The following is a 60,948-nucleotide window of genomic DNA, read 5'->3' on the forward strand; positions in this document are numbered from 1 at the left end:
ATGTATTTTAGATTAAAGCCTGCTGAGGGTGACCAAATAACTATGTATAAATATATCAAAGGTCAATACAGAGATCTCTCTCATCTATTTATACCCAAAACTGTAACTTTAACAAGGGGGAATCCACTACCTCTAGAGGAAAGAAGGCTTCTACACAAACATAGAAGGTGATTCTTTCCTGTAAGAGCAGTGAGACTATGGAACTCCCTGCCAGAGGAAATGGTTATCGTGAATTCACTGAAAGAGAGGCCTGGCTGTCTTTTTTTGAGTATACTATTATAAGTTATGTTTACTAGATTACACTGGATGGGTCGTTGATCCAGGGATTTATTCTGATTGCCATGTTGGAGTCTTGAAGGAATTTTTCCCTAGGATGAGTAAAATTGGCTTTTGACTCACGGGGGGTCTTGTCTTCATTTGGATCAACAGTGACGAGTGATAGGCTGAACTGAATGGACGTCTTTATTTCGGCCTTAGAAACTATAATACTATGACAACTGGTGTCTTCCCTTCTTCATTTAAACATGCAACTATCCCACCTATCCTCTTCGTCCAGCTATCGCCTCATCTCTCTACTCCCATTTGCCTCAAACCTTTTTGATCAATATATCCCTTGAACTGTCCTCCAACATCCAACTCTCTTTTTAACCACCTACAATTTGGCTTTCGACTCCACCATTATTATAAAATGTCCATAACCTAAGTCACTAATGAACTGTTAACAGCCAAAGTCTTGCGATATTACTCTGCGCTCCTCCTTCTAGACCTCTCCTTCGCCTTTGACATGGTCGACCACTGACTTGACCCTTCCCCGTAACTCCTCATACCTCACCATCCATACATTTAGTGTCTCCCACTCGCACACCACTTCCTCACCATTTCTCTGTTGCTGTCCCTCAAGGATCTGTCCTAAGACCTTTTTTCTTCTGCATCTATACTCTTGGCCTAGGACATTTTATAAAATCCTTTGGCTTTCAATATCACTTTTGTGCCCACGACACACACAAATTTACCTCTCTGGCCCTGATGCACTCTGCTACCCAGGTGGGATCTGGATCTCCCAAACTCGTTGTTAAAATGATAGCCGGTTCGCAGAACCGGGGAGAAGAGTGAACCCGATCTGGTCTTCTCTGCACTCAATTGTATCCACATCCTTAGGTTAGGATGCAGAAACAATTGAACAGCCCTAACTGGCACTGGCAAAAGCAAGAGAACCATACATTTTGCTTGTGATGCAATGGGGTGATTACTTTTTTGAGCATAATAATATTATAAGTTATGTTTTCTCGATTACTGTGGATGGCCAGACCTGCATCGCTGGATAACAACATGGGAGCAGTTGAGTATGTAATATCTTTTTTTAATGGCACAGTGTGTGTGGCACTTTCTACAAGGTGCACAGTGTCTGGCACTTTCTACAGGGACACAGTGTGTGAGGCACTGTCTACGGGGGGCACAGTGTGTGAGGCCCTTTTTAATGGGACACAATCTGGTAGTTTCTGCAGGAGGCACAGTGTGTGTGGCACTTTCTACAGGGGGCACAGTGTGTGTCACGCTGTCTACAGGGGGCACAGTGTGTGTCACGCTATCTACAGGGAGCACAGGGTGTGTGGCACTTTCTACAGGGGGCCCATTTTGTGAAATAATTATATTCGAGGCGCGTTGTGTGCACCGATCATACACTGATGACCTATCCTGTAAATTTATCTTGCGTTTCTGCTTGCAAATTGTATCTGACTAGTTTTTTTTTTTAAAAATGCACCAAAATCTGCAGCATAAGGGCTTGTCCACACACCTTGGAATTGCTGCAGCAAATTTTTGCAGCAATTCTGTTGAAAAACGCAGACATTCTGCTGCGGCAAAAACGCACCATTTCCTGCATTTTTTACGGCAGAAAATAGTGCGTATTTTGCTGCGTTTTTCACAATGTTAGGAGATGGAGACATCTTTTCTGAAAAACGCAGCAATTCTGGCCACTTTCCGCAGCAGGAATTGACATGCTGCAGTCCGAAAACCGCAGGTCAGGTTCTCCTCTGAATTTTTACGCAGCATGTGGGTTATGAAATGTTGTTAAATCTCACCCACTTTGCAGCTACTGTATTCTGCTTCGTATTTTCCATCCGCAATTCCAGATGGAAAATACGCAGCAATTCCGTTACGTGTGGACGAGCCCTAAGAGGTAATATTAGTCAGGGGGCACAACGGCAGAAGTCATCTCTGTCTAAGTGTCATATTGTCAAAGTGTCTTGGCAGTTATACATGCCAGTTAGACAGGATAAGTGACAGGTAAGCTGCATTACCAAACCAAACAAACTAGCACATATTCTAATTATTAGATTCAATCTTTAACCTGTTTACAAACAAATTACGTACAAACATTTTCACTACCGCGCTCATCATTATAGCTGCTATTGGTTTACAATCCAATCGCCCATTTAGGCCTTGGTAAAAAACAGTCCACATCAGCCCCTCTCTCCTTGCCTTGCCCATGTACAGCTCCCATGCGCTATTCACTTTCCTCAGTCAACTTAACCCATCTCATCCCACTGCCCAACATAAAAATCACTCTCATAAATCACAGAACCATCTGCTGTCTCTCTCCATTCTCCTGCTACTAGCTGCAGGGGACATCTCTCCCAACCCTGGTCCTCCCTTTTCTTCTGACAAGCTCAACCACTTACCTGCCACACATAGACACCCTGCAAATCTTCTTACCATTCCTTGTACGTCTTCTCCTGTCTCTTTTAACTGTGCTCTCTGGAACTCTCGGTCCGTGTGCAACAAACTCACCTTTATTCATGACTTATTCCTTTCTAACTCTCTAAACCTCCTGGCTCTTACAGAAACATGGCTACACCTGTCTTACACTGCTTCCCCTGCTGCTCTATCTTATGGTGGTCTCCAGTTCTCTCATGCCCCCAGACCTGAGAACAGGCAGGGTGGAGCAGTAGGTATACTTATTTCCCCATACTGCACTTTCCAGGTCATTCCCCCGGTCCCCTCACTCACATTTCCCTCTTTTGAAGTCCACACCCTCAGAATCTTTCACCCTTTTTCCCTGGGAGTGACAGTTGTCTACCGCCCCCCGGGCTCACCCCGCCAATTCCTGGATCATTTTGCTGCCTGGCTTCCACAATTTCTATCCTCTGAAACACCCACTCTCATCATGGGTGACTTCAACATCCCCATCTGCCTCCCAGTTTCTATCTTTAACCTCGTCCCTAGGTTTGTCACAACTTACTAACTCTCCTACACATGAAGACGGACATTCGCTTGACCTGGTTTTCTTCCGTCTCTGCTCATTTTTTTGACTTTATTAACTCTCCTCTCCCGCTCTCTGACCACAACCTCCTCTCCTTTACTATCAAATATTCTCTGCCTCCTCAGGTCATCCCTACGTATTAGACATACAGAAATTTACATGCCATTAACACTCAGAAACTCATAGACCGTCTACAGTCCTCATTATCCCCTATCTCTTCCCTCCCCTGTCCCAATCTGGCTGCCAAACTTTACAATAACACTCTCAAGAGTGCATTGGATGAAGCAGCCCCCCCTACACTCCGAACCACCCGCCAAAGACGACGACGACAACCCTGGCACACGCCTCAGTCCCGCTTTCTTCAGCGATGCTTGGGATGTGCCGAACGACTGTGGAGAAAATTGCATTTGGCTGCAGATTTCCTCCATTACAAATGTATTCTCAAAACTTACAACTCTGCCCTTCACCGCGACAAACAAGTCTATTTCACTTCTCTCATCTCCACACTGTTTAATAATCTAAAACGCCTCTTTGATACTTTTCACTCCCTCCTTAGTCCTAAAGTGCAGACGCCAATCACAGATCTCAGTGCTGAAGACCCGGCCGCTTATTTTAAAGTTAAAATTGACAACATCCGGCATGATATCATCTCCCAGTCCCCTAGTAACATCGATCCCCTTCCCTCCAGCACTCCCTCTTCTTCACTCTCAGCATTTGACCCAATAACAGAAAAATAAGTCTCTAGGCTCCTCTCTTCTTCTCGTCCTACTACCTGTCCTAGTGATCCTATCCCCGCACACCTCCTCCAGTCCCTCTCCCCAGCTGTCACCGGTCAAATGACTAAAATATTTAACCTCTCTCTTTCCTCTGGTATCTTTCCCTCCTCTTTTAAACATGCCATTATAAACCCATTACTGAAAAAAACAACTCTTGACCCATCCAGTGCTGCCAACTACCGACCAGTCTCTAATCTGCCCTTCATCTCCAAACTCCTGGAACGCTTGGTCTACTCTCGCCTTATCCACTATCTCTCTGCTAACTCCATTCTAGACCCCTTACAATCTGGTTTCCGCACTCTACACTCCAAAGAAACTGCCCTTACTAAAGTCTCAAATGATCTCTTGGCGGCTAAATCGGATGGTGAATACTCTCTCCTGATTCTTCTGGATCTCTCTGCTGCCTTTGACACTGTAGACCACAAACTCCTACTTAACATGCTCCAGTCTATTGGCCTCAAGGACGCTGCTCTCTCTTGGTTTTCCTACTATCTCTCTGACTGCTCGATCAGTGTGTCATTTGCTGGTTCTACTTTTTGTCCTCTTCCCCTTGCTATCGGGGTTCCTCAGGGATCAATCCTAGGTCCGCTCCTCTTTTCTCTCTACACAGCTCCTATTGGAGAAACCATAAGCAGATTTGGCTTCCAGTACCATCTCTACGCTGATGACACCTAATTATATGCCTCTTCCCGTGACATCACCCCCACTCTAATACAAAACACCAGTGATTGTCTGTCCGCTGTCTCTAACATCATGTCCTCTCTCTCTATCTGAAACTGAATCTTTCTAAAACTGAGCTGCTTGTGTTCCCACCATCTACTAACCTCCCTAAACCTGATGTCTCCATCTCTGTGTGTGGCACTATCATAACTCCTAAGCAGCATGCCCGCTGTCTCGGGGTTATTTTTGACTCAGATCTTTCCTTTACCCCTCACATTCAATCACTTTCACGCTCCGGTCATTTTCACCTCAAAAACATCTCCAGAATCCGCCCTTTTCTTACGGAGGAAACAGAAAAACTCTCATTGTTGCTCTGATTCACTCTCGTCTTGACTACTGTAACTCATTACTAGTCGGTCTTCCCCTCACCAAACTCTCCCCTCTCCAATCTATCCTCAATGCAGCAGCCAGGCTCATCTTTCTGACCAACCACTACACCAACGCCTCTACCCTCTGCTAGTCACTGCACTGGTTGCCCATACTATCCAGAATTTAATTCAAACTTATTCCTCTCACCCACGAAGCTCTCCCCAGTGCTGCACCTCCTTACATCTCCTCCCTCATCTCTGTCTACCACCCTACTCGGGCTCTACGTTCTGCCAACGACCTTAGATTCAAATCCTCCATAATCCGAACCTCCTTTTCCCGTCTCCAAGATTTTTTTTGTGCTGCACCCGTCCTCTGGAATGCGCTACCCCAGACAATCAGATTAATTCCCAATATCCACAGTTTTAAACGTGCCCTGAAAACACATCTATTTAGACAGGCCTATAACATTCCCCAATCTAACTCCTTTCCATGGCCCCCCTTTTAGATTAGTCATCAGAATAAGATTCCCTCACACTCCTTCTCTTCATGTCCGTCATACACGGATACTGTCTGGTGACCGGATCATGCAGCTTTATGCTACCACCGCAAGTGTATAAAAAGTGGCTGGACCATTGTACAGAACAAACACTGTTACACTTTGTGTCTCCCTTATTTCCACATAGATTGTAAGCTCTTGCGAGCAGGGTCCTCACTCCTCAGGTTTGAATTGTAAATTAGCGTTGTCACTCTGTAATGTCTGATATTGTTTGTTTCATGTTCCCTCTAAATTGTAAAGTGCTGCGTAATATGTTGGTGCTATATAAATAAAGATTATTATTATTATTAGTCTTTGTTTTACTACACGTTTTACTACACAATCAAGAACGATCACATTATTTCTATATCTGAAGGTTGGGCCCCAAGTATTATTACTTCGGGTGGGCCGAAGATACTCTTGTCCAAAACTGAATGCATGTGTCCCTCGGTATTGCCATTTTTGACAGACCACATTTATGCCCACTCTGTTCTCCACTCTCAGAAGCTCTCATTTATGTCCCTCATTACTTGAATACTCTACAAAGCTTTAAGCAATTTGTTTAGTCGAACCCTATCTTTCTAGCCTGTCAGCTCCTTGTAACGGGACATGATGATAGAAAGAAAGCCTCTAGAGATAAAATTATCTCTGAATAAAAATAGATGCAAAGTAATATTCCCCTGAGTCAGAGCCCAAACATTTGGACTGTGGATCCATCTTGTAATGGAGTGACATTCAACTACTTTAAAGACTGGATATACTATACTATACTAAAACAGTTATATAGAAAAGACATATACTGTCATATAGAGGAATAGAAATATGCAAATTATGTTCTACAAAAAGTGGCTGAGAAAGTTCACTTCCACAATACCGTACTGGGTTGATAAATCTTTGTTCTGAAGTATCATGGCAAAGTGTGTTGCATTGTATTCTAAGTAAGAGATTTTTAGGGGAGAAAAAAAAACGTACTGTAATGCCGGCGCTCTGCGCTAGTTGGCGTACTACCGCTCCCTGCAAGCAAAACAGCCTGGTTACCTTTGGTACATGCTGTACGGTTCCTGGATATCCACACTGACATACATGTGCACTTCCTTGTGTTCCTGGGTCTGCCCATAGGCCGCGCGCGCTCACTTCCTGCATCTTATAAGGCCAGTGCGCGCACCCAAATCCATCCCTAGCCTATTCCTGTTAATCACCGGGTATATTAGTCTGCTTCACTGGACACACCCTGCCTAAACAATATTGGAACAACCTAGATTTACGTAGCTAAAGTTCATGTATGCGCCTGAACCTGTCTGCTGTTGCTACCAGTTATCAGCCTGTATCCTGTCTGCTGTTGCTACCAGTTATCAGCCTGTATCTTGTCTGCTAATGCTATCAGTTATCAGCCTGTATCCAGTAATCCTCTATCAGCCTGTATCCGGTTACCTGCTGTCCAGCTACCCACTACCTGCCTGTGTCCTGTTATTCGCTGCCATCCGCTACTCTCACTGGTGGAGTAGACCAGTGGGCCCACATCCCGCTGGTCGTTACATGAACTATGTTGCCCTTTATGATTATAGTCATTGGTATCACCTAACGTATTATTACAAGGTTCTGTGTTGCAAACATATAAAGTATACATGGGGCCTAAAACTGGGTCCTCCTGCAAAGATTAATTTTATTTTCTAAATACAAGAATAAGTGTGGGTTAAAGAATTTAATGTTAAAAAGAACGTCAAAACACCAAGAAAACACGTGTATTTTTTTTATCTGTTGGCTATATGTGCTGCCCTGTGTAAGGCTCCATACTCCTAATAGCCAAAATGGCTCAAAGGAATTGTGCCGTTTGGCTAATAAAAGTGCCAAATGGTTACAGCGGACTCAGAGTTATAAGTCTGCTATATACATGAGGGGAACACTCTCCCCACCTCCCCCAACCCTTCAGGGCGGTGATTGAACGGCCGCTGTGTATACGTGCATACACAGCAGCCTGTCAGTCTACAGCACGTGCATTGTTTTCTACAAACACCATTCATGTGAATAGGACATTCACAAAGATTTTTGCGACAAATCTGCAGCGTGTGAATATATTTTAAACGGATCATGACACTGTTAGGGTATGTTCACACACCTAAAATGGGAAGAAGATGGAGTCATAAGACTCTATGAAAAAGCCTGTTGATAAACATTGGCAGTTTTATTGCCATGTGCATAGACAAAGATTTTTTACCTGATCCAACTCTGGAGCAGGCAACATACGATTGTCCATGCGACAATGGGCCTTAATTATCCTCATTGCAGATGATAACTTAACTGGACCTATAATTGTTTAAACTGTATTGTTTCATCTGTGTTAATCAGTGGAATTTGTGGAATAAAAACTTCTGCTCCAGCAGCCCACCCAGTGAGGATGGTCGCTTCAAGCATATGGGGATGGCATGTTTCATAGTTGCCAACATTTGAAAAAAAATTCCAGGCACCCTTAGGGTGTGTCTCTTTTGGTGCGTGTGTCTTATGGGAGCGTGGCTTATCTTGTGGGTGTGACTAATGGGGCATGGCTTTCTTCACAGAATTTCTGCATACAAATAAACAAAGAAAAATTTCTGCGCTATTTTGTCTGACAACTATTATGGAGGCCAGTCTCTCCCTGGGTATCCGGAACTTTACAGGCAGGTGATGTCTCACTTTATCACTAGGGCTAGTTAATATGTGCTGACTACTACTGGTATCATAAAAATCAGAGTAGATAGTGCCGCCTTCAGCGCCCCTTGTAGATGGTGCTCCACACTACCCCAGTAGCATCACCCTGTTTCCTGTAGATATTGCCACACACTGCTTCCTGTAAATAATGCCACATTGCCCTCTGTAGATAATGCCACATGTGCCCTCTGTAGATGCCACAGTGCCACACCGCCCGTAGATAATGCCACGTGCCCTCTGTAGATAATGCCACCGTGCCCTCTGTAGATAATTCCACAGTACCCGCTGTAGATAATGCCCCAGTACCCGCTGTAGATAATGCCCTAGTGTCCTATGTAGATAGTGCCACAGTGCCCTCTGTAGATAGTGCCACAGATAGTGGCGCACACACACCCCCGTTGCTAGCGCAACACCCCACTGTAGATAGCGGCACAACCCCTCCCTGTAGAAAGCTCCATTGGGGCTCCCTCTAGGAGTGGAATCCCCAGCCATAGTGTTGCCGACGCTCTGTAAGGGGAGTCCTCTCCTGGAGCAGCTGCTAACGTCACTGTCCATATATGGACAGTGACGTCAGGGGCTCCTCCAGGAGAGGAATCTCTGGCCAGAGTGTCGGCAATGCTCTGGCTGGGGATTCCACTCCTATAGGGAGCCCCAATGGAGCTATCTACAGCAAGGGGGTGTAGCACTGTCGACAAGGTGGGGTGTGTTATTGGGTGCTATCTACACAGGGGCTCTATCAACAGGGGTCTGTGTGTGGCACTATCTACAGGGGGTGTGTGTGGCACTATCTACAGGGGATTCCTGTCCAGAAGGAACCCTTGACCTCACTGTCCATATATGGACAGTGACGTCAAGCTCTCCTCCAGGAGAGGAATCCCCCGGCCAGTGCATCGGCAACGCTCTGGCCGGGGATTTCGCTCCTAGACAGGGGCTCCTCTAGGAGTGGAATCCCCAGCCAGAGCATTGTTGTGCACTGGCCAGGGATTCCTCTTCTGGAGCAGTCCCTGACGGCACTGTCCATACCTCTAGGAGTGGAATCTCCAGCCAGAGCGTCGGCAACTCTCCTGGAGGAATGAATGGCAGAGCAGGGAGCAGATCGTTTCCTGCTCTGCCATAATATTCAATTAATTTGACAGTAATTTGACAGTAATTTGCTGGGACTGTCTCTGTAAATTTGGGACAGTCCCGTCAAATTTGACACTTTTGGCAACTATGCATGTTTTAATGCACATCCTGGTTCCATTACACAGACTTGGCACGTCCAAATATCTCAAGAGAACAACTGGAGCACCAACCTTTAGATCCAAGTGATGAGGAGACATTTCCGTTGGTTCTAAAGAGTTTAACAACTCAACTGGCTACTGCACCATCTGTTCTAGATCTATTGTGGTGTTAATGGAGTTGTACAAATAAACTAATCCCAGCGGCTCCTTAAAAATTTGACTGCATTTACCGCATAATTTCTTCGAGCTAAAATAGCTCTCTTACATCTCCAATCATGGTAAGGAGTTCTTCCTTTGTTAAACTGAATGCCAATGTCAGGAAACACTGCTCATTTGAGGTGCTCAGGTGATTATACAGCCCAGAAGAAATCAATAAGTGGTATATTGTCATTTGCATCTTGTTGGACTACACCATTGCCAGGCATGAGAAGCAATTGGGAGAATTGCTGAGCAGACTCATTGCCTAAAATATTTGTTCTCATGTTGGTTGTAAGCCTCTGAACCTGATGCCAGAGCGGAGATGCCTTAAGGCATGCATTCAGCCCATCAGCCATGGTTGCCTTTGGTAAGGTCTGCCTGTGGTCACCTGCAATCAAGACCAAGGCCCCGCCCATAAGTTGGGTTTTATCTCTTAAGTCCCTCAGTTTTCTGTCTAATGCTTACAGAGCACGTCTATGTGCCATGGTGCACTCATCCCAGACAATGAGTTGACATTGACTGAAGACGTTGACGTCTCCTAATTCTGCAGGGATATTGTAGACTGGTGCTTCATCTCTTGTAAGATTAAAAGGAAATTTAAAAGTGGAATGCACAGTTCTGCCACCCTTGTATTGCCACTATTTCAGATGTTGCCGTGGCAACAGCAATATCACCCATACTTCTCACCTTGGCAAGAAGCAGGTTGATAAGAAATGTCTTGTAAGTTCCACCTGGGGCATCAAGAAAGAAGAGACCTCCAGAGACACTTTCAATGTGTTCAAGTAGCATCTGCTATTACTCTTTGGCAGCATTTTGCAAATTGAAGTTAGCGGTTAATAGAGTTCAGATTTGCTAAGTTTAGATCTTGAAGGTATAGTGGCTGCTTAGAAGCCAAGCAATGTTCCCTGTAAGTCTTGGCAGCTCCTGAGCGGGGCAGTTAGGGAGAAGGGCAAGTCTCCATCAATGGTGAGGGATCTGATGTCCAAAAGTAATATCCCCAGTAAACGCTAATATAGCGACTAAATAAGAAAACTTATTTTAAATTAGTTTTAATTACTTTTTGGACCATTATACACACCAATTATAGGCATCATTGAAAGAATCCCCCATTACACCTCTGTCCCCTTGTATATACTGCCACACAGCAATCCCCCCTCCCCTTGTATATACTGCCACACAGCAATCCCCCCTCCCCTTGTATATACTGCCACACAGCAATCCCCCCTCCCCTCGTATATACTGCCACACAGCAATCCCCCCTCCCATTGTATATACTGCCACACAGCAATCCCCCCTCCCCTTGTATATACTGCCACACAGCAATCCCCCCTCCCCTTGTATATACTGCCACACAGCAATCCCCCCTCCCCTTGTATATACTGCCACACAGCAATCCGCCCTCCCCTTGTATATACTGCCACACAGCAATCCCCCCTCCCCTTGTATATAATGCCACACAGCCCCCTCCCCTTGTATATACTGCCACACAGCAATCTCCCCTCCCCTTGTATATACTGCCACACAGCAATCCCTCCTCCCCTTGTAAATACTGCCACACAGCAATCCCCTCTCCCCCTGTATATAATGCCACACAGCCCCCCTCCCCTTGTATATACTGCCACACAGCAACCCCCTTCCCTTGTATAGAGTGCTACACTGCAATCCCCCCTGTATATACTGCAACCCCCCTCACACAGCAATCCCCCCTGTATATACTGCCACACAGCAATCCCCCTCGCCTTGTATATACTGCCACACAGCAATCCCCCCTCCCCTTGTATATACTGCCACACAGCAATCCCCTTGTATATAGTGCTACACTGCAATCCCCCTGTATATACTGCCACACAGAAATCCCCCCTCCCCTTGTATATACTGCCACACAGCAATCCCCCCTCCCCTTGTATATACTGCCACATAGCAATCCCCTTGTATACAGTGCTACACTGCAATCCCCCCTCCCCTTGTATATAGGGCTATACTGCAATCTCCCTGTATATACTGCCACACAGCAATCCCCCCTCCCATTGTATATACTGCCACATAGCAATCCCCTTGTATACAGTGCTACACTGCAATCCCCCCTCCCCTTGTATATAGGGCTATACTGCAATCCCCCTGTATATACTGCCACATAGCAATCCCCCCTCCCCTTGTATATACTGCCACATAGCAATCCCCTTGTATACAGTGCTACACTGCAATCCCCCCTCCCCTTGTATATAGTGCTACACTGCAATCCCCTCTATATACTGCCATGCAGCAATCCCCTCTCCCCTTGTATATACTGCCACACAGCAATCCCCCCTCCCCTTGTCTATACTGCCACACAGCAATCCCCCCTCCCCTTGTATATACTGCCACATAGCAATCCCCTTGTATACAGTGCAACACTGCAATCCCCCCTCCCCTTGTATATAGTGCTACACTGCAATCCCCCTGTATATACTGCCACACAGCAATCCCCTCCTGTATATACTGCAGCAATCTCCCCCTGTATATACTGTCACACAGCAATCCCCTCTCCCCCTGAATATAGTGCTACACAGCCCCCTCTCCCCCTGTATAGTATTACACAGCCCCCTTCCCCTTATATATAGTGCTACATATCAATCCACCCCCCTGTATATTACCACGCAGCCCCCTCAAAAAAAATAATTCTACTCACCTTGCCCCGCTCCTGCGATGGACGGAGCGCTGCACTGCCTCTCGGACGGGACGCATGCGCAGACCGGCGTGATGAGGCCTGCAGCCTATAGTATTCATTTGTATCTGCGCCCTGAGGACACACATACAAGTGAATGTGGCTGTCGCTATCACCGGAGCCCTCTCTGCTCTCTGGTGCTAGCGATGCCACTGCATCCGCATGACGCCACTGCAACCGCCCGTTGCCCGTGACAGTGTGCTGGCTTTAAACTTTAGTGAGTTTAGACAGTGAAAGGTGCGCGGCCGAGCACCTTATAGGGAGCACTGAAGCCAAGTGCAATACACTTCAGAAACAAAATCAAAGGGCTTTAAGCCTCCATTGGACTTGGTTTTATTTTTCAAGACTTCTTAGTGGATTCAAAGGATGCCACTGAAGTCAGGAAGATCAACTGGCATTTGCCGCCCCCCTTCATCATTTATGACTGAAAACTATGTGCCCGAAAAGCATTAGATACAATGGAGGATGATTTATATAAACTGGTGTAAAATAAAAATGAGGCAGTTGCCCATAGCACCCAATCAAATTCTAGCTCTCATCTTTCCAAGGCATCTTTAAAAATGAAAGTAGAGATATGATTGGTTGCTATGGGCAACCGCTGCACTGTACCTTCCCATCTAGGATTATCTAGTAAAGTACACGACCTGCTACAGTATTCGTTTTTATAGTATTGGATCGTGATCCTGAAATAATGGCTGGTGACAGAGAACAACAACAAAGTCAGGACCTTTACGAAAACCTACCCGATGTACCTATATCCCAAATTTGTGCTCAAATGGTACATGCGTTTGGATGCCTATAGAGAACAGACATTGGCTTTTCTAGTATAGATGTTTGTGGAACAGTTTAGTGTACTAGAACATTTCTTACTAATTCCAGCAGTGGCGGACACAGACTGCAAAAGGCCCCTGTGCAGATAATGTGCCAGGGCCCCCCCCCCCCCCCCCACCCCGCAAACTTCTCATGGCCGACGGTCCGCTTTCAGCTGCATCGCTGGGTCTCCTAAGTGACCCAACAATGCAGCACTAGCAGCCGGGGCGTCACTAAGGCTGGGTTCACACACACACTATTTACGGACGTAATTTGGGCGTTTTAGCATTGAATTACATCCGAAAATGCGGCTCAAAAGCGTCGGAAAACATCTGCCCATTCATTTGAATGGGTCTTACGATGTTCTGTGCCGATGGTCATTTTTTTTTACGCGCCGCTGTCGAAAGGCGGCGCGTAAAAAACTGCCTGTCACTTCTTCAGATGTAAATGGAGCCGTTTTCCATGGACTCCATGGAAAACCAGCTTCAATTACTTCCGTAGTGGACGCAGCAAAAGACGCCTGCACATGCCATTACGGCTGAAATTACGGTGCTGTTTTCTCCTGAAAACAGCACAGTAATTTCAGCCGTAACAGACGCTGCCGTGTGAACATACCCTCAGGGCTTAAAATGTCCGGGAAATAGCCCCAATACATATGTGTCCGCCCCAAAAAAAAGTGTGTGTATAGGAGACAGCATAGCATATCTATAGCACTACGACCCTATAAACTATGGATAGGATTAGATACAGTGGCTGAGCAGACAGTATCACACATGATAGGATTAGATACAGTGGCTCAGAAGGCAGTATCACACATGATAGGATTAGATACACAGCTCAGCAGACAGTATCACACATGATAGGATTAGATACAGTGGCCCAGCAGACAGTATCACACATGATAGGATTAGATACAGTGGCTCAGCAGACAGTACCACACATGATAGGATTAGATACAGTGGCTCAGCAGACAGTACCACACATGATAGGATTAGATACAGTGGCTCAGCAGACAGTATCACACATGATAGGATTAGATACAGTGGCTCAGCAGACAGTACCACACATTATAGGATTAGATACAGTGGCTCAGCAGACAGTATCACACATGATAGGATTAGATACAGTGGCTCAGCAGACAGTATCACACATGATCGGATTAGATACAGTGGCTCAGAAGGCAGTATCACACATGATAGGATTAGATACACAGCTCAGCAGACAGTATCACACATGATAGGATTAGATACAGTGGCCCAGCAGACAGTATCACACATGATAGGATTAGATACAGGGCCCAGCTCGCTGACATTGCGGCTCCAGCGCTGGACCCAGGAAAGGTAAGAATAATAATTTTGCTTCTTTATGTGTTACTGATTATTTTTGTGTGTTTGTTTTTTTTACAGGTTCGGTTGTTGGACTTCGGATACGAGGACTTCAATGACGGCGTTTTTTTTATTCTCAATAAAATGGTTAATGAGGGTTGTGTTTTTATTTCAATAAAAAAAATTTCTATGTGCTTGTATCTTTTTAAACTTTATTATCACCGCCTTAGTAATGGCCGCTGGCTGATTGACAACCTCCATTACTAAGGCGAGGCTTAATGTTAGCCGGTGCAGAGTCTACACTAACCCCCATTATTACCCCGGTACCCACCGCCACCAGGGGTACTGGGAAGAGCCGGGTACAAACCAGTACCCGACCAGCTGTAGTGACGGGCAGGCACCGGGGTGGCCGCAGGCTGGTAGTATTAGGCTGGGGAAGGCCAAAAACAGTGGCCCTTCCCACCCTTGTAATGCTGCCTGCTGCTGCTGTGTTGTATCTGGCTGGTTATGAAAATTGGGGGGGACCCGACATCGTTCTTTCCAATTATTTTTTTAAATGACGTGGCGTCCCCCCCATTTTCATAACCAGCCAGATACAATAAAGCAGCAGCAGCCTAGCATCACCAGGGTAGGAAGGGCCACTGTATCTGGCCTTTCCCCTCCTGATAATACCAGCCTGCGGCCACCCCAGTGGCCGACCATCACTACAGATGGTCAGGTACTGGATCGTACCCGGCTCTTCCCAGCACCCCTGGTGGCGGTGGGTACCGGGGTAATAAAGGGGGTTAGTGTTAGCCTCTGCACCGGCTAACACTAAGCCCTGCCTTAGCAATGGATGCTGTCAATCAGCCGGCGGCCATTACTAAGGCGGTAGTAATATAGTTTAAAAAAAACCACAAAGACATAGAAAAAATATTTTATTGAAATAAAAAAAAAAAACACAACCCTCATTAACCATTTTATTAATAAAAAAAAAAGCTGTCATCGAAGTAGTCCTGGAATCCGCCGTAGTCCAACGACCGAACCTGTAAGAAAACACACAAAAAATGATTAGTAACACATGTGTTAGGGTATGTGCACACACACTAATTACGTCCGGAATTGACGGACGTATTTCGGCCGCAAGTACCGGACCGAACACACTGCAGGGAGCCGGGCTCCTAGCATCATAGTTATGTACGACGCTAGGAGTCCCTGCCTCGCTGCCGGACAACTGTCCGGTACTGAAAACATGATTACAGTACAGGACAGTTGTCCCACAGCGAGGCAGGGACTCCTAGCGTCGTACATAAGTACGACGCTAGGAGCCCGGCTCCCTGCAGTGTGTTCGGTCCGGTACTTGCGGCCGAAATACATCCGTCACTTACGGACGTAATTAGTGTCTGTGCACATACCCTAAGGCTTAGATACAGGGCCCATGTGTGATACTGTCTGTGGGACCCTGTATCTAAGCCTACCACAAGGTAGGCTTAGATACAGGGTCCAGCAGACAGTAATCTTATACAGTATAAGATTACTGTGTGCTGGGGCCCTGTATCTAAACCTACAGTGTGGTAGGCTTAGATACAGGGCCCAGCAGACAGGATCACGCATGGGCCATGTATCTAAGCCTACCATGTGATTGGCTTAGATACAGGGCCCAGCAGACAGCATCACACAATCTGTGATCCTGTCTCATGGGCCCCCTAAGCCTGCTACATCGTAGGCTTAGGGGTTGTGCAGTCCCTAAACATTGATGGCCTATCCTCAGGATAGGCCATCAATAGCTGATGTGTCGCCCGGGACCCGCAAATCAGCTGTTTTGAAGGGGCCGCAGCACTCGTACGAGAGCTGCTTCCCCTTCATTTCACTACTCGCCCACACTGTGAATCGCCGAAACCGATTCACAGTGTGACCGGAATGAAGTGACAGGAATGAAGGGGAGCAGCTCTCGTACGAGTGCTGCGGCCCCTTCAAAACAGCTGATTGGCGGGTCCCAGGAGTCGGACCCCGCCAGTCAGGGCTATCTTACCTTCCTCTTCGGCCGCGGCGGGAGTTCTGTCGTCTCGATGCTGTGCGCGGCGCATAGCGCTGTGACGTCATGTGCTGCGCACAGCGCCTGACGTCAGGACCTCCGCTGCGATCCGGAACCAGGAAGGTAAGTAAAGTATGTTACTATAGTAACAGGGGCCCGCGGCCCGAGTTACTATAGTAACTTTTTATTGATGTGGTGCGGGGGGCCGTGGGCCCCCCTGGCTTCGGGGCCCGGTCGCAATTGCGACCGCTGCGACCCCTATAGCTACGCCAGTGGTCCACGGGCCTCTGTCTCAGTCCTCAGCATCGCGCAGCTGAGAACTGAGTCGGCCAGCAGAGGAACGGGCCCCCTTCCCACGCGGGGCCCTTGTGCAGCTGCACCGGCTGCACATGCGGTATGTCCGCCCCTGAATTCCAGGATTTATAAACTACTCATAGACCTGTGGATAGAGATGTTAAAAGTGAACAGCAGAATCAGTCAGCTCAGAATTGCACTTTACAGGTTTCTTGAAGGAATCTGTGGGCTTGTGCTGTCCTCTACTGGCATCAAAGAGGTGCAACAAAATAATTGTTCTCATCCTTTAAAGTGTAACTGAACGTTCGACAAACTTCTGACATGTCAGATGTTTTGATTGGTGGGGTTCCGAGCACGGAGACCCCCACTGATCGCTAAAAAAAAGCGGTAGAAGCGCTCGTGTGAGTGCTCAGCCGCTTAGTTTCTGTTCGGCCTTTTCCGGGAAATCAATGTATCGGAGTATGGGCACAACAGAAAGTCTATGAGCCCGTACTCAGCTACATCGGCTTTCCGGAAAAAGCCGAACAGAAACGAAGCTGCTGAGCACTCATACGAGCGCTTCTGCCACTTCGTTTTAGCGATTGGTGAGGGTTTCAATGCTCGGACCCCCACCAATCAAAACTTCTGTCATGTCACTATGACATATAAGCTACAAATTACCTCTAAGCTCAAGAAACAAAGGGGGCCTCTCAATGACAAGTAGACATCCTATACACAACCAGAAAAAGAGCACAAAAGCCCAAAATAGCAGAAATATCAAAAACTTTATTATATAGAATACAACCATAAGTATGCAAAAATATATGTAAAACTGTTAAAAATAGGACTATAAAGGGATAGGAATACAGTAAAGGCAAGATGTAAAGATGCCAGGGGGTATACAGTACAACCATCTACAGATACCGCTAAACTACTGCATCAGTATACAGCCCACATATAAAGATATAAATGTAAACATAAAAAAGAGGTAAATACCAATAATGAACGACCAACTATATGGAGCTATCAATAGCAGTTCAGGGTGTATAAATCGCAACCATGCATGCAATACAGGCACAGGGAGGTATATACAAAAAAAAGATACCACGTTTGAAGTCAGACAAAAGATAAACATACCCTGAGACATGGTAACCCAGTAGCAGGCAGTAGCATGGGTCGGCACAAGAACCTCGACACGCGTTTCGCCTAGGAAAAGGACCTAGTTTTTATGTCACTATGACATGTCAGAAATTTGTCGAACGTTTAGTTACCCTTTTAATTTAGTGTTAAAATATGTAATTATTTTACTTTTACTTGCTACAATTCTTTAAATATATAGCGTGAATCTACCCTACATTGTGATCATTTTAAAAAAAACATTTACGCAATCAATCTGGATTTAGATAACAGAGTAAATGTAGAAATTGACAACCATGTGGACCCAATTTGGATTTATCACATGCGAATCTGGTTCAACTGACACGTCCAATAGAGGCATCTTTTTTTTCCGATCGCCGGGAGATTGTCTCAGGCGACCAAATATTGGAGAGGTGGAAGCAAATACCAACAGAGTCGGAAAAAGCAGGAAACGCATGATGAGAACTCAGGGAGGAACATCCCGCCCAGTGACGAGGAAGAACCCTCAAAGAATTCAACACTAGGCTTGGTGGTAACTACAGTTAGGTAAGAATTATTTGGACAGTGACACAATCTTCATGATTTGCGCTCTGCTGCCACCACATTGGATTTGAAATGAAACAACTGAGATGCAATTGAAGTTTAGACTTTCAGGTTTAATTCAAGGGATTGAACAAAAAATATAAACGTTTAGAAGAGGCCGTACTGAAAGAAGAAAAAAGGAATAAGGGAAGGCCTCCATGACTAAAATAGATGGGAGGGACACAGAGTTGGCTGGCCTATGAGAGGAAAGGGGGGGGGGGACAGCAGGAGGGCTTGAGTGAGAAGGGGTGGGGATTGAAGGGGATGTACCTGTTTCCTGTTTGTGCTCTCCCTCTCTTCGCCAGGACACAGAAGCAGGAACATGTTTGTTACCCCTGCTGCGTCTGATGAGGAGGCTATGGAGCTGTTGCGGGCCGCGGCAGCCTCTCAGGGTCCTGGATGGCTCGGAGCACGAGTAGCGACGCTGCTGCAGGGACAATCGGGCGCTCCGGTCCAGGAGCGAGCAGAGTCGGCTGGAGCAAGCGGGGATCGCTCTGTCATGCCGGTGGTCGCGGGGCTGCTGGAGCAGGCCGAGGTACCGGACCGGCGTACCAGGGGGTCGGGCAGGAGAAGAGGAGAGCCCGTTTCCCCCATGACTCAGGCCAGGGCTGACACTCCCGGCGTGACGCGCAGCACGAGGCGCTCGCGCCCGCCCGCAAGGCTGAGTCCTGAAGACATCCCGCGGGCGCGGCGGCGCAAGAGGAGCCCATCAGTGGACCCTGCAGGCCAGACCCCAGGGCGGCCTGCCGCTGCTCTTTCGTCTGGTCCTGGGAGGAATCCCAAAACGCGGCAGCGCCCGGCGGCAGCGGCGAGGAGGACGCGGCCTTCACTTCCGGTCACATCCTCTCCTTCTTCAGCACGTGGCGGAAGGGCAACGGCGACCCTGCATGGTGATGTGCCAGCCAGAGGGTCGGCTCATGGTGTCGTCGAGGTGGAAACGACCGGAGGTCGCAGGATGAGGTCGGTGGTTGGAGTGCCAGGGACGGAACAGCTTGGAGCTGGTTCAGCGGGACGGATGAGGCATGAACTGGACCTCGGCCAATTGGATGATGCGATGTCACCCCCCCCTTTACTCAGACGAAAATCGGAATTCCCCGTGCACACATTGCCAATGCGGACAGCGCCAGAGGGAGTCCGGAGCATTGGAGGACGGTGAGCGGCGGGCCTCTCCACGTGGACATGGGGGTCCGGCTGACGGGTTCACAGCCCCTGGGCAGCCTGGTGAGTTGACACCTACGTTACCATTTCCAGCTTTATTGATGTCGGGTATCGGTGTAGAGGGTGTCGAGGCGGTGGGCGTCGCGGCGGAGTCGGGGGTCCCGTCGCTACAGGCGGGTGCGGGGGATAGTTTGGCGGAGTTAGTGGGATGTTTAAAAGTGTTAGTGGGGCGGCTAGGTGGTTCCCCTTCCCAAGAATCGTCAGGTGTGGCGCCGGCCGCGGTGTGGGGGGGCAGTGTTGGAAGCGCTCCGGTTCGTCAAAACGGTGGGGGGTTGAATGCCGGGGCAGCGGTGGCAGTGGCGGCGGCGGTTCAAACAGACTCGCCAAAGGAGGTTGATAGGGTGCGTCTTGATGATCGTGCGCGCGGGGAGGTTTATGTTTGTTATGAGGGCCCGTTAGGGGCGCATTTAAAGCAGGAGGTAAAGGAAAGGATTTGGAAGGACGAGTATGTGGAGATTTTTTCCTTGCTTCCGCTGGAGAAGTTTAATTTAGATAAGGTGAAGCGGGATGAAACAAAAAAGGATGAGGAAGAAAAGAGACGGTACAGGTTGATTCCAAAAACGTTCGTCAATTGGATGCAGGCTTTTGCAATTTTGGCGAGCGTTATTGGGGAAAAGGCGCCAGATAATTGTTCCGGCTTGTTTTGTTATTTGGATGCGGTGGGGGAGGCGCATCGGGTTTATGGGGGCCAGGCCTGGCTTCGTTACGATGAACAGTTTCGGCAGAGGAAAGCGGTGCGGCCGAATATACGGTGGGACCATAAGGACATAGCCTTATGGTTGAAAGTGACGGCACTTTATAAGCAGGGGCAGTCCTTTCCCGGGAGCGGGAATGCAGCAGGAACTTCCGGCGGGGGTAGTCAGGCCTCAGGTTCAAAATTTGGGACGTGTTGGCAGTTCAATGAGGGGCAGTGCAAATTTGGAGCGACGTGTAAATTCAAGCATGCGTGTTCACATTGCAGCGGGCAGTCACATGGAGCGTCTAAATGTTTTAAGAAGGGTAAACGACAAGGGGGAGCCAGCGGTGCGTCTGGTTATGGGGGAGACTCCGGTGAAACTCATAAAGATGGCCCCCTTTCTAAGTAGGTACCCCAATAAGGAGGGGGCGCGGTTGATTAGTTTAGGTTTTGGTTACGGTTTCGTTATTCCGCCCCCTTTGCATGAGGTCCCTTTCACGCAGCGCAACCTTAAGTCGGCATATCAGCATGCAGGGGTAGTCTCGGAAAAAATCCGGAAGGAGATTGATCTGGGCAGAATGGCGGGCCCCTTTAGCACGATCCCAGTTCCAGGTTTGGTGGTGTCACCGTTAGGGGTGGTTCCAAAACGAGAAGGTAACAAATTCCGGCTTATTCAGCATTTGTCCTTCCCGAAGGGGGCGTCGGTTAACGATGGCATTGACCAGGATCTCTGTTCTGTGGTCTACACGTCGTTTGATGCGGCGGTAGCGTTGGTACGTGGTTACGGAAGAGGGGCTCTGATGGCAAAAACTGATATTCAAGCGGCGTTTCGTTTGTTGCCGGTTCATCCGGACAGCCAGAGGTTGTTGGGATGTTATTGGGAAGGGGATTATTACATTGATCGATGCCTTCCCATGGGTTGTTCGTTGTCGTGCGCGTACTTTGAGGTGTTTAGTTCTTTTTTGGAATGGGTAGTCAGGGAGGTCGCGGGGGTGGAATCAGTTATTCACTATCTCGACGATTTCTTGTGCGTTGGCCCGTCGTGTTCGGGGGTTTGCGCAAATTTGTTAGAGACAGTCAATTGGGTGTCAAGGGAGTTCGGTGTACCCTTGGCTGTGGAAAAAACTGAGGGTCCGGTGACGACCATTTGTTTTTTGGGAATTACTATCGACTCCGTAGCAATGGAGTGCAGATTGCCGGAGGATAAGTTGGGGGATTTGCGGTTGGTAGTGGAGCGAGCGTGTCGGATTAGGAAAATTACGCTACGTGAATTACAGTCCTTATTGGGGAAGTTGAATTTTGCTTGCCGCATCATGCCGATGGGCAGGGTTTTTTGTCGGCGGTTGGCAGCGGCGACGGCGGGGGTTCGGGAACCCCATCATTTCATTCGTCTGGCTGCAGAGCACAGGGAAGATTTACAGGTCTGGCTCCATTTTCTGGCACAGTATAATGGGCGCTCTCTTTGGATGTCCCGGGCGTTAGATAGCTTCGATTTGGAATTGTTCACTGACGCGTCTGGGGCGGTGGGGTTCGGGCGTTCTTTAAAGGTCAATGGGGCGCGGGAAAATGGCCGGTTGCATGGGTGGAGGCGGGACTGACGCGTAACTTGGCCCTACTCGAACTGTTTCCCATCGTGGTGGCGGTCACCATTTGGGGAGACAGGTTCCGGGACAAAAAAGTGCGTTTTCATTGCGACAATTTGGGGGTGGTGATGGCTATAAATAATACTTCGGCGTCGTCCCCTCCAGTGGTTCGCTTGTTGCGTCAGTTGGTGCTTTCCTGTTTGAGTTTAAATGCATGGGTGGTGGCGGTGCATGTTCCCGGGGTAGAGAATTGTATTGCTGACGCACTTTCTCGCTCGCAGTGGGATCGTTTCCGGCAGCTGGTCCCGGACGCGGAGTTAACAGGGGTGGACTGTCCCAGTCATCTGTGGGAGCTGGTATCCAGGCGGCAGGTGCATTGATTAAACGTTCACTGGCCAGTGCGACGTGGTCGTCGTATGCGGCTGGATGGAGGCAATGGGAGGAGTGGGTGAGATCTTTGGGGGATGTGTGCTCGGATGATGATAGGATGGTGGCCTTGCTGTTTTGGTTGGGGGATGCGTTCGCCCGGGGTTGCACGGTCGCTAAGGTTAATCGCTTCGTGGCGGCCATTGCTTTCGGTTGTAAGTTACGGGGGTTGGCAGATATCACGAAGCGGTTTTTGGTGGGCCAGGCATTGAAGGGGCTGAGACGGGGTGTAGTGGTGAGGGATAAGAGGCGTCCCGTGTCATTTCAATTGTTGTGTTCCCTGGAGGTGGTGGTGCGGCAGGTGTGTCGTTCAGAGTATGAGAGCAAGCTTTTCCGGTTGGCTTTTGCGTTAGCCTTTTTTGGAGCTTTTCGGGTAGGGGAATTGGTTTCCCCCAGTTCGGTGAGAGCGGGGGGCTTGTTGCAGGATAATGTCGATTTGTATGAAGACAGGGTGGAGATAGTGTTGCGAAGGTCCAAAACGGACCAAGGAGGGGCAGGACGTCGAGTGGTTTTGCTGGCGGTCCCAAAGAATCCGGTTTGTCCAGTGTTGTGTGTCAAGGAGTACTTGGCGGGTTTAGATCTCTCAGACGGGCCGTTGCTGCGGCACGAGGATGGCTCGTTTCTGTCGCGGTATCAGTTTATTTCGGTTTTCAGAAAGTGTCTGGTGGCTAGCGGGGTGCAGGCAGAGCAATACTCGTCTCATTCTTTCCGTATAGGGGCAGCGACGGAGGCGGTGAGATGGGGTTTAGATGATGCAGGCGTGCAGCGGATAGGGCGTTGGGAGTCGGCGCGTTTCCGTTCCTATGTGCGCTTGAACATGTTGTGATATATTGATGTATAGCATGTTCCGGGTGCGTGCGTTTCCGCCTGAGTATTAATGGTACGCGGCAGCAAGAGGTGGTGCGTGTATGTTCTTCATTTGTTTTGCAGGCCGTGACTCATGCATGGTGTGGATTATGGGACATTCTTTTGTGTACTGGGGTGCCCTTCGCGCGGATGTACGGCCGGACGGTCGACAGCTCAGGATTCCGCGGGACGCGGCGGTTGTGAGGTGGATGGGTATACGGGGAATGACATGGAACAGGGTATTGCCCGAGTTTCACAATTTTGTACTGCTTGACAGGGCGCCAGAGGGACTGGTGTTGCATGTGGGAGGCAACGATTTGGGTATACGCCCTTTCCGGGAGTTGGTACGGGACGTCAAGCATGATTTGCTCTGCTTATGGGCAACTTATCCTAAATTGGTGACGGTGTGGTCTGAGATGGTCCCTAGGAAGAACTGGCGGATGGCCCGTTCTGTGGGAAAAATTAACAAGGCTCGCATTAAGGCTAATAGGGCCATATCGAGCTTCGTGACGCGTAATGGTGGGGTTGCGGTGCGCCACTGGGATCTGGAGGCTGGGACAGGCAGCTACTGGAGAGAGGACGGTGTGCACCTCAATGAGGTGGGGATGGATATGTGGAGTCTGGCTTTGACCGAGGGAATTGAGCGAGCGGTGGGAGTGTGGAGGAGCTCGCAGGCGTGAGGTTTCGCTTTGGCGGGGGGGAGTCCTTGAAGTAGGTCGTAAAAAGTGGTGGGGGGGAATGCATCACGGGATGCACCCCCAATTTGTCGGCTTCTTAGGGTGTTACCCCTTTTGAAAGCTGGGTTATATATATTTATATATATATGGTGGTCATCTGCAAAAAGGTAATTTGGTGCTCCTGGGCCGGGTTACGGCTGGGGGTAAGGTATTTGTGGGCAGATGGCCAAAATTAAGTATCGGTGGCTTCAAGGACTTGCCCCTGTCATTATGGTTGGTTTATAATGTTATGACCCTGATAGGGTCGCAGTGGGTTATTTGTTGTTATGATGTATCCCCTTTTTTGGGGATTCAAAAATTATGGTATTTAAAGTTATTGTTATTTAAATAATAAACGGCTGCTGTGGCCATTAAAATCCAACTCTGTTTCAGTGTCTGCTTTGGGAGGGTAGATTTACATAAGGGGAGAAGCGACTCGACTTATTTGAGTCAAGGAATTGCAACCATTTTTCTACACAGCCTCATTTCAGGGGCTTAATAGTAATTGGACTAATTAACATTACCATAAATAAAATGTTTTTTTTGATACTTTGTAGGGAATCCTTTGCACGCAATGACTGCCTGAAGTCTGGAACCCATGGACATCACCAGACGCTGGGTTTCCTCCTTTGTGATGCTTTGCCCTGCCTTTACTGCAGCATCTTCAGTTGTTGCTTGTTTGTGGCCCGAAAATGCGAGCTGCAGTCAGTAGATGGCCGTGCCCGCAATCGTGGGCTGCGAGTATGGGCACGGTCGTGTGCATGGGGCCTTAGGGCGGATTTACATGGGGCATATTTTGTTGCAGAATTTTCAGCGAGTAAGAATTTGTTCAATTTATCTGGATGCAGCATATGCTTCAGACACAACCCTATTCAAATGAATGGAACTGATTTTCAGTCGCAGAAATTTTTGCAACAGAATCTGCCGCATGTGAATCAACCCTTAGGGCATAAGCATAACATAGAAGGTGTCATTAGCTAGAGTAGAGAGCGGTCCCAGGACTGTTAGCGGATCACCCATGCAACATGCTTAAAGCGGCTCTGTCACCAGATTATAAGTGCTCTATCTCCTACATAATCTGATCGGCGCTGTAATGTAGATAACAGCAGTGGTTTTTATTTTGAAAAACGATCATTTTTGAGCAAGTTATGAGTGATTTTAGATTTATGCTAATTAGTTTCTTAATGACCAACTGGGCGTGTTATTACTTTACCAACTGAGCGTTGTACAGAGAAGTGGGGATTGGTGAGGATCACCTATTACACAATATATGTCATGTCAGAGAGACCACATGGTGTGCACCACCAATTTGAGCTGAGTTGAATCAGGGAAAAGGAAAGGGGAAAAGGATGTGGTCTGTGAAGAAATTAATAATTAACTTTTATTAAGTATGCATTAAGAAAAATGATTAAAAGGTCCAATGGTGCAATTTGGTATGTGTGAGTGACCCCTCAATTCACATACCCTTGGCCAGAAATTAATAGATGAGGTAATATATAATATTGCTGTCCGTTGTTCCGTTAATAGTACCAGATAATTAAGCTGCAGTTGCCACAGATTAATGGAAATGAATGAAACTGTAAATTAGTAGTTCACTCTGTCTTAAATTGGACCGGCTGTATAGCCTGGGTAAGAGTATTGACTGTTACACTGTATAATACTAAGTGCAGCTGGGCCAGTAGCGATGTGCCCTGTAATGAGAAGAGGTATGAGAATAAGCAAGGTGAAACCTTGCAAGCCTCTTACCCCTGCGTTAGTGTTGGTATGGTGGTGTAAACAGTAAATGAACTGCACCCTCACGCTGGTGTCCCTGGGGATCAGAGCAGCAGCGTTGGGAACGGTCGTATAATACAGTGAGAACACTCTCAGCTGTCAGCTGAGAGGCAAAGTGAGAACGGCTCAGCAACAATTTTAATAATCCTATGGTGCACTACTTGGCACTAACTGTCCAAGTTCCACTATTTGCTCCACGATCCTCCTTCAACCACGGCTGCCAGCTACTTGCTGGCTGTCCGTGCTTGTGACTGCAGTGCGCCCTGCTGAGTCTATCAGCTGGGTGATTCATCCTGTCTGGCCTATCGCCGGCTCCCGTTGGTGACTCAGTTCACCTGCGGGTACTGACAGCAACCCTGCCGCACACACTGCTTCTCGGCTCATAGCTGAGCACAGCTACTATTGCTTACGGCCGTTCTCACTTTGCCTCTCAGCTGACAGCTGAGAGTGTTCTCACTGTATTATACGACCGTTCCCAACGCTGCTGCTCTGATCCCCAGGGACACCAGCGTGAGGGTGCAGTTCATTTACTGTTTACACCACCATACCAACACTAACGCAGGGGTAAGAGGCTTGCAAGGTTTCACCTTGCTTATTCTCATACCTCTTCTCATTACAGGGCACATCGCTACTGGCCCAGCTGCACTTAGTATTATACAGTGTAACAGTCAATACTCTTACCCAGGCTATACAGCCGGTCCAATTTAAGACAGAGTGAACTACTAATTTACAGTTTCATTCATTTCCATTAATCTGTGGCAACTGCAGCTTAATTATCTGGTACTATTAACGGAACAACGGACAGCAATATTATATATTACCTCATCAATTAATTTCTGGCCAAGGGTATGTGAATTGAGGGGTCACTCACACATACCAAATTGCACCATTGGACCTTTTAATCATTTTTCTTAATGCATACTTAATAAAAGTTAATTATTAATTTCTTCACAGACCACATCCTTTTCCCCTTTCCTTTTCCCTGATTCAACTTGTACAGAGAAGTGTATGACGCTGACCAATCAGGGACCAATCAGCGTCATACACTTCTCATTGTTCCAGCCCATTGTTATAGTGTGATTGTGCAGTGAAAGAAGCTGGGCTGGAACAATGAGAAGTGTATGACGCTGATTGGTCCCTGATTGGTCAGCGTCATACACTTCTCTGTACAACGCTCAGTTGGTAAAGTAATAACACGCCCAGTTGGTCATTAAGAAACTAATTAGCATAAATCTAAAATTGCTCATAACTTGCTAAAAAATGATCGTTTTTCAAAATAAAATCCACTGTTGTTATCTACATTACAGCGTCGATCACATTATGTAGGAGATAGGGCACTTATAATCTGGTGACAGAGCCTCTTTAAGAGAAATGGTCGTACAGTTTGATCAACCCATTTGATTTACTATAACTTATAAAAATAGCCATTAATATAGTAACACACATGCGTAACAAACAAAGAAAAGCTCAGTGAACAGCTACGGCTTCGTTCACATCTGCGTCAGGGCTCCATTCAGGCGTTCCGTCTGAGCTCTCCGTCAGACCGGAACCCCGACTGAAACAAACGGAAACCATAGGTTTCCGTTTGCATCGCCATTGATTTCAACGATGACGGATCCTGTGCAAATGGTTTCCGTTTGTCCACGTTTTTTAAAGATTCCGTTGCTTTGAAAGAATCAATACCGTAGTCGACTGCGCTATTCATTCTGTCAAAACGGCGGACACCTTACACAATGGTAACATTTGAACCGGATCAGTCACCTAAGGTTTCCGTTTGTTTCAATCAGGGTTCCGTTCATGGGTTCCCCCGACGGAAAGCTCAGACAGAACCCACGAACGGAGCCCTGACACAGATGTGAACGAAGCCTTACATCTATTGTTTTATAAAAAGTCTATATAAGACAATGCAGTGGATTTTTATGCTGCTGTTTATTGAATTAGGTATTAAAAAAACTTCTAACTTTTCTAAAGGAAGAGTTTCTTGTCCAGATCCTGAAGCTGGCTCAAAAAGCCACTATTTGGGTAGATGCTTCGTTGTTTAATAATACATTGGATTGCATCTTCTAGCTGCAAATTTTGATAGAACATTAGATAGGCAATCACAAATGCAGCAGCACGACTCACTCCTTTGGTACAAAAGACTAGAACTTTACCTAAAAAGAGAAATGCGTACACAATATAGTTAAGCATTTGTAAAGATTCCGTTGCCTTAAATGACATTAGGGCTAAGGGTAAATTCACATATGGCGTAATTTTTGCACCAGGAATATATTGAGTTGCATGCAATCTTGTGGACTGCAGCAGTCATTCAACAGTTTAAAATCAATCAGTAGTACTACAAAAATTCTCAGTGCAGCCTAAAGGCCCTATTACAATTATCTGGCAAACGAGCATTCACAGGATGATCGTTCCCGATCATTGTAAACAGGGCAACGATCAGCGGATGAACGAGCTCGTACATCAGCTGATTGTATCGTTTATGCAGCCAAAAATATTATCGTTTTGTAAACAGGGAGATATGCTGCCGACATGATAGATATGTATGGAAACGTAATAATGAGCGCTCGTCCCCATACAAAGCACCTTGTGAAAGGAGAAAACGAGCTCCGGTCAACGTGCTGTCTCATTGATCGGCGCTTGGTTACACGGGCCATGTAAGAGGACAGTGACGTCAGGGGTTCCTCCAGCAGAGGAATCCCCGGCTTAAGCGTCGGCAACGCTCTGGCTGGGGATTCCACTCCTAGAGGGAGCCCCAATGTAGCTATCTACAGTGGTGTGTGTGTGTGTGTGGCACTATCTATAGGAGGTGTGTGTGTGTGTTGTGTGTGTGTGTGTGTGTGTGTGTGTGTGTGTGTGTGTGGCACTATTTACAGAGGGCACTGCTGCATTATCTACAGAGGGCACTGCTGCATTATCTACAGAGGGCACTGTGACATTATCTACAGAGGGCACTGTGGCATTATCTACAGGGGGCACGCGGCATTATCTAACAAGGGGCTGCCAAATCTTGATATTCTTGTGTCTGCCAAATGCTGCCAACTGAGCGGCCAGACTGCATTTAGCGACACAAACTGGAAAACTGGATTGTTAAAATAAGCACGTGGAGTAAACGCGCAAATTTTCATTACGTTTAAACCTAGTGGTATTATTATAGTAATGTAGTATTGTTATAGTAATGTAGTATATTTATAGTAATGTAGTATTATTGTAGTAATGTAGTATTGTTAAAGTAATATAGTATTTTTAGAGTAATGTAGTGTTATTATAGTAGTGTAGTATTATAGTAATAAGTAATATATTATTTTTTAGTACTGTAGTATTATTACAGTAATGTAGTAGTATAGTAATGTAGTAGTATTATTATAGTAATGTAGTATTGTTATAGTAATGTAGTATTATAGTAATGTAGTATTGTTAAAGTAATGTAGTATTATAGTAATGTAGTATTATTATAGTATTGTAGAATTGTTACAGTAATGTAGTATTATAGTAATGTAGTATTGTTATAGTAATGTAGTATTGTTATAGTAATTTAAGTATTGTTATAGTAAAGTAATATTGTTATAGTAATGTAGTATTGTTATAGTAATGTAGTATTATAGTAATGTAGTATTATTATAGTATTATAATATTGTTATAGTAATGTGGTATTATAGGAATGTAGTATTATTATAGTAATGTAGTATTATTATAGTAATGCAGTATTATAGTAATGTAGTATTATAGTAATGTGGTATTGTTATAGTAATGTAGTATTAGAGTCATGTAATATTATTATAGTAATGTAGTATTATTATAGTATTGTAGTATTGTTATAGTAATGTTATAGTAATGCCCTGTGTATAGGATTTATTATTATTATTATAGCAATGTAGTATTGTTATAGTAATGTAGTATTATAGTAATGTAGTATTATTATAGTAATGTAATATTGTTATAGTAATGTAGTATTATAGTAATGTAGTATTGTTATAGTAATGTAGTATTGTTATAGTAATTTAAGTATTGTTATAGTAATGTAGTATTATAGTAATAAAGTATTATAGTAATGTAGTATTATTATAGTATTATAGTATTGTTATAGTAATGTGGTATTATAGGAATGTAGTATTATTATAGTAATGTAGTATTGTTATAGTAATGCAGTATTATAGTAATGTAGTATTATAGTAATGTGGTATTGTTATAGTAATGTAGTATTAGAGTAATGTAATATTATTAGAGTAATGTAGTATTATTATAGTATTGTAGTATTGTTATAGTAATGTGGTATTATAGGAATGTAGTATTATTATAGTACTGTAGTATTATAGTAATGTAGTATTGTTATAGTAATGTAGTATTATAATAATGTATTATTATAGTTATGTAGTATTATTATAGTAATGTAGTATTGTTATAGTAATTGTAGTATTATAGTAATGTAGTATTGTTATAGTAATTGTAGTATTATAGTAATGTAGTATTGTTATAGTAATGTAGTATTATAGTAATGTAGTATTATTATAGTATTGTAGTATTGTTATAGTAATGTGGTATTATAGGAATGTAGTATTATTATAGTAATGTAGTATTATAGTAATATAGTATTGTTATAGTAATGTAGTATTGTTATAGTAATGTAGTATTATAGTAATGTAGTATTAGTATTATAATAATGTATTATTATAGTAATGTAGTATTATTATAGTAATGTAGTATTAGGCTGGGTTCACACGTGGCGGAATTTCACTTAAATTCCGCTGCGGACACTCCGCAGCGTTAATCCGCAGCGGAGCCGTTTGTCCATTGACTTTCACTTTAATTTAGCAGTGTTCGTTTAGACGATCCGTAAAATTCCGCTGCGGAGCATAGGCTGCGGAGCGGAATTTGGTGTCCGCAGCATGCTCTGTCTGTTGCGGAGCAGTGGCGGACTCATGGCGGAATTTCTCCATTGACTTCAATGGAGATTCTAATTTCCGCAATGAAGTCCGCAGCTGTCATGCACATGTTATGTGTGCTGCGGATGCGTCTTGCTTTTTTAACTTGACATTTCTTCATTCTGGCTGGACCTATGTATTTCTAGGTCTACAGCCAGACTGAGGAAGTCAATGGGGCTCCCGTAATGACGGGAGCGTTGCTAGGAGACGTCTGTAAATAGTCACTGTCCAGGGTGCTGAAAGAGTTAAGCGATCGGCAGTAACTGTTTCTGCACCCGGGACAGTGACTACCGATCACAATATAGAGCAACCTGTCAAAAAAATAGAAGTTCATACTTACCGAGAACTCCCTGCTTCTGTCTCCAGTCCGGCCTCCCAGGATGACGTTTCAGTCTAAGTGACGGCTGCAGCCAATCACAGGCCAAGCACAGGCTGCAGCGGTCACATGGACTGGCGCGTCATCCAGGGAGGTCGGGCTGGATGCCGAAAGAGGGACGCGTCACCAAGACAACGGCCGGTAAGTATGAAATTCGTTTAGTTTCACTAGGGAAAGTGCTGTCCCTTCTCTCTATCCTGCACTGATAGAGAGAAGGGAAGTACTTTTCCCGCAGTCCGCAGCAGCTAGTCCGCATCAATTTTCTGCACATTTTGTGCAGATCCGCAGCAGAATCTGCAACGCAGATTCTGTGCGGCATTGATGCGGACAGTTGCGGAGGAAATCCGCCACGTGTGGTCATGCCCTTATAGTAATTTAGTATTGCTATAGTAATGTAGTATTATAGTAATGTAGTATTGTTATAGTAATGTAGTATTGTTATAGTAATTTAAGTATTGTTATAGTAAAGTAGTATTGTTATAGTAAAGTAGTATTGTTATAGTAACGTAGTATTATAGTAATGTAGTATTATTATAGTATTGTTATAGTAATGTGGTATTATAGGAATGTAGTATTATTATAGTAATGTAGTATTATAGTAATGTAGTATTGTTATAGTAATGTAGTATTATAGTAATGTAGTATTGTTATAGTAATGTAGTATTATAGTAATGTAGTATTAGTATTATAGTAATGTATTATTATAGTAATGTAGTATTATTATAGTAATGTAGTATTATAGTAATTTAGTATTGTTAAAGTAATGTAGTATTATAGTAATGTAGTATTGTTATAGTAATGTAATATTGTTATAGTAATTTAAGTATTGTTATAGTAAAGTAGTATTGTTATAGTAATGTAGTATTATAGTAATGTAGTATTGTTATAGTAATGTAGTATTGTTATAGTAATTTAAGTATTGCTATAGTAAAGTAGTATTGTTATAGTAATGTAGTATTATAGTAATGTAGTATTATTATAGCATTGTAGTATTGTTATAGTAATGTGGTATTATAGGAATGTAGTATTATTATAGTATTGTAGTATTGTTATAGTAATGTGGTATTATAGGAATGTAGTATTATTATAGTAATGTAGTATTGTAGTAATGTAGTATTATAGTAATGTAATGTAGTATTGTTATAGTAATGTAGTATTATTATAGTAATGTAGTATTATTATAGTATTGTAGTATTGTTATAGTAATGTGGTATTATAGGAATGTAGTATTATAGTAATGTAGTATTGTTATAGTAATGTAGTATTATAGTAATGTATTATTATAGTTATGTAGTATTATTATAGTAATGTAGTATTGTTATAGTAATTGTAGTATTATAGTAATGTAGTATTGTTATAGTAATTGTAGTATTATAGTAATGTAGTATTGTTATAGTAATGTAGTATTATAGTAATGTAGTATTATTATAGTATTGTAGTATTGTTATAGTAATGTGGTATTATAGTAATGTAGTATTATTATAGTAATATAGTAATGTAGTATTGTTATAGTAATGTAGTATTATAGTAATGTAGTATTGTTATAGTAATGTAGTATTATAGTAATGTAGTATTAGTATTATAGTAATGTAGTATTATAGTAATGTAGTATTATTATAGTAATGTAGTATTATAGTAATTTAGTATTGTTATAGTAAGGTAGTATTATAGTAATGTAGTATTGTTATAGTAATGTAGTATTATAGTAATGTAGTATTAGTATTATAGTAATGTATTATTATAGTAATGTAGTTTTATTATAGTAATGTAGTATTATAGTAATTTAGTATTGTTGTAGTATTGTTATAGTAATGTAGTATTGTTATAGTAATTTAAGTATTGTTATAGTAAAGTAGTATTGTTATAGTAATGTAGTATTATAGTAATGTAGTATTATTATAGTATTGTAGTATTGTTATAGTAATGTGGTATTATAGGAATGTAGTATTATTATAGTATTGTAGTATTGTTATAGTAATGTGGTATTATAGGAATGTAGTATTATTATAGTAATGTAGTATTGTTATAGTAATGTAGTATTATAGTAATGTAGTATTATAGTAATGTAGTATTTTGTTATAGTAATGTAGTATTAGAGTAATGTAGTATTATTATAGTAATGTAGTATTATTATAGTACTGTAGTATTGTTATAGTAATGTGGTATTATAGGAATGTAGTATTATTATAGTACTGTAGTATTATAGTAATGTAGTATTGTTATAGTAATGTAGTATTATAGTAATGTATTATTATAGTTATGTAGTATTAGTATAGTAATGTAGTATTGTTATAGTAATTGTAGTATTATAGTATTGTAGTATTGTTATAGTAATGTGGTATTATAGGAATGTAGTATTATTATAGTAATGTAGTATTATAGTAATGTAGTATTGTTATAGTAATGTAGTATTGTTATTGTAATGCAGTATTATAGTAATGTAGTATTAGTATTATAGAAATGTATTATTAGAGTAATGTAGTATTATTATAGTAATGTAGTATTATAGTAATTTAGTGTTGTTATAGTAATGTAGTATTATAGTAATGTAGTATTATTATAGTAATGTAATATTGTTATAGTAATGTAGTATTATAGTAATGTAATATTGTTATAGTAATTTAAGTATTGTTATAGTAAAGTAGTATTGTTATAGTAAAGTAGTATTGTTATAGTAATGTAGTATTATAGTAATGTAGTATTATTATAGTATTGTAGTATTGTTATAGTAATGTGGTATTATAGGAATGTAGTATTATTATAGTAATGTAGTATTGTTATAGTAATGTAGTATTATAGTAATGTAGTTTTGTTATAGTAATGTAGTATTAGAGTAATGTAGTATTATTATAGTAATGTAGTATTGTTATAGTAATGTATTATTATAGTAATGTAGTATTGTTATAGTAATGTAGTATTATAGTAATGTAGTATTAGTATTATAGTAATGTATTATTATAGTAATGTAGTATTATTATAGTAATGTAGTATTGTTATAGTAATGTAGTATTATAGTAATGTAGTATTATTATAGTATTGTAGTATTGTTATAGTAATGTGGTATTATAGGAATGTAGTATTATTAGGGCATGACCACACATGGCGGAATTCCTCCGCAACTGTCCGCATCAATGCCTCACAGAATCTGCGTTGCAGATTCTGCAGCGGATCTGCACAAAATGTGCAGAAAATTGATGCGGACTGGCCGCTGCGGACTGCAGGAAAAGTGCTTCTCTTCTCCCTATTCAGTGCAGGATAGAGAGAAGGGACAGCACTTTCCCTAGTGAAAGTCAAAGAAATTCATACTTACCGCCCGTTGTCTTGGTGACGCGTCCCTCTTTCGGCATCCAGCCCGACCTCCCTGGATGACGCGCCAGTCCATGTGACCGCTGCAGCCTGTGCTTTGCCTGTGATTGGCTGCAGCCGTCACTTACACTGAAACGTCATCCTGGGAGGCCGGACTGGAGACAGAAACAGGGAGTTCTCGGTAAGTATGAACTTATATGTTTTTTTACAGATACATGTATATTGGGATCGGTAGTCACTGTCCCGGGTGCAGAAACAGTTACTGCCGATCGCTTAACTCTTTCAGCACCCTGGACAGTGACTATTTACTGACGTCTCCTAGCAACGCTCCCGTCATTACGGGAGCCCCATTGACTTCCTCAGTCTGGCTGTAGACCTAGAAATACATAGGTCCAGCCAGAATGAAGAAATGTCAAGTTAAAAAAGCAAGACGTATCCGCAGCACACATAACATGTGCATGACAGCTGCGGACTTCATTGCGGAACTTTGAATCTCCATTGAAGTCAATGGAGAAATTCCGCCATGAGTCCGCCACTGCTCCGCAACAGACAGAGCATGCTGCGGACACCAAATTCCGCTCCGCAGCCTATGCTCCGCAGCGGAATTGTACGCATCGTGTAAACGAACACTGCTAATTTAAAGTGAAAGTCAATGGAGAAACGGCTCCGCTGCGGATTAACGCTGCGGAGTGTCCGCAGCGGAATTTAAGTGGAATTCCGCCATGTGTGAACCCGCCCTTATAGTAATGTAGTATTGTTATAGTAATGTAGTATTATAGTAATGTAGTATTATAGTAATGTAGTATTGTTATAGTAATGTAGTATTATAGTAATGTAGTATTATTATAGTAATGTAGTATTGTTATAGTAATGTGGTATTATATGAATGTAGTATTATTATAGTAATGTAGTATTATAGTAATGTCGTATTGTTATATTAATGTAGTATTATAGTAATGTATTATTATAGTTATGTAGTATTATTATAGTAATGTCGTATTGTTATATTAATGTAGTATTATAGTAATGTATTATTGTAGTTATGTAGTATTATTATAGTAATTGTAGTATTATAGTAATGTAGTATTGTTATAGTAATGTAGTATTATAGTAATGTAGTATTATTATAGTATTGTAGTATTGTTATAGTAATGTGGTATTATAGGAATGTAGTATTTATAGTAATGTAGTATTATAGTAATGTAGTATTAGTATTATAGTAATGTATTATTATAGTAATGTAGTATTATTATAGTAATGTAATATTATTATAGTAATCTAGTATTATAGTTATGTAGTATTGTTATAGTAATGTAGTACTATAGTAATGTAGTATTTATAGTAATGTATTATTATAGTAATGTAGTATTGTTATAGTAATGTAGTATTATAGTAATGTAGTATTAGTATTATAGTAACTTAGTATTATAGTAATGTAGTATTATTATAGTAATGTAGTATTGTTATAGTAATGTGGTATTATAGGAATGTAGTATTTATAGTAATGTATTATTATAGTAATGTAGTATTGTTATAGTAATGTAGTATTATAGTAATGTAGTATTGTTATAGCAATGTAGTATTGTTATAGTAATGTAGTATTGTTATAGTAATGTAGTATTATAGTAATGTATTATTATTATAGTAATGTAGTATCGTTATAGTAATGTAGTATTATAGTAATGTAGTATTATTAAAGTAATGTAGTATTAATATAGTAATGTAGTATTGTTATAGTAATGTAGTATTATTATAGTAATGTAGTATTGTTATAGTAATGTAGTATTATAGTAATGTAGTATTATTATACAAATGTAGTATTGTTATAGCAATGTAGTATTATAGTAATGTATTATTATTATAGTAATGTAGTATCGTTATAGTAATGTAGTATTATAGTAATGTAGTATTATTAAAGTAATGTAGTATTAATATAGTAATGTAGTATTGTTATAGTAATGTAGTATTATAGTAATGTCATATTATTATAGTAATGTGGTATTATAGGAATGTAGTATTGTTATAATAATTGTAGTATTATAGTAATGTAGTATTGTTATAGTAATGTAGTATTATAGTAATGTAGTATTATTATAGTATTGTAGTATTGTTATAGTAATGTGGTATTATAGGAATGTAGTATTATTATAGTAATGTAGTATTATAGTAATGTAGTATTGTTATAGTAATGTAGTATTATAGTAATGTAGTATTGTTATAGTAATGTAGTATTATAGTAATGTAGTATTGTTATAGTAATGTAGTATTATAGTAATTTAGTATTGTTATAGTAATGTGGTATTATAGGAATGTAGTATTATTATAGTTCTTTAGTATTATTATAGTATTGTAGTATTGTTATAGTAATGTGGTATTATAGGAATGTAGTATTATTATAGTAATGTAGTATTGTTATAGTAATGTAGTATTATAGTAATGTAGTATTATAGTAATGTAGTATTGTTATAGTAATGTAGTATTAGAGTAATGTAGTATTATTATAGTAATGTAGTATTGTTATAGTAATGTGGTATTATAGGAATGTAGTATTATTATAGTAATGTAGTATTATAGTAATGTCGTATTGTTATATTAATGTAGTATTATAGTAATGTATTATTATAGTTATGTAGTATTATTATAGTAATGTCGTATTGTTATATTAATGTAGTATTATAGTAATGTATTATTATAGTTATGTAGTATTATTATAGTAATGTAGTATTGTTATAGTAATTGTAGTATTATAGTAATGTAGTATTGTTATAGTAATGTAGTATTATAGTAATGTAGTATTATTATAGTATTGTAGTATTGTTATAGTAATGTGGTATTATAGGAATGTAGTATTTATAGTAATGTAGTATTATAGTAATGTAGTATTGTTATAGTAATGTAGTATTATAGTAATGTAGTATTAGTATTATAGTAATGTATTATTATAGTAATGTAGTATTATTATAGTAATGTAGTATTGTTATAGTAACGTAGTATTATAGTAATGTAGTATTGTTATAGTAATGTAGTACTATAGTAATGTAGTATTTATAGTAATGTATTATTATAGTAATGTAGTATTGTTATAGTAATGTAGTATTATAGTAATGTAGTATTAGTATTATAGTAACGTAGTATTATAGTAATGTAGTATTATTATAGTAATGTAGTATTGTTATAGTAATGTGGTATTATAGGAATGTAGTATTTATAGTAATGTATTATTATAGTAATGTAGTATTGTTATAGCAATGTAGTATTGTTATAGTAATGTAGTATTGTTATAGTAATGTAGTATTATAGTAATGTAGTATTATTATACTAATGTAGTATTGTTATAGTAATGTAGTATTGTTATAGTAATGTAGTATTGTTATAGCAATGTAGTATTATAGTAATGTATTATTATTATAGTAATGTAGTATCGTTATAGTAATGTAGTATTATTAAAGTAATGTAGTATTAATATAGTAATGTAGTATTGTTATAGTAATGTAGTATTATAGTAATGTCATATTATTATAGTAATGTGGTATTATAGGAATGTAGTATTATTATAGTAATGTAGTATTATAGTAATGTAGTATTGTTATAGCAATGTAGTATTATAGTAATGTAGTATTATACAGGGTGGGCCATTTATATGGATACACCTAAATAAAATGGGAATGGTTGGTGATATTAACTTCCTGTTTGTGGCACATTAGTATATGGGAGGGGGGAAACTTTTCAAGCTGGGTGTTGACCATGGCGGCCATTTTGAAGTTGGCCATTTTGTATCCAACTTTAGTTTTTTCAATGGGAAGAGGGTCATGTGACACATCAAACTTATCGAGAATTTCACAAGAAAAACAATGGTGTGCTTGGTTTTAACGTTACTTTATTCTTTCATGAGTTATTTACAAGCTTCTCTTTGTTTACAGCCATTGACATGTCGCAGAGGTTAACACGTGAGGCGCGGATAGAAATTGTGTTGATGTCTGGTGAACGCAGTACCCGGGTCATTGCAGCAGATTTCAATGCAAGACACCCTACGAGACCACCCATCTCCCATGCTACAGTTTGCAAACTGCTTGCCAAGTTTCGTGAAACTGGTTCAATGTTGGATTTGCCCAAATGAGGACGCATGAAAACTGTCACTAATGAAGAAACATCAGTGGCTGTCCTAGCTTCATTCAAAAAGAGCCCACAGCGTAGCACTCGAGGCATTTCACTGGAGAGTGGAATCAGTCGAACATCCCTTCGGCAGATATTAGCTACTCACAAATGGCACCCTTACAAACTCCAGCTGCTGCAGCATCTCAACGAGGATGACCCAGATCGGCGCACTGAATTTGCAGAATGGGCAAAACAAAAATTGGAACAGGACCCTCAGTTTACACAGAACATTTTGTTCAGTGATGAGGCAAACTTTTATGTGAATGGTGAAGTTAACAAACAAAACCACAGTTATTGGTCTGACACTAACCCACATTGGCTAGATCCCTCCAAGACTGTTGGAACACAAAAATTGATGGTATGGTGTGGTATATGGGGTACAAAGATAGTGGGGCCATTCTTCATCAATGGAATCCTCAAGGCCACGGGATATCTGAAATTGCTACACGATGATGTGTTTCCCTCTTTATGCACTGAAGCTGGCACGTTCCCTGAGTTTTTCCAGCAAGATGGTGCACCACCACATGGGTGTCAGGTCCGAGCATTCCTAGATTAACAGTTTCCTGGAAAGTGGATTGGTCGTCGTGGGCCAGTTGAATGGCCCCCTAGGTCTCCCGATCTGACCCCCTTAGACTTTTATCTTTGGGGTCATCTGAAGGCAATTGTCTATACTGTGAAGATACGAGATGTGCAGCAACTGAAACTACGGATGCTGGAAGCCTGTGCTGGCATTTCTTCTGCGGTGTTGCTATCAGTGTGTGAAGAGTGGGAGAAGAGGGTTGCATTGACAATCCAACACAATGGGCAGCACTTTGAACACATTTTATAAGTGGTCAGAAGCTTGTAAATAACTCATGAAAGAATAAAGTAACGTTAAAACCAAGCACACCATTGTTTTTCTTGTGAAATTCTCGATGAGTTTGATGTGTCACATGACCCTCTTCCCATTGAAAAAACTAAAGTTGGATACTAATGTGCCACAAACAGGAAGTTAATATCACCAACCATTCCCATTTTATTTAGGTGTATCCATATAAATGGCCCACCCTGTAGTAATGTAGTATTGTTATAGTAATGTAGTATTATAGTAATGTAGTATTGTTATAGTAATGTAGTAATATAGTGTTATAGTAGTTAGAATAACTATTTGATTACCAATAATTTTGTATTGTATCAAATTTGAAAGTAATGCGGCCCGTCAACTTCACATTTTTCTATGTGCGGCCCATTTACCCGGCCGAGTTTGAGACCCCTGGTCTAAGGCCTTATGCACACAACTATATTGCAACTGCAAGTTTTGCGGAGCCATAAAAGAGCACCCAAAGAGGTGCATGAGTCCCTAGTGTACCTCCTAAATGTCTCTGACTTTATACAGATATTTTTTCTTTTATGTGATTTTTCTGTGTGGAAAAAAATGGTAGCATGCCATATTATGGAGGTATTCTCCCCTTGAAGCATTGCTTCTAGTAAAGAATATCTGACAAACGGCACTAGGCAGAGCATTATACGACCACACATGTAGTGCCTGTGGTCTTTAAGTCATTACAGGTTTGGAGGTTATAACATTTCTTTTACAACGATAGAAAATTAAATGTATTTTTTTTTTTATTGTGGCTTACCGGAGAATGAAACTCCCTGCTCAATGAACATGGCTCCAGGCTGCAAAAGAGGAGTAATGTTAAAAGAGGGGTCATCGAGCACCTTGAATCCCAGATATTTGATGTCTGTTCCGCTGTAGGTCTTCGATGTTACATGATTCTGCTCATCACCCTCAGCTGCATTAAGAACATGACTGATGTGCAAGTTGTTCAGGAGCTTCAAGTTTCCAGCAACAGTTCTAAAAATAATAAGACAATTAAAAGTACTGTTCAGTTAGGAGTGCCCGTATTATAGTAAGAGAATAGTAAGCTATTAGTATTCAGATGTAACCAGTTACCTAAAAAAAAAATATAAACACTCATGTATCTGACATGCCTAGGCCAAAAAGATTAGCAAGCAAATATTTTGGGATGCTTAAAATTTAACTAAAACGTTCAACAAACTTCTGACATGTCATAGTGACATGTCAGAAGTTCTGATTGGCGGGGTCCAAGCACTCAGACCCCCACCAATCGGTAAAACGAAGCGCTCGTGTGAGCGCTCAGCCGCTTCGTTCCTGTTCGGCTTTTCCCGAAAAGCCGATGTAGCGGAGTACGGGCTCATAGACTTTCTATTGAGTCTGTACACGATACATTGACTTACGGAAAAAGCCAAACAGAAACGTAGCGGCTGAACACTCACACGAGCACTTCTGTCGCTTCGTTTTAGCGATTGATGGGGGTCTCAGTGCTTGAACCCCCTTCAATCAAAGCTTCTGACATGTCACTATGACAAGTCAGAAGTTTTAACGTTTAGTTAACCTTTAAAGTGTAGCTAAACGTTTGACAAACTTATGACATGTCATAGTGACATGTCAGAAGTTTGGATTGGTGAGGGTCCGAGCACTGAGACCCCACCAATCGCTAGAACGAAGCAGCTGAAGCGCTCGTGTGAGCTCTCAGACGCTTCGTGTCTGTTTGGCTTTTTTCCGGAAAGCCGATGTATCGGTGTACTGGCTCATAGACTTTCTATGAGCCCGTACACCGATACATTTATTTCCGGAAAAAGCCGAACAGACACAAAGCGGCTAAGCACTCACACGAGCGCTTCAGCTGCTTCGTTCTAGCGATTGGTGGGGGTCTCAGTGCTCGGACCCTCACCAATCCAAACTTCTGACATGTCACTATGACATGTCATAAGTTTGTCAAACGTTTAGCTACACTTGAACTGTTTTCTTATATGTGCCATTATTCTAGGATCCTTAAAGTTAGGCCTTATTCACACGACCGTTGCCTACGTCTGTGTGATGGCCGTTAAAACAATGGCCGTCACACGGACCTATGCAATTCAATGGGCCATTAAGACATGCAATGTTTTTAACGCAGCGTGTTTCCGTTGCGTGAAACTCACTGCATGTCCTCAGGGCTGGCCTTAGGGGTGTGCGACATTTGCCTTCGCACAGGGCGCTTCACTCCAGCAGGTGGAAGGGGACGCTGCACTGGCTCCCTTCCCCTACTTGTTTCAGAAGCGCCCGGGCCTGGCGACTCAGCAGTCGCCTTTCTGCCCGTGCGCTTCTTCACTTAGTGGCCGTCACTACCGCTGTAGCAGCCATAGCGGCTGCTAGCGGCGACACCGGCCATGAGAGCAGTGGCGCCCACTAGCAGCTGCTGCGGCTGCTACAGCGGTAGCGATGGCACTATAGCGGAGTAGGGAGGTAACATCAGGGGAAACTCCTGCAGCGGAATCCCCGTCAACAGCGTTGCAGACTCTGTGATCAGGGATTCCACTCCAGGAAAAGCCAATGACGTCATTGTCCATAAATGGACACAGACGACAGGAGCTTCTCCTGGAGTGGAATCCCCGGTCACAACGTCGGCAACGCTGTGGACGGGGATTCCGCTGCAGGAGCTTCCCCTGATGTCCCTGTCCATAAATGGACAGAGACATCAAGGAGAACTCTAGGAGCATGGTCCCCGGCCACACGGGGATTCCGCTCCTTCAGAAAGCTACAGTGGCGCTATCTACAAGGGGGCTGTGGGCTGTGTGGCACTACCTACAAGGGGGCTGTGGGCTGTGTGCCACTGCCTACCAGGGGGCTGTGGGCTATGTGCCACTACCTACCAGGGGGCTGTGGGCTGTGTGGCACTACCAACCAGGGGGATGTGGGCTGTGTGGCACTACCAACCAAGGGGATGTGGGCTGTGTGGCACTACCAACCAGGGGGCTGTGGGCTGCATGGCACTACCAACCAGGGAGCTGTGTGGCACTACCAACCAGGGGGCTGTGGGCTGTGTGGCACTACCAACCAGGGGGCTGTGGGCTGTGTGGCACTACCAACCAGGGGGCTGTGGGCTGTGTGGCACTACCAACCAGGGGGCTGTGGGCTGTGTGGCACTACCAACCAGGGGGCTCTGTGGCACTACCAACCGGGGGATGTGTGGTACTATCAACCGGGGGGCTGTGGGCTGTGTGGCGCTACCAACCAGGGGGCTGTGTGGCTCTATCAACCAGGGGGCTGTGTGGCGTTACCAACCAGGGGGCTGTATGGCGCTACCAACCAGGGGGCTGTATGGCGCTACCAACCAGGGGGCTGTGTGGTACTATGAACCAGGGGGGCTGTGTGGCGCTCCCTACCAGTGGGCTGCGTGGCGCTCCCTACCAGTGGGCTGCGTGGCGCTCCCTACAAGGGGGCTGTGTGGCGCTACCTACAAGGGGGCTGTGTGGTGCTACCAACAAGGAGCCGTGTGGTGCTACCTACAAGGGGCTGTGTGGCGCTACCTACAAGGGGCTGTGTGGTGCTACCTACAGGGGGAATCTGTGAGTGGTGGGCAGATGGTCATTTCACTGTGAGTGGGGGGCAGATGGTCATTTTACTGTGAGTGGGGGGCTGATGGTAATTTTACTGTGAGTAGCGGGCTGATGGTCAATTTACTGTGAGTGGGGGGCTGATGGTCTTCAAGTGGTTTCCGCCTCTGACCTCCAATTGAAATTAATAGGAGGCAGAAAATGCCTGTGGCGCCCGTTTGGAGCTTTTTTGCCTGCGTCTTTTTCATTAGCTTCGACGGCTTTAAAAAAAACACAAAACAAATGTCAAACAACGCTGTCAGTTCCTGAAGGAATTATGATGCAGATTCTTTTGCCTTACAAAAAACGTGTGTAAACAGACCCTAAGAGTGTAGCGCTTTTTTTTTTAGCCGTTTTCGGTCTTTCTCTAAACAATTTTGGTAGTGGTGCCCTGAGGAAATTTTATTTTTCCAGTGCTGCCTCGAGTCCGAAAAGGTTGGGAAACTCTGTATGAGGCTACAGGATCCCGTCGTGGAGCAGCTCAGTTCGTCATGGGAACGGGGCCTAGGTGAGTACAATTTTTGTTTTTGTTTGGGGGCACTCTCTACAAGTGGGAGGTGGGGGACTGTATTGCACTGTCTACAAGGGGGAGGTGTGGGGGGCTGTATGGCACAATCTACAAGGAGGATGTGGGGGATTATGGCACTGTCTACAGGGAGACTGTATGGCAAAATCTGCAGGGGGCACTATACTATAAAGGGGCCACTAAGCGGACATTAAACTGTGTAGGGGTACTACAGGTGGCATAATACTGTGGGCACAATTGAAGGACAAACTACTGTGTCCTTGAAGGGGTTGTAATATATTATATTATTATTATTATTATTATTATTATACTGTATGGGGGCACTAAAGGGGCATTATAATTTTTATATGGGGCATTCTTTTTAATGATGGGGGTGGGGCGCTGAAAGATAATTTTGCACAGGGCGCCATCTATCCTAAGGCCGGCCCTGCATGTCCTACTCTTGTGCATCTTTTGCGCATTACGCACCCATTGAACTCAAAGGGTGAGCGAAAATCACGGACAGCATACGGACACACATTCATGTGCTGTCCTTGATTCACGCACAAGTTCATAAGAAATGAAGAGAAATATGTACATAAAGACATCAACAACTGATGCCACACGGAACACACACGGATGCCACATGGAACTGCAACGCATGACAAACGTGTCCATTTTTTGCGGATGCAAAATCGACACGCTCGTGTGAATAAGGCGTAAGTATGTCATTGTTTTACAACCATTAGAATTCATATACTATTACACAATTTCCAAGTGTTTGTTTACTCAAATCGTTTGGTAAAATGTGCTTCTCCAAGACTTCAGTTTCATGCATCACATGTCATAGACTTCAATTATTTGACTATTTATTTATTTGACTATGTATTTGAGATCTTGTTTTAAAAGTATAATCATGTCAAATGCTTCTAATGACAAATCAAAAATAAATCTTTTACTTACTTATCCCCAAGGAACACATTGCTCAAGATTTGATCCATGTGGTTTTTTGGAATTTGTGGTTGGCCTAGTAATTTTTGCAGTTTGATTACAGAGTATTGCGGTCCACAATGCTCATCCTTGATGTAAAGTTCTTTTTCTTGATACTTTGATTTGCAAGTCCTGAGATATATATCTATTTCCTCACGGCTGCAAACAGACCTTCTGTTGGCGGTGCTGTCAAAACTGGAAGGAGGCAACATGGGATGGAGATATTCAAAGTATTGAATTAAAAGGCTTCACAGTATATAGACTTTTTCTCAGAATGTATGTAGAGTGGTTACTAGCAGCAAATAAGACATTTCATCTACGAATTGTTCTACTTTTTTTTTTCTTTTATATTATTTTCTATATTATTTCTAGGGGGTACTGGGGCCTTATCTCCAGCGCGCTCTGTGGCACTATACCTAGGGGCACTAAATCCGAGGGGCACTGTGAGTAGCACTATCTTCAGGGGGCACTCCCTGGCCCTTTATCAGGGAACACTTTGTGTGGCACTATCTACAGAGGACACATTGAATGGCAGTATATTGAGAGGCACAGCGTGTGTCTGACAGTTTCTAAAGAGGGCACTGTGTGTGGCACTATCTACAGGGGACGCAGTAAGTGGCGATATATTCAGGGGCAAGGCATGTGTGTGGTGCTTTAGTTAACAGTGTGTGACATGGTTGTATTTAGGGGCACAGTATATGTTACTATTATGTTCAGGGGTACAGTGTGTGGCACCATGAGGATTTTGTGTTAGTTTATAGGTGCGAATGTATTGGAAAAGTGAGTAAACTAATGCAACTGAGCAGCAAACTGCAGAAATCAGTTGCGGCTTTTAGAAGTCTCAATGGAGGTCTGGCTCCGATGTAGAAGAAAAGAGAAAAAGAACGAGTAGAATATGAGAAGACGTCACGTGTAAGTCACTGAATGTAAATGTTTATTCTACCTCTGACTGTATGAGGTATTCAGTGTATATTCTGCTGGAAGATGATGGGTGATATTCTTTTTCGTGAAACAGCAACTCCCAGCATATCCTTAGGCCATACTGGGAGCTCCAGTGTAACGCCGCACAAATTTTTATGGCAGGCATAAACCTAACATTTGCAAATAATCTCTATACTGAGCTGTATTTGTGCTAGTACCATATAAGTATGTATGTGTGTCTATATATACACTGTATGTATGTATATATATATATATATATATATATATATATATATATATATATATATGTACTGAGCTTGGTTCTGGTAGTATATGTATGTACTGAGCTTTATTCTGAACGTAGTATATGTATGTACTGAGCTGGTTCTGGTAGTATATGTATGTACTGAGCTTTATTCTGGTGCTGCATATATGTACTGAGCTTGGTTCTAGTACTATATTCATGTTCTGAGCTTGGTTTTGGTACTATACGTACTGAACTTGGCTCTGGGTATGTATGTATGTAGTATGTATGTATGTACTGAGCTTAGTTCTGGTGCTGTATTTATGTACTGATGCTTTGTTCTGATGCTGTATTTATGTACTAAGCTTTGTTCTGGTGCTGTATTTATGTACTGAGCTTGGGTGATATCACCTGAATGTTCATTGTACATATGAACGTATTCCGTGTATGTTCTGCAGGGAGATGATGGGTGATATCATTATTTTTGTGTGAAACAGCAATTCCCAGAATATCGCTGTACAAACTTATATGGCAGGGACTAGCCTAACTTTGCAAATGATCTCTGTACTGAGCTGCGTTTGTGCTAGTACTATATATGTATATGTGTGTGTGTGTGTGTGTGTGTGTGTGTGTGTGTGTGTGTGTGTGTGTTTTGTTCTGGTACTATAATTATGAACTTAGTCTTGTTCTGGCGCTGTATTTATGTACTGAGCTTGGTTCTGGGGCTGTATATCTGTGCTGAGCTTGGTTCTGGTACTATATTTATGAAAATAGCCTTATTCTGGTGCTATATTTACATACTGAGCGTGGTTCTGGTGCTGTATATCTATGTACTAAGCTTGGTTTTGGTACTATATGTACTGAGCTTGGTTCTGGTGCTGTATATGTGTGCTGAGCTTAGTTCTTGTGCTGTATTTATGTACTAAGTTTAATTCCTGTGCTGTATTCTTGTACTGAGATTGGTTCTGGTGCTGTATTTGCGTACAGAGCTTGCTTCTGGTGTATTTATGTACTAAGCACACTTAGGGTACTGAATGTGCACATATAGGTCCATACATGTAACGTCCACAGCCGCAGACCATCTTTCTTACCTCCCCCCGACAGCTGCGGTTATGGACAAGTGAGTGCCGAGTGGCGCTAATTCCTGTAGGGTGCTTGCGCCCGGCCTTAAAGGGCCAGTGCACCCACATAAGGAAAATCTGTAGTTAGCCCATGATCACCCTGGACTATAAAAAGGGCTCTGCCCTTTCATTCATTGCCTGAGCATTGTTATGTTTACCCATGGTAGTCTTAGCAAATGGTTCCTTAGTGTTATCCTGTTCCCGTTGTTCCCGTGCCCTGCTACCTTTATCCTATATCCCGTGCTACATCTGTTCCTGTGCCTTAACCTGTTGGAGTCGTGTTGTGCCACCGTTCATGCCTGCTGATATACACCACGTCTGGTGTCTACAAGTTCATCTGTGCCGAGCCTCCATTACTGTCTGGACTATTAAAGGTACTCTTGTACTAGGACTGTTGTTTGGCCAGCTGCTACTCCGCTATGGCGGTGGGGCCTAGTGGGTCCACATACCCACGGATCGTGACAATATATAATGGGTCAGTTTATTATAATAACTGTGGGTACGTATGTATGCTTTATATACATAGTGGGGCAATCCAGTTAAACATTCTAGACAGGGAGCCATACAAACTTGGAAAGTTTCTAGGATACATACAAAAATATTAATTTAGATTTGACATTAATATATAGTGTATTTGAAATATTGCAATTGTTTTATTTGATTATTCGAAATGTAATCATTTTCCAAGGAGCAACACACCACAACAGCCCCGCTTGGTCCTGTCTATCTTTGTCAGCAAATTAGAAAACCTGTTGTTAAAAATTTTAATCCCACCCCTGATTAAGGAGTTTCTCAAAACATGCTTTATGCATTATAATATATTTGATATATTTAAGGATGTTTCCACCCTTAATTGTGGTTAAAAATGTTACTTACTTGTGTTCTAGTGACCCATTGCACCAGATCTGTTTTCTGAGATTTCCGGAAGTTTGTGTTTGAGCTAGCAGTCTCTGAAGGTTGACCACTGAGGGTCGCTGTGTTAATGAAGTTTGCTCATCCTTGATGCCACATTCGTTATCTTCATGTGTTGATTTGGATGTTCTTTCATTTGGGTCTATCTTCTCAGTGCTGCGAAAAAGTCTTCTACTGAATGAGCTGAGAAAACTGGATGTGGACATTCTGGTGTGGCGAATTAAAGCCAATCGATTTAACCTGTACTTCACTTAAAAAGATGTTGAACATGATGAGCCTGTGATAGACTAATTGTTCTACGATTTTTGCCAAAATAGTAAAAGTACCGGATAGTCACTACATCGCTGGGTTACCACGGACTGGATAGTGATCCCTAGTAAGCATTGCACTTATTGGTGGACAGAACCGTGGCCCTATACCAATGAGTCATTTACTGTAGCGGACTATACTGCTGGACCAACTTGGCCCAAAAATAACCAGATGATATTATTTTCTCTTATTCAACTATCATTTATACCTGTAGGACAACTGATGTAACCATAATTACACAGGAAATAATTTACACAGTCTTTATGGTACCATCTTGAAATGCATTTGTTTTCCAAGCTATTGAAGGAAAATTTAATTATTTTGTAGTGTTTCATATCAAACTTTTATGTAGTTTATTGGAGCGGGCTTACCCAACATTCCTAAATTTAGGAATGACAGTAGTACGTCTGGCGGTGTGGGGCTGCTCAGCGGAACTGCTCTGCCATGGTGTCCATATAGCCGAGGGGGGTGAAACCCTAACAGCTTTGGTGAATATTAGCTGTGACAACCCCATGGTTTAGTCACAACATATATACAAGATATTACTTAACCCCTTTGCGCACCCAGAAGTGCTATTACGTCAGGTTGTGGGGGGTGATGTTTGGAGCGTGCTCACGCGCTGAGTGGGCTCCATGTGCTGCGGGTGTCAGCTATATTTTACAGCGGACACACAGGACTAACAACCAGGAGCAGCGATAGCGCTGTTCCTGGCTGTTTAACCCCTCAAATGCTGTGGTTAATTGTAACGGCAGCATCTGAAACGTTGAAGAGAGGGGGGTGGCCCCCTCCTACAGCTCATCGCCCCCCCGCAACAAGATCGGGGGTGACGACGGTTGTCATGGCAGCCCAGGGGCCTAATGAAGGCCCCCAGGACTGCCTTCACACTGCCTCTTGTGGCAGGGCTTAACAGAAGCCTGTAAAAACTACAAAATACGTTAGTATTACAGTGTATTGTACTAGCGATCTAACGATCACTGGTTCAAGTCCCCTAGGGGGGGCTAATAAAGTGTATAAAAAAAGTGGAAAAAAGGTTTTAGTAGTGAAATATATATATATACTAAAAGTTCAAAAAAAAAAACCTTTTCACATTTTTCCCCTAAAGTAATGTAAAAAATAAAAAAGTAAACAAAATTAGTATCGCTGCATCCGTAAAAGTCTGAACTATTACAATATAGCATTATTAAATGCACACGGTGAACGCCGTAAAAAATAAAAATTTAAAACACCAAAATCGCTGTTTTTTTGATAATCCTAGCTCTCAAATAAAATGTAATAAAAAGGGATCAAAAAGTTCTACATACCAAAAAAATGGTACAGATAAAACCTACGGCTCGTCTCGCAAAAAATAAGCCCTCACACCGCTCAATCGGTAAAAGAATAGAAAAGTTATGGCTCTCAGAATGTGGCGACACAAAACATTATTTTTTTTTACAAAAAAGTTTTTTTACCAAAAGTAGTAAAATATAAAAAAAAAATTATATATTTGGAATCACCGTAATCATATTGAGCCACAGAAAAAGATTAGTTGTTAGTTGTTTTTACCGCACAATGAAAGCCGTAAAAACGAAACCCAGAAAACAATTGAGGAATCGCATTTTCCAACTTCAACCTGCAAATAATTTTATTTCAATTTCCCAGTACATTATATGGAACTATAAATGGTAGTAATAGAAACTATAACTCCTCTCGCCAAAAATAAGCCCTCACACCGCTCTATTGACGGAAAAATAAAAAAATTGCTTGGTCCCAAAAGGGTTAAAACAAATCTTTATAATCTTTGCATCTTTACCAGGGTTTTGTATTATTTGTTAAACCCCACAATTTAGGCTCTGTTAACACTGGCATTTTAAAAGGGTCCATTACAGAAATTCCTCTGTAAAATCGGTTTATATCCAACGTGTAGCAGATTCTTACAGATTTAATTGACTGATAATGGGACCCATACTGTATTTTGCCCATTAGGGGCAAGAAACCTTATAAAATAGAACCAAGAGTGAAATGGACCTTTATGTTTTTTATGGCAGATGTAAAGAAAGACATTTCTGGGTGGACAAACTTGTGTTTGCATCAGAGTACGAGTATGTTACGTTAAAGGGGTTGTCCAGGCACGGACAACTGATGACCTATCCACAGGATAGCTAACCACTGAGCCACGGTACTGCTCTACATATAGCTTCCCCTATAGATAGTGCTCCACATATAGCACCTCTGTAGATAGTGCCTCACATGTACCCCACCCCTATAGACAGAGCCCTACATATAGCCCCGCTATAGTACCCCACAGGTAACCAACTCCTGTATATAGTGTCCCACATATAGCCCACCCCTATAGTGCCCTACAAATAGCTCTCCCTATAGATAGTGATCCACATATAGCCCACCCCTGTATATAGTGTCCCACATATAGCCCACCCCTGTAGATAGTGCCCTACATATAGCTCCCACTGTATATAGTGCTCCACATCCCCACATATAGACCACCCCCTGTAGATAGAGCCACCACTGTAGAAAATGTCACTCACAGTTTTAGTAGAAAAAAAAAAACAACTTTACATACTCACCCTGATCCCGTTCCCGCACTGTCCGGTGGCAATGCAGATCTGCTCCCTTCTGACCAGGTTTGCTGGAGCTGAACGACACAAGCGGCGCATTGTTGAAAGGCGCTGATTGGCAGGGCAGAATGACTTCCCCGTCAATCAGCGCCTTTTAACCACGGAAGCAGCGCGATGACGTCATCGCGCCGCTAGCGTCATTGAAAGGCGCTGATTGGCGGGGCAAGTCATTTTGCCCCGCCAATCAGCATCATTGTAATGTCCTGATTGGTCGGGCATGGAATGTCCCTGGCCATGCAGCGTTAATGCATGTATTTGTACCTGCGTGCTATAGACATAGGTACAATTACTGCAAGAAGGGATGGCTGTCACTAGCACCGGGCCCCCTCCGGTGCTAGCGACGCCATCGGGCATGAGAGGGCCCGTGCCGCCCGGCCCATAAATATTAGAGGCTTGGCAGCGCCGGCCCCATAGTAGCGTCTACTAGTGGCGCAATTGGCTGCTACAGCGGTAGTTACGCCACTGATGCAGTGGTACGAGCCATCTGATTACTGCTCCGAATACTGCATACCCTACATAACATCCGGCGCCCAGTGGCAGCTGGAGCATCTGACCGGTGCGGAGTACGGGTGTCGGACCCCCACCTATGATGTGGTAGGTCATCAGTTGCCAGGACTACCCCTTTAACAATGGGGGCCCCGTGACCAGCTGTTTTGCGCACCACTTTAAGTCTTTGAGACTTTCATAAAAAGTCGAGCTGATAAGTCGGAGTCCCAGAGGTGGAATCTTCACCTATTAGGCATTTATGGTTAATCCTATGGAAATGTTATAAATGTCTGAGATGGAAACACCACTTTAATTAATGCATAGTTATTTTCATGGCTGTGAATACAATATTAATAATATATAATTTTTAAACATTTTCATTTAAAGCCGGAGTTGGAATCATTTTTGTGTGGCATCGACCTCCGTTTTCAAAAATAAAAATTAAATACTGTATTTTATTAATATTGTAATCATTTATTAAATACTTAATGTCGCATATTTACTTAAAGTCTTTTGTTCAGAAATTGTATTCCAATAAATATATTTTCTGTTCCAGGTAGCCTGATCAGTTACATGATGGCGATGAAAAACCTGATTTTAACATTTTACTACAGTAAATTTATTATTAAAGTGTAGCTAAACATTTTATAAACTTCTGACGTGTCATAGTGACATGTCAGAAGTTTTGATTGGTGGGGGTCCGAGCACTGGGACCCCCACCAAACGCTAGAACGAAGCAGATGAAGCGCTAGTGTGAGCACTCGGTCGCTTCGTGTCTGTTCGGCTATTTCCGGAAATAAATGTATCTGTGTATGGACTCAATAGAAAGTCTATGAGCCCGTACTCCGATACATTGTTTTTCTGGAAAAAGCCGAACAGACACGAAGTGGCTGAACGCTCACACGAGCGCTTCAGCTGCTTCGTTCTAGCGATTGGTGGGGTCTCAGTGCTCGGACCCCCACCAATCCAAACTTCTGACATGTCTCTATGACATGTCAGAAGTTTGTCAAACGTTTAGCTACACTTTAAATGTTTTATACATTAGTCATTTATAAAGGCGTACACTCAGATAGCGGAAAAATAGAGGAATCGCAATAGGAAGTTTTGCTTACCGACCCCACAATCTTAGTTATTTTATACACTTCGGTTTACTTAAAGGGGTTTTCCCATCAGAGACATTAATGACATATCCACAGGATGTGTCATAAATGTCATATAGATGCGGGTCCCACCTCTGGGACCCGCAGCTATCTCTAGAACGGGCCCCCCTAAACACGGTTCTATCGCTCTGTTTTGCATCTGAAGCTTGTGATTTCCGACCATGAAGAAGAAAACAGAGTAGCTCGCTGAGCTACGCTGTTTTCGTAAGACCGATAGAAGAGAATAGTAATTACGGAAACAGCCTAGCTCGCCTACTACGCTGCTTCCGTAAGTGCCATTCACTACTATGGGTGTTACGTAAACAGCGCAGCTCAGTGAGCTACGCTGTTTCCTTCTTCATGGTCGGACATCACACGCTTCCACCGCAACACAGAGTGGTAGAACAAGGTTTAGGGGGCTCCGTATTAGAGATAGCTGCGGGTCCCAGAGATGGGACCCGCATCTATCTGACATTTATGACATATCCTGTGGATATGTCATAAATGCCTCTGATGGGAAAACACCTTTAAAGAGCCCTAAAGAGGTTGTACAGGATTAGAAAACCATGGCTGTTTTCTTCCTAAAACAGTGCCACACCTGTAACAGGTTGTGTGTGGTATTGCAGATCAGCCCCATTCACTTCAATGGAGCGGAGCTGCAATACCAAACACAACCCATGGACAGGCGTAGCACTGTTTGTTTGTTTTTTTAAGTAGCCATGTTTTCTAATCCTGTAAAACATTTTAACGTCCCTTGCAATTAATCATTTGTTATTTTTAATGGGGTTGTCATGGTCCAGACACAACCCATGGGTAGTGCTATTTATTTATTTATTTATTTATTTATTTATATTTAAAAAAAAAAAAAATAAGCCGACTCCTTTATATTAATTCTAGAAAATCCACATACATACAAGTTATTTTGCTTATGATAAAAAATAAAAATGAGTCCTAGAGTCTATATATATTCATGTCTGATACAGAGCAATTAGAGTTTAATCCCAAGTGTGGACAGATTAAGATCCATCACTCAGTGTGGCTGAAAATGCCCGCCCCCCCCCCCCCCCAAAATATAAGGCCTGCTAGCCACAATTCCTTCCCAAAAAATAGGATAAAAAGTTATCAAAACATTGCAAGTACCCCAAAATTGTACCAATAAAAACCCTACAAAATGTTTTATTGTGTAAAAGTAGTAAAACATATAAAAACAATATAAATTTGGGATAGTCATAATCATACTGACCCGCAGAATACAGTTAACATGTAACCTATACAGGAAGGTGAACGCTGCATAAAAAAATAAATAAAATATGCAGAAATTTCTTTGTGGTTTGTCTGCATCCTGCTGTGAACTGGTGTATAACCTGCCCTCATATAAGTAAGAATGGCCTTTTTCAGCGATTATAAATATAGTTCTTTTTCGGTGATTTGTTTGTAATTTTAGTGTAGGGATTCGCAATACGATGAGGACCCTTGACGCGGGTTGCGAGCTTGCATATTTTGGCCAAAATATCAAATTCCTCATGTTTATCATGCATATTTTTTCAGGATGCAGCAGGCCTTGTAATGTTGGGGGAGAATAGTGTATCAGTACTTTGTGTGGTACACTTAGAAGGTGCTGGGCAGCCCGCCTGATCTAATAGTATGGCCGTAATCGATATGTTGTATGCCAGCATAGTGCACTACACATAACTGTAGCCATATCTGCGTGCCATAATACTATGACATAATATAAGCCATAATACTAAGCAGCCACCCACCTCATGAATAGTAGGTGTGAGAGTTGCTGTTCATCAGTATTTTGCACCTGCGCGATTTCCTTCTGTGTAGCATTGTGGTCTGTCTGCATCCTGCTGGGAAGTGGTGTATAACCTGTCCTCGTATGAGTAAGTATGGCCTTTTCAGTGATTTTAAATAAATATAGTTCTTTCTCTGTGATTTGCTATTAGAAGTCAGGAAAGAGAAAATATGCAGATGTGCAGGCCCAAGGGGAACATTTATTCTGTTTCAAGAGGTGATTATCAAGGCACTAATATTTGGGAACCAGGAAGGGCAGGACTCAAACACAACTACTGGAAGCGAGGATGCTTGTATTATACCAGGACAACACTTTCCCAGCAAAATTCTCCAAACTACAAAGGTGCGGAGTGTGAACCAAAAGGAGATAAGAAAGAACACCATTTATCAGTGCGATACTGGCCTGTGCATAAACTATTGCTTCACAGCGTAACAAACATAATTTTATATTTTTTTTACCCCATTATTATACCACCTGACTATGCCCCTTATGTATGCCGCACAGATTACCTATGCTCGCAGATTATATAGTGAAATACCAGTGAAACTCCAAACAATACTACTACCAAGCAAAATCTGCGGTCCAATAGCCAAATGGCGCTCCCTCCTTTCTGAACCCTACACTGTGCCCAAACAGCCGTTTTCTTCCACATATATGGCATCACCATACCCGGGAGAACCATTTTAACAATTCTTGGGGTGTGTGTCTCCAGTCACACAAGCTGGGCACACCATATTTGAAATTACAGATCTGTGGAAAAATTGAAATTTTCACTTTGCACCATTCACAGCAGAGTCATTTCTAAAAAACAGCTGTGGGGTCAAAATTCTCACTACAGCCCTTGATAAATGCCTTGAGGGTTGTCGTTTCAAAAATAGGGTACAATTCTTTGGGGTTTGTTTCACTATTTGACCTCAGAGTCCTGCAATTGTGGGCCAATGCTGTGTAAATTGCCATATTAGACCTCAAATTCGCATGGTCCTTTTTCACTCCTGAGTCCTGTAGTAAGATTAGGGCCTCATGTATGGTGTTTCTAAAAGCAGGAAACACAGCATAATAATTAGAGCGCTTACTTTTCATGGTGGCACAAGTTGGGCACAACATATTTGACACTGAAATGGCATATCTGTGGAAAAATTGCCATTTTCACTCTGCAACATCCACAGTAATTTCTGGAAAACATCTGTGGAATCAACATGCTCACTACATCCCCAGGTGAATGACTTGAGGGATGTAGTTTCCAAAATTAGGTCACTTCTGGGGGGTTTGTACTTTACTGGTACCTCAGGGGCTCTGCAGACGTGACATGGTACCCAGAAACCAATCCAGCAAAATCTGCACTCCAAAAGCCAAATGGCGCTTCTTCCCTTCTGAGCCCTGCCGTGTGCCCAAACAGCACTTTATGACAACATGTGGGGTATTTCCGTACTCGGAAGAAATTGCTTTACAAATGTAGGGGGCTTCTTCTCCTATAGTCCTTGTGGAATTTTTTTTTTTAGCTAAAGAGACATGTTATTGGAAAAAAAAAATAATTTCATTTTCACGGCCCAATTGTAATAAAATCTAACTAAAATGCTCACTACAACCCTAGATGAATTCCTTGTGTGGTGTAGTTTCCAAAACAGGGTCACTTTTCAGGGGTTTCCTTTGTTTTGGCAGAGCACAAGACATCTTTAACCCGTTAGTGACCGGCCCATCGGGCCTTATTCCGATGCCATAGACTTTTTACGTCGCGGCATCGGAATAAGTAAACAGAGCAGGGAGCTGTCAAATCTCCCTGCTCTCAGCTGCCAGAGGCAGCTGAGGGCTGGGAGCGTCCCTGCTCTGCCGGGTGAGATCGATATTAGTATCGATCTCACCCGTTTAACCCCTCAGATGCAGTGCACAATAGCGTGCACCGCATCTGAGTGGTTTTGGAGAGAGGGAGGGAGCTCCCTCTCTCTCCCACCGACACCCGGCGATACGATCGCCGAGTGTCTGTGTCTCCAATGGCAGCCGGGGGTCAAATAAAGGCCCCCAGGTCTGCCTGGAGTGAATGCCTGCTAGATCATGCCGCAGGCATGACCTAGCAGATGCCTGTCCGTGTTAAACAGACAGGCAGTAATACACTGCAATACAAAAGTATTGCAGTGTATTATAAATGCGATCGCAGAATCGCATATTATAGTCCCCTAGTGGGACTAGTAAAAAAGTGAAAAAAAAAGTTTAATAAAGTTTATTAAAAAAAAATGTGAAAAAAATGAAAAACCAAGCTTTTCCCCTTACAAAATGTTTTACTATTAAAAAAACAAAATAAAGTTAACTTACACATATTTTGTATCGCCGCGTCCGTAACGACCCCGACTATAAATATATTACATTATTTAACCCGCACGGTGAACGCCATAAAAAATGTAATAAAATACTATGGAAAAATTGCTGTTTTCTGTGAATCCTGACTTTAAAAAAATGTGATAAAAAGTGATCAAAGTCGCATCTACTCCAAAATGGTACCAATAAAAACTACAAGTCTTCCCGCAAAAAAAAAGCCCTCATACAACCGCATCGGCGAAAAAATAAAAACGTTATGGCTCTTCAAATATGGAAACACAAAAACAAATAAGTTTGAAAAAAAAGCGTTTTTACTGTGTAAAAGTAGTAAAACATACAAAAACTATACAAATTTGGTATCGTTGCAATCGTAACAACCCGCTGAATAAAGTTATTGTGTTATTTATATCACACGGTAAACGGCGTAGCTTTAAGACGCGAAAAAGAGTGGCGAAATTTCATGTTTTTTTCTATTTCCCCCCAAATAAAAGTTAATAAAAGTTAATCAATAAATATTATGTCCCCCAAAATGGTGCTATTAAAAAATACAACTTGTCCCGCAAAAAACAAGACCTTATACAGCAATGTCGACGCAAAAATAAAAAGGTTATAGCTCTTGGAATGCGACAATGGAAAAACTTAAAAAATGGCTTGGTCATTAAGGTCTAAAATAGGCTGGGCATTAAGGGGTTAAACCTGATATGGTGCCTAAAATATAATCTAATAAAAAGGAGGCCCCAAAATAAACTCGGTGCTCCTTTGCTTCTGAGGCCTGTGCTTCAGTCTAGTAGCACACTAGGGTCACATATGGGATATTTCTGGCCAATAAATATTGAGTTTTGTTTCTCTGTTAACAATTGCTTTGTTAAGAAAATAATGAAATCAAATGTATTTTCTGCCCAAAAAAATAATGAAATTTGTAAATTTTACTTCTACTTTACTTTAATTTTTATGAAACGCCTAAACCGTTTTGAAACTTTCTAAATGCTGTTTTGAATACTTTGAGGGTGCAGATTTTAAAATGGGGTGATTTATGAGGGTTCGTAAAGTATGGGCACCTCAAAGCCACTTCAGAACTGAACTGGTCCGTAAAAAATATAGGCTTTTGAATTCTTTTTGAAAATTTAAGAAATTACTGCTAAACTTATAAGCCTTGTAACATCCTAGAAAAATAAAACTATGTTCAAAACACGATGCCAACATAGACATATGGGAAACGTTAGTAATACCACACAAAATTTGTGCACATTTTCTCAAAATTTTGGTGTTTTTCACAAACAAACACTGAATATATCGACCACACTTTACTACTAACATAAAGAACAATGTGTCATGAGAAAACGATCTCAGACATGTCAGATTTAAAAAATGCGGCTCGGTCAGGAAGATCAAAAGTGGCTGCAGAGGGAAGGGGTTAAAGCTAACTGTTCGAACTGTTTGTAAAGACAAACGTTACCTATTTTGAGAGTGTAACAAGTTACTGCCAGATCCAAAGATATCACAGTCCACGCTATGTGTTCAGGAATAGTTGTTAAAGTTCCAAGCTCTACTGTTATTATAACAGTCTTTACATCATCATGTCCCTGTGATGTCATCTTAATCCTGAGATATGGCTGCTGAAAAAAATCTGCCTAAACATAGATGTGTAAACAGAAACTTTCTTTTTGAGTAGTTATTTCAAATATTTATTCTAAAAAATACACAATATTTCCTAACTGATTAACCCTATAAGGAATATTTGGTGATTTAATAACACTAAGTAAAGCGTCATTTGTCTTCTGTCAGCATAAACAGAAATCCACTAAAATGAAAATAATAGGGATATTTAAATTGAACCAAAAATATTTGCATGACATAAAATTAACATTCATACAAATTACCAAGATTAAAAATAGAAATCTTTCCATAAACAGCATTATCACATTAACGTTGGTACTCAAATGGGAATTAGTGACCAAGTAATAAGTAGCAGTTGAAATCTAATTGAATATACATGCCTATTCTAATTACCTTATTTTTTACATTTCTCCCACCATTAGGGGCAGTCACACATGGCAGATTCTGCTGCAGAAATTTTTGCGACTGATAATTCATTGTTTTTGCAGAAATCCATACACCTGCTGCAGAAACAACCTCATTTATATGAATAGAATTCATTTTCAGTTCCAGAAATTTCTGCAAAAAAAATCTGTTGTGTGTGACTATATCCTGAAGCGTATATTCACATGCAGCATATTCCTTTTAGAAATTTTTGTGACTAAAAATGTGATCCATGCATTCAATGGGGTTGTTTCAGTAGCATACGTATATGAAAGGGACTGTCACAGAAATCTCTGCAACAAATCTGCCCTGTATGAACTAATCCTAAAACATGTATACTTACCTTCTTCAGGGTCCAGGTAATTTTGATGTTTTTCCCTCCTCATATTTCGACATTCATAACTTTTTTTTTTTCCAGTGATGTAGTGATTTTCTGCGGCTATCATGTTCTTTTTTTTTTTCGTTTCTTTAACTTTGGAATAGTAACATTTAACTTTATTACATTTTATTTAACATTTTATTTAGTGTGACTAGGGGACTTTAACTTTTTTCTTAACTATAATGTTTAGGAATACCTGTGTAATACAATATATTATTGCCTATGCATAAAGAGCACAGATATCTGTTAAGGTATGCTCTAACTGGCCCTCTCGCAAGGCAGCCCTCGGGCCTTTGTCACGGCCTGGGATGTACCTACAAAAAAACATTAGATGGTCTTATTACAAGAGCTGAAGGGGAAGAAAAAAAAGGAATCCCTTCTATGGGTATGTGCACACGTAGTGACCAAAAACGACTGAAAATCCAGAGCTGTTTTCAAGGGAAAACAGACCCTGCTTTTCAGACGTTTTTTGACCAACTCGCATTTTTCGCGGCGTTTTTCGCACCGTTTTCGCGGCGTTTTTTACGTCCGTTTTTGGAGCTGTTTTCATTGGAGTCTATGAGAAAACAGCTCCAAAAACGTCCAAAGAAGTGTCCTGCACTTCTTTTGACGAGGCTGTATTTTTACGCGTCGTCGTTTGACAGCTGTCAAACGACGACGCGTAAATAACAGGTCGTCTGCACAGTACGTCGGCAAACCCATTCAAATGAATGGCCAGATGTTTGCCGACGTATTGTAGCCCTATTTTCAGACGTAAAACGAGGCATAATACGCCTCGTTTACGTCTGAAAATAGGTCGTGTGAACCCAGCCTATGGGTGCTTTATTACAGCACCGTACAACTCGAAGGTAGTGGAGTCTATAATGTGAGACAGATATTCCTTGGTGTTGTACCATTCAGCTGACAAATTTAGCTGCCACTTGTCTCATGACAGGTTTGTATTAAATGAGGTAATGTGTATTACTAAATGGGAAAATGTCCATATATGTGTATTGCTCCATCCTACGATGAATCCTTAGATCCATATACACAGCTCAATTGATGGCTGTGATAGTGATCTTTAGACAAACGCTTAGGCCCCATGCACACGACCATAGATTTAGTCAGTAATTACAGACCGTAATTACGGTCCGTAATTATATTACAAAACTTAAAATATATTATAAAACAAAATTTCAAACAGGCATCATAAAAGAGTTGATCCATCATCATCATTATCATTGTTTACATGTTTTTTACCACTGCTGTTTTTTCCCTTTTGTTTTAAATTGTATTGTATTCCCGATGACGTCATTTACATCAGTTGTGGTCAGTGCAATTGATTGCTGTGGTTTGGCGGGTTTTTTACTTTGATCTCCGCCCCCTTATCCACATGTGTATTTAAGATGTTTGTTCTACTTTGCTTTTACGTATTTTTGGCCTGATGAAGACACAGGTTCTGTGTTGAAACGCGTTCCCCTCCTTTGCTAAATAAATCCACCCATTATTATTAGTACTCTGCCGATCCTCCCTTTGTGTAGCGCTTTCCTATATCCATTTTTTATATATTTTTACCAAAAATATATATCTTTTTAAATGGCTATTCCTTGCGGCACAATACAATTGATGCGGTATCTGGATATTGAAAGCTGCAACCTTATTTTATTACTGCCTATATCCCTAAGGTGTACCTGCCAGTACATACTTTGCTAGGTGTGTGTTTTTAACTTACCATCACTCTAATTTACTTACCTATCAGCTTTATCTTGCACCATGTGGCGATTTGTAAGTTTTTTTCTTCCCAGACACCACAGACAGTAGCAAGACAGGCTCGGCTGGGACTAGGCAGCAGGGAGGCACCAGGCGTGGTGTAGCAGGACAGGCGTGGTACACAGCGCAGCACGACTACAACTCAATACGGCACTTGGACCAGGATAGCACGGGATACAGGTTATAGGTAGCAGGAACGGGAAACACTGGGAACTGGAAAACACTTAGGAGACCATTTGCAAAGACAGACTAGGGTAACGACAACAAAGCTCAGGTAATACAGGGAGGGGCAGAGCCCTTCTTATAGTCCAGGGTGATCTGGGAGCAATCAGCTCAATCTCACACGTGTGTGCTCTGGCTCCTTAAGGCTGGACTGAGCTCACGAGCGCACCCTAGTGGTGGCTGCGGAACATGCCACATGTGCAGACATCTCTGGAGAGAAGGGCGTCGACAGAATGGGAGGA

General features: G+C 42.2%; 1 protein-coding gene across 1 annotated transcript; it reads right to left on the reverse strand.

Annotated features, from left to right (window-relative positions):
- Positions 1 to 27,701: 27,701 nt before the first annotated feature.
- Positions 27,702 to 57,868, reverse strand: LOC142663988 (dual specificity protein phosphatase 13A-like). Its single transcript, XM_075842850.1, has 5 exons — positions 57,773 to 57,868; positions 47,627 to 47,912; positions 44,438 to 44,659; positions 40,167 to 40,384; positions 27,702 to 27,944 (listed from the first exon to the last, which is right to left on the reverse strand). The coding sequence occupies exons 2-5, from the start codon at positions 47,866 to 47,868 to the stop codon at positions 27,757 to 27,759; spliced, it is 870 nt and encodes a 289-aa protein (XP_075698965.1). The 5' UTR covers positions 47,869 to 47,912; positions 57,773 to 57,868; the 3' UTR covers positions 27,702 to 27,756.
- Positions 57,869 to 60,948: the final 3,080 nt, after the last annotated feature.

The sequence above is a fragment of the Rhinoderma darwinii genome, chromosome 11 (genome assembly GCF_050947455.1).
Source record: "Rhinoderma darwinii isolate aRhiDar2 chromosome 11, aRhiDar2.hap1, whole genome shotgun sequence".
Lineage (NCBI taxonomy): Eukaryota > Metazoa > Chordata > Amphibia > Anura > Rhinodermatidae > Rhinoderma > Rhinoderma darwinii.

Excerpts from the sequence above, each read along its gene's own strand:
- LOC142663988 (XM_075842850.1), bottom strand. The coding sequence starts at position 47,868 with ATGTCCACATCCAGTTTTCTCAGCTCATTCAGTAGAAGACTTTTTCGC. Across the intron at positions 40,385-44,437 it reads AATGTGTTCCTTGGGGATAA|AACTGTTGCTGGAAACTTGA; the intron begins GTAAGTAAAAGA and ends TATTATTTTTAG. Across the intron at positions 27,945-40,166 it reads GCAGGGAGTTTCATTCTCCG|GTAAAGTTCTAGTCTTTTGT; the intron begins GTAAGCCACAAT and ends TTCTCTTTTTAG.